Here is a 72,089-nt window from a genome sequence, read left to right on the forward strand (position 1 = left end):
ATATTGTAAAGCATGCCAGACGCATTTGCTGATCCAAAGAAAATAACTATATTCTCATTGCAAATGCTCCTATTAAGTCCTAGAAGGACAAATTCTATGGTATGTTTAAAGCGTATAGACAAATCAGTTTCAAATAAACTTCTTGATAAAGAAGATGAGCAAATGATCATAGTAAAGGAGGCACGTGATCTAGAAGATCACATGACATAACACTTCATAAAATCTCAAGAGAGATTCAGGTACCTGAATATATGAATGAGGAGATCTCTATATTATGTCTATATGAAAATAAGGATGTTGGAACCGATATAAAATGTTTGTCGACGACATCTATCATAGCGCTAAGTATAGATGAGGATTTTAAGTCTGTCGAATACAGACACAAAAATATTGGCCAAATGGAAGAGAAACAATTCAAATAGAATTGGTTTCATATGAAAGACATGTAGTATTGAACATGTAGTTCAAACACTTGAAAGTATAAAGTCAATAGTATGTACAATCAGTTTTCGATATCTTATATGTCTAGCATGACATGAAAACTTGATATGTATCTAAAGTCTATTATATGGCTTATATGACTTAACTTATATGACAATCCATGAAGGATTTAAGTTGCTTGAAGCATATGCAATTCTTGATCTTGAAGTACCACTTCCTCAGTGCAATTTGTGCACAAATGTATCTTGCTATAACTATAAGCATGATAATATGATAGCAAGAGTTTTCACCTCTATGTGAAGATATTGAACTGACGATTCCAACAAGACCATATGAAGATAATACATCTATTAAAGATGATGATTTCAAGGTGAAACAAATTCGTTCAAGTTAATAATGCTGATTTGTTTATCAAATCTCTACCAAAGATCTTTTGAAGATGGTGCACAATATTGGAATGCAAATGCTTAAAGATGTGAATTGATGCTCTCACCGGGAGGAGTTAATACGCGTTGTACTCTTTTTTCCTTACAAGGTTTTGTCCCACTGTGTTTTCCTTGCAAGGTTTTTAATGAGGCAACCAAAAGGCGTATTGTTAGATATGTGTACTCTTTTTCCTTTACTAGAATCTTTTTCCCACTGGGTTTTATTTTAGTTAAGGTTTTAGCGAGACACATTATCTATTGAATAGACATTCAAGGGGGAGTATTATAAATAGAATTTTATTTATGGTGAATGTCTATATTTAGAGAGATTCTAGGGATTATTACTCGGTGGCTAAGTCACTATTTCCCTATAAATAGAGGGTTCTATTCCATTGTAAATGATCCCAAATCAATAAGAATTATCTCTCTACTTTTCTCGGCAATGCTCTTCCTCTTCTTTTATTATTTTATAACATTTCTTTTTTTGTCAGAGTCTAGATTGAATCTAACTAGTGCGCAAAATGAAACGATCACTTAAATATTGAATATCTATTTCTAATTTTTACAGGGATGGAACTTTATCTATGTTTCAATTTCATTAGCATGATTGATAAATTATGAATATTTTCAAACAATTCAAACGATGAAGAGTTTGAAAAAAAGTGACAAAATTTTATCTTGTTTCCAAATTTAAAAATGTGATAATTTTAATAGGAACATATCAAAAAAGAAAGTGTGGCGCATAAAATAAAATAAGAATATTATTCGGTATAATTAATCTATATAGATAAGAAAATAATTTTTTTAGGATAAATTACTCTCTTTATCAGTTGGGATTATATTCCAACAAAATTGGGCCCGTATTTTTAAAACTTACCCGGTATAGCGCCGTTTTTACATAATTTGAAAGAAATTTTTCACTATTAAACTAATCTAATAATATTTCTGTTCTCTCTCTTTTCCTACACGCCTGAAAAGCTTTCTTTCCACATACCTCTTCATCCTTTACACGTCATCATCTTTCATCTTCATCTTCTATCCTCTCTAATTTTTAGATGTATCTCCCATCTTCTATCCTTTATATTTTTTAAATCTATCTTCCATCCCTATTTTTTCTCCTCTCTAATTTTCAAATCTAACTTCCCCTAATTTTTTAAAAAATTCTCTCAAACTTTCTGTCACGACCCAAAACCAATCTGTCGTGATGATGCCTATGAAAGATACTAAACAATTTAAATAAAGGAAAACCTCTTAAAAACATAATAGGAAATCATAACTCAACACATAAATTCTTCCCAAAATTAGGGTGTCACCGAGTACATGAACATCTACATAAAAACATAGGCTGGTACAGTGTCTGGAAAGTAAAACTGAAAAATAAACTGAAAGATAAGGGAGGAGAGTTAAGGTCTGTGGATGCCAAACAACTACCTCGATGATCTCCGAAGGTCCGGACTCTGCAAATCAACAACCACCGTGACCGGAAGCACCTGGATCTGCACACGAGGGGCATGGTTAGTGTGAGTACAACCAACTCAATAAGTAACAAATCTAACCTCTAGACTGAAAGTAGTGACAAATCCAATTATTACGGTCCACTTTCAACATTTAACAGTACAGAAAGTTACAGAAATTATGACAGGGTTATCTCAGAAATACATAGTCTACAAGGGAAGGTACAAGAATTTAGACATACGTTCAACAAGAATTTAGATGCTTTTATATTTTGCAACAAAACTTAACACATAACAGGGCAGATCCAGCCCGAATACAAATAAATTAGGGCAGATTCAGCCCATATGCAAATAAACCAGGGCAGATCCAACCCAAATATAAATAACTGCTAGTATTGCACCCACTGTTGATGTGCAGACTCCGGAGGGGCCGATCCAGCCCAAGCGTTATAATAAGCCAAATCTTGACATGAATCAATAAAGTTTGATGCAGCGTGCAACCCGATCCCATAAATATCTCTCACAACAAGCCCTCAACCTCAGTCAATATTCTCTCCAGTCTCTCAGGCTCACCAAAATCATGATGTTCAGCCCCAAACAATGATGATATAATGTAACAAGTAAAGACAACAGAGACTGAGATATATTATGCAAGTAATAATTGTGACTGAGTTCAAATTTACAGATCAAGCAATTAATTCAATAGCAAAGAACGATCATTGTGGGTCCCAATAGTACCAACACATAGCCTAGGCAGGGTTTCTAACATGAATGACAGCTCAATAGCTCTAACACATGGTGAAAATACGGGTAATAGTAAGATTTATCAACTATTCGATTTCATGGAATCGACCAAGTCACAATTCTTATGGTACACGCCTACATGCCCGTCACCTAGTACATACGTCACCTCAACACCAATCATATAACACGAAACTCGTGATTTCATACCCTCAGAACCAAGTTTAGAAGTGTTACTTACCTCAAGTTGTGCAAATACCTACTCTGACAAGCCCTTGCCTCACGAAACGGCCTCCGAATGCCTCGAATCTAGCCACAAACAGTTCGATATAATCACCACAAGCTAAACATACAATAGTTAATCTTGTTCCAATATAAAATCATTTTTGACAAGGATTTTGAAAAAGGCCATATTTGTCCCTCTACTATCCAAAATAAGCTACATCTACCCTCCATTTTAGTTTCTTAGTATAACTACCCCTACCGTCATACTTTTGGATCATATTTGCCCCACCCATTAAATGGCTTGGTCCCATCTTTAAAAAAAACAGGTGGCTGGCTCTGATTGGATAAAAAAACCCGCCCCATTTCTAATTAAAACCCACTCGACTTGTACTAATAACCCACCCATTCCAAGAGAAGAAAAAAGAAAATCGAACCTATAATCTCTCTCTCATGCTTTTGAATATTTCTTTTGAGCCCAATCATAAGCAATAACAACTATATAGTGACAGTAAGTAGGTGACCCAGAATTTTCATCAAGCGGGTTCAAATGCAAACAAATAAATATACAAAGACACAACAAATTATTTTTTTATATTAAAAAGGTGTAATTTTCTTTCCCTAAATTGTGTATATAAAGATTTTCTAGTCTAAAAAAGAGAAATAGAAACTTTCCTATGTCGTATGTATATAGGAAAAAGAGAGAGAGCTGCATATAGGGACAAAAGAGCGCCCATAAATGCAACTAACTGGTTTTGAACTTAAGTATTTTTAGAAAATTTGAACCCACTTTGCCAATGGGCTGGACAATGTCTTTGTGCTAAGCGGGTTCAACAAAATTATATAAGAGCATTTACTAGAAGAAAGATAAAATTTACCTTATATACACTGTTATTTTACGACGAAGCGGGTTCAGATGAACCCTCTTGACCTCACGTGGGTCCGCCCCCGGTGACAGTAATGTAGATTGTAACTCAAATGTGTTATCCTATAAGATGAGCAAAGTTGATGGTGGCTGCAACGTTTGTGGCACCTGGTTCAACTTTCCATTTTCTATTTCTTTCTTTGAAGTTTCATTTTCTTGAGATGACTGTAGTCTACAACCATGTTTTGGATATTTTCCACCATTGTAATTGAAATAATAATTATATTGGGAGATGACTGTAGTCTGCCCGGGCTTTCCGCACCTACGACAACTTAACCGCATCTTCAGTGTCGCAGAAGCGACGATCCTTTCGCTTTTACGACGAACCACTAGAACAAAGACCTCGCACCTGCGAAAAATGCTCCGCTTCTGTGCAACCGCAGGTGCGACCACCTTCCCGCACTTGTGTTGACCCTACGCTTCTACACTTAACCTCTCTGCATTTGCGACCACGCAGGTGCGGATAATCCTTCGCACTTGCGACCACAACCTTCCTCACTCCTGGCTGCATTTTCGCATCACAGCTCGCACCTGCGATCAAAGTTCCGCAGGTGCGATTGCACAAGAAACTCCCAGCTTCAGCAATCTTTCAAACTCCAAATTCGATCCGTTAACCATCTGAACTCTAGCCGAGGCCCCCGGAACCTCAACCAATTATACCAACAAGTCCTAAAATACAATACGAACTTAGTCGAGCCTTCACATCACATCAAACAACGCTAAAATCACGAATCGCGCGTCGATTCAAACCTAATGAACTTTTAAACTTCCAACTTCTACATCTGATGCCGAAACCTATCAAATCACGTCCGATTGACCCCAAATTTTGCATACAAGTCACAAATGACGCAACGGACCTACTCAAACTCCCAGAACCCCAATCCAAGATCAGTAACCACAAAGTCCACTCTCAGTCAAACTTTCAAATTTCCAACTTTCGCCATTTCAAGCCTAATTTAATTACGGATCTCCAAATCACTATTCGAACACGCTCCTAAGTTCAAAATACCCAACGGAGCTAACTGAACCATCAAAACTCCTCCGGAGTCGTTTACATACAAGTCAATATCCGATCAACCTTTTCAACTTAAGCTTCCAACCTTGAGACTAAGTGTCTCAACTCACTTCGAAACCTCTCTGGACCCAAACCAACTACCCAAACAAATCACATATATAATAACTGTAAAGCATAAAATAAGCAGTAAATGGGGTAACGAAGCTACAAATCTCAAAAATGACCGGTCGGGTCGTTACACTTCCATAATACAAAAAGATGAAATTTTAGAGTAATATAAAATTAGTTGTTCATTTGAAAGGATTTGAGCCACAAAACAGTTAACCCATTAATGATTTAAGTAATATTCCCTACAACAAATTTGGTCTAAGGCCACAATAATTTTAGACAACGCTTAAAAAGTATTGCCAAAAATATCTAAGGGGACGCTTTTCAAGGGTGGCCTTTGAGGAGAACCTTTGGCAACGAAGTTTAGGCAACGCTTTAAAAGTGTGCTTTTACAATAAAAAGGCTACGTATAGTGTTACCAAATCATAAAATAATTAGCAACACTTATCCACGTGTAATACAACACTTACAAACCGTTGCCATTTTTTAATCCTAAAGCAACACTTATGAAGCGCGCTCTAAAGTTTTCCAATAAAATTTTGCTAGAAATTTCCACCATTAAATTTTTCCCCCCATTACTACTCACCCAACTTTGAAAGGGCAAGGAGTGTACCCCCTAAATTAATTTTGAATAGCCATCCCCTATTCCTCTTCCTCCGTTGAATCTCGATCCATCGACTCCTGCTGATGTTACTGCTCCTCCCACCACCATCTTTTTGCTGAAAATGATCAACTCACTAGCTCAATTATTTGCTCTATTGGTTGCTACGAACAGGTCAAAGGTATATTTCAAACCCTAACCATAAGTCTCCCATTGATTTTTTGGTAAGAATGAGCATTAATGCAGTATTTTTTATGGCTTGAGAGTCTTATATGTTAGTCCAATAGGTATATGGCTTTTTTTAAGCGTTAAACACAAATCTAATCTGTTTTATTTCTAAACTAAACCAACACGGGCAGTGACACCAGAATTTCTACATTTATGGAATTGATATGCTTGCTATTTAAGAATCTTGATATTGCTCGAACACACCAGAACAATTCTTTTGGCTAAATTTTAAAATATCTTTGTTTTCAAAAGCCCTAAATATTGAGTCTTTAGGATTCGAACAATCTCAAAGATGTATTGAAATACTTCTACGATGCTTTTGGAGATCTGAACTTCTAAGCTTTCCCTAATAAATAGTACGAGCTATGTTAGTGATTTAATTGGTCTAATATTGATTCTTGCTCTTAGTGTATAAGTTGGATGTTAGATTTTGGCTACTGATTTGAAGGTTCTTTAATCTTAATATTGGAAAGGTGCACTTTGATTTGTTAGATTTGGAAGTATTTGACGAATTGAAGAAGCTAGAGATTTGGGAGATGAAGCATGATTGGTGCTAATTTCAGTTGTATAAGCTCGATATTTTGCCCAGACTATAAATCTCTATTGTCTGTCCATATTCTGAAACGTTACCGAACTTCCAAATTTATTTTCATAACATAGGAATAAGATTATAGGATGATGGAGCACAGGAGAGCTACAGAATTCAGTTTTGTGTAATGTTTCTTTTGCCTTTTTATTGTGAAGAATGATCCTATTACATATCCTGTTTGGTGAGGAGAAAGAAAAGAAAAGAAAAAAGAGAAGGAAAAGTTGAAATTAGTTGGAAGATATAATACTCAGGTCCATTTTGGTTGATAAATCCTTCAGTTTAAAAGTCACAAGCTTGTCTTTGAATAATAATTTTATTTACAGAGAGAGTTGATTTTAGGATGATTTAGCTTTTTTAACTTCTCTGTTAGTTGTGAGTTTGACTGTTTATCCACGTTTTGATGATCAAGTATATTGTTCATTGATGTTCTGTCCAAGCTATTTTCTCTTTGTGTCTAGTTGTGTAATGTACCGGCAACCATTGTTGATATTGCTATATAAGGATATTCCACGCAACAGCCTGAAATTGTGCAATATAAGAATGCTGTCATTATTATTTGAAAGTAATGATTTCATCCATGACTCTAACTCTTATGTTGAACTTGAAATTATTGTAGGCAGGAGTTGATGATTGAGTGTAATCCACCAGCAGATTCAAACTTTCATCGTCGTTTGTGGTAAAGTAATATTTATCAATTGTTTGGGCATGAATCTCAATTAATGTCAATTCATATGTGAAATGTGCAGATTGTTGCTGTTGATTTTGTTTTTACTATGTACTAACTATTTAAGATCTTTCCTCCCTGAGTTCAACTAAACAGATAAATTTGTCTTGGTTTCGTTGACTTACTATTTTAATTTCTAATTGCTATTATTGAAAGTACACAAATATCAGTATCTACTTGCTGCATAATTAAGTTTGGATATCTTGAAAGGATTGTTTCCCGCTATTTTCAGCCAGGACCATCATCGCCTAGCTACTACCCGCAACTATCAACTTGAACCAAAATCACCATCATCAATCAAAACCACCGCCAACTATTTTTTTTAAAAATATTTTATTAATATAATATTATGTAAAATAACGATAATTTTATATGTTCAAATATTAAAAAAAATCAATGGTCTTAATTTTTACCATTCAGATCATAATATACATTTTAATATTTAGATGTGTATTTATATTCAAACGTCTTAATCTTAATAAAAATAAATAAAACTTTAATCTCTCTACTTAATTTCCACTCAGATAAAGAAGTTGTCCTTATTTCACTGTGTAAAAGAAAATATGAACAAAATTTCAATTCATATGAGTATTCAACTTATCACAATTTAAACTGAAGAAATATATTTGTATTCGGGTTTTGCTAAACTTATCATATAGTTGTATGATAAAATGAGATGAAAAAGTATACATTAGTAAATAATGGTTAAGTCTAAGGTTAATGTGCAAACGAATTTAATTGATTTATTAATTAGACTGATACAAATGCTAAGTACAAAAAAGTTATTGTCATCCAAATTGTAATGTGTCAAATCTCAATGACTCTGGCTATCTTTCCTAACTCTCGTTTAATAATGTGGTAAAAATAGTTTCTAAATAGATTTAAGTGATATACATTGTTAGTTTAAAGAATACTTTTTTCGCTATTCGAATAGTTTAGCCTACTATAAAAGATTAATTATTATTTTTATCCTATTATTAATTAATATTTAAGTAGAGATTTATTTTTAATTATTTTATAAGTGATTTAATTATATAAATAATTTTTTTTATGCTGTATATAAGCTTAAGTCCTTTCTAAAAGCATCACTATGTATATGGGGCCATAATTTAAAGTAAAGAAGCCATAATTTACAAACTATTCAGAAAATGAAAATTATTTTCTGCCAGTGGCGCCAGACTAGTCTTTCCCAGTAAACATGCAATGTTGAACTCCTCTGTCATGCGAAAAGCTTCTCTTCAATTGCCCCTTTACAAAACAACAAATAAACCGCAATTTCACAATTACTTACAAGATAATTCCAGATCCACAAATGAAGGAATCAGCTGCAGGTCAACAGAGAAGTAACAACAGCAATGGAAGAAGAAGCGCTGTCGAAAAGGAGAAGACGAAGATGAGAGAGCGTCAGAGAAGAGCTATTACGACTAAGATCTTCAACGGCCTCCGTAAACACGGCGGTTACCGCCTCTCCCCTCGTTCCGACATCAACCAAGTCCTCCGCCACCTGGCCTCTGAAGCTGGTTGGATTGTTGACCCTGATGGCACCACCTACCGCTCTTCCTCCTCCTCCACTGTCTGTGCAGTTTGCTTGCTTTTCCATTTTATTCCCATTTCACTTTATCTAATTTTGGATTTAACTTATCCATAATTAAAGTTGATCTCATTTTTTACATCAGAATAACAATTCGTGTCCACATTGTGGTGTTGGAGGGAAATCCAATGCAGCTACGCCAACTAGCAGCACCGTAGGACACACAAGCGGCGGCGGAGGAGAATGTTCAACTACCGCGTCTCCGCTTCGCGCCACCGCAAACTGCGGAGATACGAAGACAACTTATAGTAGGACGCCGGCAACTAATCTCTTCGACTCTGGCTTTTCACTTTCCGGTGGCGTCTCTACTAGTGCTCTGCTGTCTTCTACCTCTTCTGATACTCTTTTCTCCATCTACATGTCCGGCGCATGTGGCGGTGCAGGTGTTGGAGGAATAAGCGGGGTCTACCACCCTTCCTCCGCCGCCTCAGCCACCGTGCGCCACCAAGAACAGCCGTCGTACTTGTTGCAGGAAGTCAGAGCTTCGAATCAGAATACTCCGGTGGGGTCACCTCTGTAAAGCACTTGACTGAGGCTTTGGCAATACGGCGTCGTACGCTTCACTGCTATTCATAAAGACTTGTCATAACTACTATCCATTTTACCTATTTTATCCTTAATTAGAAGTTTTATAATCAATTTAATATTATAGCCACACAAAACTTTACCTTTTAAGACTATAAATTTCAATTTTTTTTTAAATTTCGTACTGATTCAAATTACCGCATCTAAATTAAGACGGAGGAACTACTATATAACTTTGAAGTGGTTACCATTTTGTTGCTTAGCTTGTTAATTTTCTCATTTGTTTTACATAGGGGCGATGCAGTGTTAAGGTTATGGATTAAAAAATTTACTAAATATATGCACATGATAGATATTTAACACAATAAATCATATGGGTAACTACAGAATTTAGAATTCTGAATAGTAAAGTTGAAATCTTAGATCTGTCACTGGTTTTACAAATGGAAAAAGAGGAATTTACAATGCTATAGTCAGAAAATATCAATAAATAGCTAAAAATGTCTACCAACAACTTATATGTTATTCCACGTTTCAAATTGAAATTCTATTTCATTTTATCACAATCAGTTTTATTAGATTTTATTACTGCTTATTAGATTGATCCTAGATAGTATTCTTTTTGAAATATAAATAATTATCTCATTTAAAAATGCAATTATATTTGTTAATTTTGTTGTTTAGATCACTCTGCTTGATTATGGAGAAATAGAATAGGATGTAAGAGTTTTCAGGAAGTAATAGTCTCTTCTGAAACAAGAAGATCCAAGCGACTTGAATGGCCCACTTAATTAGACGTACGGGTAAATAGTGAGACTTAAAAAATGTCAATTTTGCAAAGTCAGCTTTATTTGTTGAGGTTTTCCACAAGGCTATTATCATGTTCATGTTCATGCTCTTTTTCATTTAACGGAGACTTGTGCTCATGTATCACTTGTCTTGAATTAAGAGAGTGATATGCAAAGGTCAAAGTTATCAGTTAGGTCCCAAATGTCCCATGCTCTTGGGAACTCGATTGAACCTTTTTTAGAGAAGGATGTAAATACATTACTCCCTCCCTCCCTTTTTTATTGTCAAAGTTACTAATAATACTTGACACAAAAGGCTTATCAGTTTAAAAAAATAAGATAAAATTAAATTATTTTTAAACGCGAATTTTCTAGATTTAGGTTGAACGAACCTAAGCTACATTCGCATTCCTCTTCCTGTTCTCTCTTTCTGTTTTTCGTGGGCACTAAGCAATCATCAACAACTCTGGGTAGGCTGCAGCACCATTTCCTCTCCGCACGGCCACTTTCTTCCCTCTTCATTGTGACCGTGGGAGATTTTTTATCTTAGAAATGGTAACCAGTGAGGCAAATCATAATTAAACAAGACAAAGAAGGGTATACGTGGGGCGGAACGAGGCAGGTTAAAGAGAAATTATTTGGGAATCTAAAGTGGTGATCCATTTTAAATGAACAATTACAGAATAATGATATTTTAAACTCGTCAAAATTAGCTAAAAGAAACTTAAACATCACAAGAAAGGTCTACGTACGATGAGCTCAAAATAGAAAAATATTACTACATGTTAAGTGAGAATGCATTAAAAACTTTTGCGGGGTAAAAGTTTCACCCGCTCTACCCCACTCCGTTTGCCAAAAATTGCGAACGTGGAAATTATAACTAAGAATTCTTCTTGCAGGAAAACTTAAAAAATCCCGAATTTAAAAATATATACACACAGAACTTAATACATCCTACAGAAAATTCGCATGAATTTGGCGAAATTCAATGCTAAAACCATTACCTACAAATTTACTTGGCAAAAATTATCCGCAGGTAATAGTTCAAAATATAAATATAAAAAAAAAAACTGAAAAACACTTTAGAGTTCTCATAGGAAATTCTCTAAGTAAGTCTTCACAGTTCCCCTTAAATCTATTTGTCAAATATTTGACGGAGGTTAAAACTGCTTTTAAAAGACTATTTTAAACTAAACCCAAACATAAGAGACCATTTTTGTTATTTTCACGCATTTAGTTTTATGACACGGGTACACAGGTATTAATTCCGAGACACCTTGTTTCCCCACCCTGGTTCCAAAAAAACCCAATAATGAAAAACAAAAGAAGAAAGGAAGTTCCTGCAGAATGGATGGTGAGAGCCCCTCTGCAATCTGACAAAAGAAAGAAAGTAAAAATAGCCGGGGCTAGCCAGTTTTCGGATTGGTCATTCAAAAATAGCTAGCGTTTGCAAAGTCATTGAAAAATAGCCATTATTTTGCTGCAACACGGAAAGTTCCAGCATAATATACTAGAGATCGGTGCACCTGTGCATGAACTTCCAGCATATTATGCTGGAACTCCAATGTTACATCTCGTACTTGTCTACGTTGGATTTGTCATAAGATAATTGACATAAGTTCAATGACAAGACTATTTTTGAGGTTATAAGTGCTTATGATATATAACAAGTGATAAATAAAGTCGTGAAGGTAAGAGAGGAAACGAGTTGAAGAAAATGAGGTTGGTCGAAGTTTGACATTTGGAGATAAAATACGATTCAAGCTATAACACCCCGTATTTATGGACTTGTGATATACCACATGATCATGGTAGTAAAGTATATGACGTATACTAGTATTTAAGTGAAATGAAACTTAGAAATTATTATGTGGATAATTGGGTAATGAATGATTTTTGGTGGGAGATTAGCTCATTAATTATAAGCTTTGGATAAGTTTAAATAGGTCCCAACGTCGCAGCCAAGGAAAGCCCTATAAATGACTCTTAAGTCATAGAGCAAGATGACACATTTAGGGAGTTTTGGTAAGCTAATTATTGGGATGGATAAGCATTAACGTGGCAGCAAGTAAGGAATTCAATATTGACGAAACAAGTCTTGGAGCTAGATCGCAAGATTAGAGAAATCTTTGGCCAAGTCATCATACCAAGTATGGGTCTTGATCAAGACAAATGGTGACTCTTTGGTTTATGAGATTAGGTGGCATTTTAGGAAAATTTGTGGGCTGTCACATGGCATGAAATTGGCCAAGTGTGGCACCAATATGTACATGAGTCGTAGCACTTGGTGTGCCTTGTTTACACATGACAATGCAAGCTTTAAGCTTTCATGTTATTCTTTGGCAATTTAAGAGATGCAAAGGAGACTGCAATCTTTCTTTCTATTATTAGGGAGTCTCTTACTTTAGAAACATAGCAAAAACATACATCCATGATACTCCATATGTCCAGCAACATGAAATATGCTATGATCATAAGAAGTGCTTAGTTCTTGTTCAAAGATTTAAAGGAGCAAAAATTGTTCTTGGCAAGCTCAAGTAAAAGTGTTTGATAAATTCCTCAAGTAAGGTATGTTAAGGCTAATCCTTCCTTTTTTGGCATGATCCAAGTAACGATACATAAACGTAATGTTATTCCATAAGTGGTTCTACTCTTAGAAGCTAAGGATGTCTATGTTATTCATTCATGTAAAGTGATATTCAAACATGCCTAAGTATGTTCCTAAGTCTCTATTGAGGTATTTGATAAAGATGTTAATGTTTATAATATAGTGATACATGCATCTTCATGCATTTACCACCGTGATATGGGCGGTTGGGCAGAAATGCATCTTCATTTACTACCGTGCTACGGCCGGTTGGACAGACATGCATCTTCATTAACCACCGTGCTACGACCGATCGCGCAGTCATGCATTTACCACCGGGCTACGGTCTGTTGGGCAGGTATGTATCATTACTTACCATCGATTGGGTAGTTATGCATTTACCATCAAGCTACCGCCGGTCGGGCAGTTACCACTGATTAGTTGGGCAGTCATCCATCGTACGATAAGGATAATAGTCTTAAAGAGAAGCATTATATATATATAAGTATACTAAGTATGCATAAACGATGGCACTTCAGAGATTCAGGTTGATTCTTATATGTTTTTAATTAATGTTGACTTGTTGTTATATTTCAGTTCCGCCTTACATACTCGGTACATTATTCGTACTGACGTTCTTTTGTTGGGGATGCTGGGTTCATGCCTGCAGATATAGATAATCAGTTTGACAAGCCCTCATAGTAAACGAGGTTAGCATTCAGCGAAGGATCGGTAAGACTCCACCTCATTTGAAGTGCAGCCGAGTCTATAAATCATTATGTCAGAGTTTTACTATAGACTTACGGGTATGCCGGTACCCTGTCCCATTTGATACCAAATACTCTTAGAGGCTTTGTAGACATAAAGGTTCATTTTGTACAGTATGTCAGAGGCCTTGACGGCCCATATGTATTCATGTTTTAAGAACGATGGTTCATTAATACAGCATTTGCCCACTTATAATTATACCTTACAAGTTGTGGCCATGTTGGCCTATGATAGTTATAAAAAAGAGTTACAGAGTGGTTCGCTCGGACCAGTACGGCACCGAGTGCCAGCCACGCATCCCCAGGTTTGGGCTGACATCCAACATGTGGAAAGTTCCATTAATATATTGGAGATTGGAGCACCTGTGTATGAACTTCCAACATATTATGCTGGACCGGTATATTATGCTGGAACTCCAGTATAATCTACTGGAGTTCCATCATAAGTATACTGGAGTTCCAGTATATTATGCTGGAACTCCAGTATAGTTCCAATATATTATACTGAAATTCCAGTATATTATGCTGGAATATTTTTCGGGTTTTAAATAGTATTTTCGCTCATATTTATCTTTACATAAAAAGTGACTAAATTACAATTATTTTTGAAACAATGGCTATTTTTGAATGACCACTTGTAAATTTGACTATTTTTAAATTTTTCCCAAGAAGAAAAGTCCTTTTACTATTTCCACATGTTTCATTGTTAACAATGAGGATCCACTAATAGATTGGTTCTGGACGACACAAATAATTAAGAAAAAACTACTCTTTATAGCTCCTCAAAATTTTAATAGCCTATGTATTTTTTCATTGACACGAAATGGCCCTTCGGCCCAAACATATTACATCTAGTAGCCCGAAATGTCTATTTTATATATTTTTTGTATAGTGACAGTTTATTTTATATATTTTTTGTATAGTGACAGTCTATTTTGTATAGTGACAGCCTATTTTTGTATATTTATTATATATTGACAGTCTATTTAGTATATATTTTGTATAGTAACAGTCTATTTTGTATAGTGACAGTCTATTTTGTATATATTTTGTAATATATCAATATTCAAATCTATTTTCACATAAAGAAATACATAAATATCCATGTAAATATATACTAATGGTGAACCTGAAATTATGATTCTCATCAAAATCAACTACTAACATACATGTGAAAATTTATTTGGTGAAAAGCAAAAGATTTTCCCAGCAAAGAAAGTTAGCCCAGAAAAAAATGAGGCAATAACAGAGAGCTTGAGATTTTTATTCAAAGGGTAGTTGCTACACTCTGTTTAGCCAATGATTTTCCTTTTCCACTTTTAAAACAAAATCAACAACCCTTGAATTTCTGAAAATACGTACTACTATTATTACAGTCTTCAGCATCAATCAACAACAATAGCCAGAAGGAACTTGAGAATAGAGAGAGAATGAGTGACCTCTCACTAAAACAACAATCAGGGAACTAAAATCCAATTCCTCCAAAACCCCCTAATATAATCAACCTACAAACCCCTAATACACTATCCTACAAGGATAAACTGCTTCAAGATGAATTCTTCAATAACACCACACAAGTGGTGAAAAGGACCTCAACAATTCCAATGGACAAACAATTATCAGAATTGGAAGCCATTAAATCAGAGGAGTTGTCCCACAAAATTTAACAAGTAATCCTAACCTTGAAAATATTCCGTCATCAAAAAACTCATGGGTAAGCATCTAGTGCATCACTATCTAAAAAAGAAAATTCAGGACTTGTGAAAGATAAATGAAAACTTTCAACTAATTGATCTCGAAGAAGATTACTATACGGTTAAGTTGGTTAAGGAGGAAAGCATGACCAAGATACTACAAAATGGACCTTGGTTCATCAATGGTTATTTCCTTTCAGTACAAAAATGGGTGCCAATTTTGTAGCTAAAGAAGCACAACAAAGCTACACAACAGTATGGGTACGATTGCCACAACTTCCCACGGAATTTTACGATGGAATTATTCTAACCAAAATTGGGAATTGCATTGGCAAATTACTTAAAGTGAATGCATGTACATCAACCACACTATGAGGAAGATATGCAGGGCTTTGTGTGGAATTACCATTGGAGCAACCAGTGCAAAATTTCATAACGATTGGCCAGCATAAGCAACATATCCTATATGAAGGAGATGATATCCTATGCAAAGCCTGCGGAAGGTTGGGATATACATGCTAGAGCTGATCCTATTCCCCTCAACCAATCAAGCAAAGGGAGATCAACCAACATTGGAGACACCATAACCCAGGAATGACACTGCCCAGGAGTGGCTGACGGTCTCTTTTTCTAAAAAAGGCAAACCTAAAGCGGCCAACCAGTTCAAAGATAAGGCTAGCCCATCCATAACTCCAAGTATTAATGTTCACATGTATGATGCTTCGTCTGGTAAGTATCTTAATGTGCAACCTTTAAATTATGTCAACAAACAACTATTTGCTAACTCTTATGCAGTAGTAAATCAATTTCTAGTCGGCAACAATGATGACTAAGCCAAAATTGATAAAGATCAAAATACAAAACCATCATCTGGAGGTGAAAGTAGTTTTGCTAATCCACTAGAGGGCACGAGGTTTTGGAAAATAATGAAAAAAAGTTAATAAAACTTCAAAAATTTGCATGATAAAAAGACAATACACATTATAAGTGTCCAAAACGTGGCACAATCTACTAGCCTTGATGATTGCCTAAATCCCTTGCTTAATAAAATTGATTTGGAAGAAAATTCCACACAAACCAATTGGGCATACCAAGAGAACATCAAATATCCTATTAACAATAATTACCCTACTAATAAAGACACTCCTACTAATAACCAACATGCAAAATTCATCCCTTCCACCCAATCCTCAATTCAACACATGGAGGACGATAGGAGCCAAGTGGCGGAGGCCATATCCATGCAAGATTTGGATAAAACCCTCATGCAACCTCCCTCAAATCATATGCAAATAGATATAATCATTACAAACCTTTCTAATCCTTTAGACGACATCCCACATATAATACAATAACACCACCAAAATACCAAGAACTCTACTAACACTAAGAAGAAGGTACCGACTCATTCAATTGTATCATCTTTCTCGACATCAAACCATGAACAACCCCTCCCCCCATCTCCTCATTTTCCCTCCAATCATGTGATCTATGACCAACATCTAAGTCCACCTAACTATGTACCACAACTGTGGGTGGAACTAGGCATTCAAGGCCATGTAGTATCCTTCAACATGGAGATCAATGGACAGGAGTCCATATTGATAATCCAAAATACACACTATCTTGCTCAACTAATCTCGGAGGGAATGAGTCTTGCCATGAACAATTACATCAATCAAATGTGGATGAACAACATTCTACAATCACTTGAATCCTCGATGAACCAAAATTTAGTGAATACCATGCAACACATGTGGAACATTCCAAGCAACTCCAACCAACAAGTTCCACAAAATCTACCTCTAAATCTTCCTTTCTTTGCACCGGAGGATCTAATGCTACTGAATCCAATCTTTACTCAATGGACTGCGCAACACATGCAAAACCAACAACAAGATCCAATGGAAGACCTAGCTCAAGCACCAAACATGCAAAATCAGGAAGGGCTCCAGGAGGAAGGAGAGGAGTAGGACAACTTGCCACACTTGGGGGAACTGGCAGTAGCATTTTCAAGCCTAAGCGAGGTAAAAATACTCATATTCAAGGAGATGCTAGACAAAAAGTCTATCTTCAGTTGCCCAGTGATATTTTACAAGTGCTCACTGGACATACAACCTCCACAGGATCCTACAATTGGGAAAAATGTGGTGATACCAGTTCCCTCCCTCCGGAGGAATTACAACAACAACCCAATAAATAATCACGCCATGAATCAACCAAACAACTTTATAATTTGGAATGTTAGAGGAGCTAACAATGCCAACTTTAGGAGGCACTTTAGAGAGCTTATGGACACCCACATGTCATGTCTAGTTGCTTTGTTGTAGACCAAAATGGAGAGTCATATATCTATCCTAGAAGAATTTAACTTCACTGAGTTGATTGAGGTTCCTGCAATTGGGCAAGCTGGTGGTTTAGTTATCCTATGGAATCATGACATGGTGACCATCAACAACTTCACTAGCAACGGTCAGACAATACATGCAATGATTGAGGTAAAACCTAAAAATCTCTCTTGGTTATTTAGTGCAATTTATGCTAGCAATGACATAACAGTTAGAAATATGTTATGGAATAATCTAAGAAATATATGTGATTACTATAAAGGACCTCGGTTGATTGGGGGTGACTTTAATGAAGTAGTGAACTCCGGGGATAAATTTGGTGGCAGAATCATTAACCAAAAACAAACTAAGTCACTAATAGACTGCCTAAATGATTGTAACCTAGTGGACTTAGGATTTAAGGGATGTAAATACACATGGTCCAACCATCGTAGAAGAAAAAATGGTCTAATCATGGAAAGATTAGATAGGGTCTACTCTAATGAAGAATGGTTACAAGCTTTTTCTAATGTCACCATAACTCACCTCCCCAAAATTTACTCGGACTATAACCCTATTCTCATCAACCTTAACAATAGAATTAACACTTGTTATGATAGGCTCTTTAGGAAAGAAACTTTTTGGTGTTCCCATTCGAATTTTCCTAGGATTGTGTCATATAATTGGGAAAATAAAGATTTAGTAGGAGGTACGGAGTTTTTAAAAAATAATATTTTCGAATGGAAGAAAAATACCTTTGGTAATATTTTTGCTAAGAAAAGAAAATTTTTTAAAAGAATTGATGGAATACAAAATTCTCCTAACTATACAACTAGTCACTACCTTAGAGAACTAGAATTAACCCTCATTGATGACTATAACACCATACTAAAAATCGAAGAAGACTACTGAAAACTACGCTTTAGGGTTAATTGGTTAAATGATGGTGATACTAATACTAAATTTTTTCATATTAAAGCCACCAATAGAAGACGGAGGAATACCATTGTCTTCTTCAAAGATAATTTTGAAATTTGGATTGAGGACCAAACCTCCCTAATGAACCATACAACAAATTACTTCTCAAGTATGTTTACAACCTCCCACGAAAAAACTGATTGGTTAACTATTAAAAAGGATAAGGCAAGCTTCTCTAAAATTAATCTCTCGAGCCTAGATAAACCCTTAAGAAATCATGAGATAACGAAAGTTGTTTTCTCTTTTAAACCTTACAAGGCCCCAGTCCCTGACGAGTTACACCCGTTCTTTTTCCAAAAAATTTAGCACATACTAGGAAGTAAGGTCATAAATCTGTGCCAAAACAATTCTGACACCAAAACAATGCCCCATGACATTAACAAAATCTATCTGTGCTTAATCCCAAAATTCAATAATGCTAATAACCTGAAAAAGTTTAGGCTTATTAGCTTGTGCAACACAATGTACTAGGTTATAACCAAAGTTATTGCCAATCGAATCAAGACCTACCTACAACACCTAATCAATATTCAGTAATCTTGCTTCCTAAAGGATAGGCAGGCTAGTGATAATGCTATTATTATCCAAGAGGTAATGAAAAAGTTTAACTCCACCAAAGGAAGGGAAAGTTTAATCCTTAAGATTGATCTGAAAAAGGCATTTGACAAACTTGAATGGTCATATATCTACGTAACTCTAAAAAAATTAATTTCCCTCCTAATATATCTGCCCTAATTCTTAGCTGCATTACCACAAGTACCATCTCCATCCTGGTAAATGGTAACAAAACAAAAGAATTTTGTCCTACAAGGGGTATTAGACAAGGTGACCCTATGTCTCCTTACTTATTCATATTATGCATGGATATGCTTTCCAAAAATATTGATAATCAAGTAGATACAAGGAATTGAGATCCTACTAAACTAAATCCTAGGTGCCCCCTTTTATCACATTTATTCTTCGCTGATGACCTCACTCTAGTGGGTCAAGCCAATACAAAAACTATTAAAATAATTTGAAGAAGCATGGAGAGCTTTTGTTGCCTCTCTGGATTAAATATCAATAAAGATAAATCCAAACTATTTATGTCAAAGAGCTGCAAAGACCCTACCAAAAACCTGGCTACAAGAATCTTTAATATTAAAATTAGTAATACTTTTGACACATACCTAGGTTTTCCCATTCTTAACAATAACCCTAAGCACAAGGACTATCAACCTTTAAATGACAAAATGTGTGCTAGATTAAACAATTGGAATGCTAGGTGGTTAAGTATGGCAGGCAGGTGTATCTTAGTAGCTTCTACTTTCAATACAATACCAAATCACCTGATGCAAATATCTCTTTTACTGACCAAAAAACTAAAGGAAATAGACAAAATACAAAGAGACTTCCTATGGGGAACTACGAGGGAAAAGAAAAGGCTTCACCTAATTAGGTGGAACATTGTTACTATTACAAAAACTCTAGGTGGCCTAGCTATTAAGAAAGCTAAGTCAAAAAACTTAGCCCTACTAATCAGCCTAGCCTGGAGAATTCTTAATAATCCATCCTCTCTTTGGGCTAAAGTTCTTATTAGTATTTATGGGAAAAGTAGAAGAACAAATGGTTTTTCAAATACTTGGAACAGTCTCCTTAAGGGATGGACTGTTTGTAATAAGGGCATTAGGTGGTCAATAAACTAACATTCAAATATGAATATCTGGAACACAAACTGGATCCCAAATATTACCAACCTTCGAAGTAATATTATAGGCCCTTTAACTCTTAATGAAGATTGTCTTAAAATTAAGGATATTTGTGATAAAGAGTCTTGGGACCTAAGGAAAATCTCCTTTGAGCTCCCCAAAAGTATTACCACTAACATCAATGCTTTCAACCCCAATAAGCTATTACACCTCCCAATAATCTCATATGGAGTATAAATCTTAGTGTGTGTTCTCCATTAATTCTTGCTACAAGCTAATTGATGAGCAAACATTTCCAAACCTTAATTTCAATTGGATCTGGGACCTCAAATGCCCTAACAAGATTAAATTTTTTTATATGGAAATGCTACCATAAACGTCTTCCTACTAAAGCTTACCTAGGCAAAATTGGTGTTAATATAGACCCTAACTGCCCAATATGCAAAGACACCAATGAGTCAATAATCCATATCTTCTAGGAATGTAGCATTGCTCAAACATTTTGTGGGCGTGCTACCAACCCCCAAATGCATACAACACACCGAGTTGACAATCTTAGGAATGAAAATCCCACTACGATCAATAAATACATCACATGGGATGATATATTCCCGTTCGCCCTATGGGCAATCTGGAACAATAAAAACCACAACAACCAAAACAATACCACAAACCATATCAAATACTAAAAGAGTTATTATTGACCAAGTTGTTGAATACAACCTGTTAACGTCTAGGGCTACAACTAATAGCATAAAAATAAGTATTAATGTAAAGTGGCAGGCTCCTCCAAAAGGATGGTATAAGATCAACATTGATGGTGTCACGACTCCGGTTCGCCTCTGTGAACCATCGTGACGGCACCTAGTCTCTACGACTAGGTAAGCCTAAGATGCGGAAGATAGACCAAATTTGCGGAAGAAAACAATTTAAAATAGAAATAGAGTAATAAAATAGCGTTTAAAAGTGTCACTCGGCATACACAATATTAACTCTTAAACCAATACACTTTCCCAAAACCCGGAAACCTTTAAATCACAAGCTACGAAGATAATAAAAATGCTCTAACTCCGGAATGTCTACATCAACAGAAGAAAATAGAAGGGCTATCACTACAAGATAGAATGGAAGGGGACTCCTCGGTCTGCGGACGCGGCAGATATACGTCGAAGTCTCTGGTACAGTCGCCTCGCCTCAAGGGTGATAGGACTGAGTCAAAGTACCTGGATCTGCATATGAAAAACATGCACAGAAAGGGCATGAGTACACCACAACGGTACTCAGTAAGTGCCAAGCCTAACCTCGGTCGGGTAGTGACGAGGAAGATCAGGGCCCTACTAAGGTTAAATAAAATATAAAGTTCGACAGTATATAACAGAACAGTATAAATAAGTACATCAGTAAAAGTAACACAAGATATAAAGGGCAACAACAACTATTACAGAGGCAAGGTAAACACAGAAAGAAATACGGCTCAGCACCAAAATAACAATCGGGGATCTCTTAGGATACCGTCCTGTAGTCCCAAATATACATATCCAATGGATCTCCCGGGATCCCGTCCCGTAGTCCAACTCATAGTGCGCGAGGATCTACTGGGATCCCGTCCCGTAGTCCCAAATGTAAATACCCAGTACTGGGGGAATCTACCGGGTGCAGTCCCGTAGTTCCATATAACTGCGCAGGGAGATCTACCGGAATCCCACATCCGTAGTCCCAAATAAACAAACAAGGGGAAGCTACCGGAATCCCACATCCGTAGTCCCAAATAAACAGACAATGGGGAGCTACCGGAATCCCACATCCATAGCCCCAAATGTAATTACACAACAGCATTAGGAAAACATTCAGAAATGTCAATTCCACATCAAGGCAAACAAGTAATTCTAGCCTAGCATGTTGCACGGAATTTAGGTAAAGCAGTTTGAGCAAATAAGGCAATTAAAACACTTAGACATGCGTTCTTAAACTAACAATAGGCTTTAAATGCATGTAATATAAATAGGAAAAGAAACATACTAGTAATTACTTAATGAAAACTGGATTTTCAACAAGTACGCACTCACCACCTCACGTAAAAGGCATTTCCATTAGCAGTAATACCAAATCCTAAGGGGAAGGTCCCCCACACAAGGTTAGGCAAGCCACTTACCTCGAACCGGCTCAAATCAATCTGAAACCACACTCTTGCCACGAGTACTCAACTCTAAATGGCCCAAATCTATCCAATTCAATTGCATAATGTAAATAACACTTCAAGTAACTGATTCTACAAAGAAATTCTAATCTAATACGCGAAATTAGGTAAAATGACCAAAGCACCCCTCGGGCCCATGTCTCGGAATCATGTAAAATTTACATTTCCAGAATCCTCACACTCTCACGAGTTCAACCATACCAAAATTACCAAAATTGGACCTTAAATGGTCTCTCAAATAATCACTCAAAGGACTCTAATTAGTCAAGCCCTAACCCACAAATTACCACTGATTTTCCTTAATTTTTCATGCTTAAATTGATAAAAATCATTCCAATAACAAGTTTAGGGACCAAAGTCCTTACCTTAATGAATTCCTCTGAAAATCCCCCTTGAAAAGTGCTCCCCAAGCTTCTTCCCGTTTGAAAAGAGGTGAAAATTGGCTAAATTTCGTGAATGCAAGAATTTATATCTTTTTGCCCAGTTATTCCGCTTCTGCGGCCCTGGGACCACATCTGCGGTCCCGCTTCTACAAGGACATGGTCGCATCTATGACTTTTCACTTAAAGCCCAGCTTCCACACCTGCGGTTAACTCTTCGCAGATGTGGGACCGCAGAAGCGGTCCCAACTGGCTTCTCCCTTTTCCGCTTTTGCGATCTCTCCGCCGCTTCTACGGCTCCGCACCTATGGAAACCAAACGTAGGTGCAATTATGACAGATACCAGCAGCTGAAGTTGCAACTCCAAACTCTAAATCCTTCCGTCAACCATCCGAAATCATCCCGAGGCCCCCCGGGACCTCAACAAAAGGCACCAACAGGTCTAATACCATTGTCCAAACTTATACCAATCCTTAAAACACCTAAAACAACATCAAAACGACGAATCAACCACGGATTCAAGCCTAAAAATTCCAAAACTTTAAAGATACGCTTTCGATCAAAAAGTCTATCAAGCCTCGTCCGAATGACCTGACATTTTGCACACATGTTACATTCCACACTACGGAGCTACTCCAACTTCCGGAATTCCATTCCGACCCTCGGATTAAAATCTCACTATCGGACCGGAAATTTCAAAATTCGACCTTTTGACATTTCAAGCCTAAATTAGTTACGGCCCTCCAAAACACAATCCGAACACACTCCTAACCCCGAAATCACCCCACGGAGCTAACGAAACCATCAGAATTCTATTTTGAGGCCGTCTTCAAACTGTTCCGACTATGGACAACTTTCCAACACTTAAGCTCTTATTTAGGGACTAAGTGTCCCAAAACTCTCCGAAACTCAAAACCGAACATCCCGGCAAATCAAAATAGCAGAAATAAACACGGGGAAAGAAGTTGATAGGGGATCGGGGCATAAATTCTTAAGACGACCGGACGAGTCGTCACATCCTCCTACACTTAAACATTCGTTCGTCCTCGAACGAGCATAGAGACTTACCTAAAGTAGTGAAAAGATGAGGGTAACGGCTGCACATATTTTGCTCTGTCTCCCAGGTCGCCTCCTCAACCGGATGACCTTGCCACTAAACCTTCACGGATGCAATGTTCTTTGACCTTGGCTTTCTAACCTGCCTGTCCAATATTGCCACTGGCTCCTCAACATAGGATAGATCCTTGTCCAACTGGACTGAACTGAAATCTAACACGTGCGATGGATCACCTTGATACCTCCAGAGCATTGAAACATGAAATACCGGATAAACTCCTGCCAAGCTGGGAGGTAAGGCAAGCTCATAAGCAACCTCCCCAACATGCCTCAATATCTCAAAAGTTCCAATAAACCTCGGACTCAACTTCCCTTTCTTCCCAAATCTCATAACGCCCTTCATAGGCGAAACCTGAAGCAGAACCCGCTCCCCAACCATATAAGAAACGTCACAAACCTTCCGTCCGCGTAACTCTTCTGTCGGGACTGGGCTGTACGGAGTCCATCCTGAATCACCTTAACCATCTCCAAGCATCCTGAACTAAGCCTGTGCCTAACAATCTAGCCTCACCCGGCTCAAACCAACCCACCGGGGATCTATACTGCCTACCATATAAAGCCTCATACGGTGCCATCTGAATACTGGACTAATAGCTGAATTGGGCAAAATCACTTTTTGACCGAGAGGTATTGAGTGGGTAACGTAAAGTTGAGAGCTATAATACACCCCAATCAACAAAATAAGTATTAACGTATTTAACCCATTAGGCGAACACCTAGGTTAAGGTCACATCCATAGGCCTATTTAGAAAAACACCAAAAACAGTCATTCGCTTCTAGTTTCTTTTCTTAGCTTATAATTACTAGAGTAAAATTAGAATTAGAAATCAAAACCTTTTGTGGAAGTACAATTTAGTTATTCCATTCGCTTTCGTCAAGTGTATACTCCTAACACCCCTAGTAACTCCTTGTGGAAATCGACCCCGACTCTTGTTAGGTACTATTCTTCCAAGATTGTTTTCACTCACTATTGAGTGCGGATTGAATGTGGATCGACCTGCGGAACCGCAGATGCGGTTAAGTGAGTCACACGTGTGGAATGACTAGTAAGGAATTGGGCCTAATCTAGGATAACTTGGCTAGCAAGGAATTGGGCGGAACCGAAGATGCGGTTAAGTGATTCTTTTGAGCTCGTCACTGCTTTTAGCTCAAAGTTAGTTCTGTTACTTATTGAGTACATGTGGTCGGTTGTAGTCATACTACACTCTGCACTTCGTGTGTAGATTCAGGTATATCTTGACGTGGTGATTGCTAGATTCATGCTAGTACCTGCTTGAAGACTTCAAGGTAGTTGCTATGACGTCTGCATACCTTTACTCTCTTTTCCTTTATTTTCTTCAGTATTGTTCTATCACTCAAACAGTTGCACTAAGGATTTACTTTACGTTTTGATACTGAGTAGTGCTCATGTACTTATTGTCACCACATTTTGGGGACGATTGTTGTAGTCTTACTATTGTTTTATTCAGATAATTATGATATTCTACTGTTAAGTTTAATAAACCATGTTTATCCGAGCTTAGTTATATTGTGAACTGTTGGCTAGCCTAGCATGTAGCGATAGGCGCTGTCGCGGTTGCTGTGTGAGTTGGGTCGTGACAGGAGTTATACTAGTATTTTTTTCAAAAGTACTTTTAAGAAAATTGCTCTTGAAAAGAAAGTGTATTTTTCTGCTTCGTAAAACTGCTTTTGCTTGTACTTAAAAAGCATTTTTTCTTATTTTAAAAGCTTGAGAAACAACCCAACTTTAAAAAAAACAATTTTGACACACAAAAAAAAAGGTTGGCCAAAAAAGACTATAAATTGAGATTGGGCAACTTATAGGTTATGAATTATTTTGGCTTAAAAGTCCGTGCTTTTTAGCACTTTAATGTTTATCAACCACCAAAACAAGCCAACAAGTAAAGTAACTTTTAAACCAATTAGAACAATCAATAATCCGTAAATAACCCTTGTACTACTACGTGGTGCATAAATTTCTTGTTTTGACCCCAAATTCATACAGCCATACCCAACCTTTTGTTCTATGGCTTGAAAGTTCCAAATCAACATCCTTTTCCCTACTGGGAACAGAAATACAGTTATGGAATCCAAATCTGTTTTCTGGAGGGAAAAGGTCTGAAGCAAACACCTTCAATTTCATGATAGTGCCAAATTAGTTACTATTAGAATTGAAAAAAGACGGAGACAATATGGACGTTAACAAACCAATTTGGAGACTGACAGGTGAAAATCTTAGTCGGCGACTTAACCGGCAGGTAGGGTTTAGCACGCCGGAAATCGATGACGATTCTGCTATGGAGGAGAAACAGCGTCCAATACACATTCTAAAGAAGAAGCTCTCTCCTTATTTAGAAGATTTATTCAAAAAGAAGTAAGATTCCCCCCCCCCCCCCCATTTCTTCATTGTTTCAAATTCTGAGCGAGAATTGTTTTTTTTTTTAAAATAAAATAATTGTGTTGTATTCCCAAAATTATGTGCTCGTCTGTCCAGTTTGTGTTGGGTGTTTATTCCTTTGAACAACTATTTGCTAAAACCTTTGAGCTCTTTGTGGGTCTTCTTATTGCTTACTAATAATTGATTGCTTTTTGTTGTCCATCTTTTGGTGCTAATATCAGTTGTAAAATTGTAATTTAAAATCCTGATTCATCAGTCATTTTGAGTTCATATATGTTTCGTGACTGGATGACTAATCAAACCACTTAAATTTACTTGTCTCGAAGCATGATTCCTTTTCCCCTGTCAAATCTCAAGTTTATACATTGCTTAGGAGCTTGGCGAGAGAAAAAGCACTAAGGACATTGGTTGCGGAATTTGAGAGTAATGTTCGTTATGAATTTGCTGAGAATAATTTTGTCACTTTGGTACATCGATGCCAAAATTGTTTGAAACGGGGTTCTGCATCGGAGATTGATTTAGCATTACAACTTATAGGATTAGTAGTACTCACTCTTGGTGCGGGTGATGATGCACATGAGATTTATGAAGAATCATTGGTGTTTCTTCCTCAACTCCTCAACTGCAAATTATCTCACTCTGTCAAGGTTATGGAGTGTTTGTCTATTGTCACTCTTGTTGCTGCAAGAGATTTTGTAGACACAGAAAGATCAATGGAAATTATATGGCAATTCATGAATCAGGAATCAAAATTCAAAGTAAGTTTCTTGGGCTAAAATTCAACATCCATCCCCTCCATTAGCTAGTCCAAAGGAAGTTACTTATTTCTTTTCAAAAGTTATCTTCATATGGTACTAGTTGGAGGAACATTCGGCAAACATTATATAACCGTATGTGTTTTGCTTGTCCATTTCTATGCCAATGCATCATTAACTATGAAATAACATGTATGGAATCTTCCTTCCTTGATTGAAGATATGTATCCTTGACTAATCAAGTTTAAGCACATATTCTTGCATTAACTATATGAGTATTCACCCAAGCCAGCTGCTTTTTCGGGGGTGTGCTGGGGCTGAGGCGGTTGTTTCTTCTCATCTTTCTGAGTTGTTTTATTAGAGATATATATTGAAGCAGAGATTGTAAAATCTCTTAAAAATATAGTATAGTAATTTAAGATGTTTAATTAAGAAAACATCTTAGGGGTCGTTTGGTATGAGGTATAAGAAGGTATAAGGGTGGTATAAAAATTTAATACCACCTTAATACTCTGTTTGGTTAGCAAACCAGGTATAAGTTATCCCGGTGTTAATTTTAACACTGGGATAACTTATACCTTATAGAAGGTGGGGTAATTAGTACCGGTATAACTTATACCTTCTTCTTAGAAATTATGCAATTGTCATTCTTAATACAACATACCAAACAATGAATAAACAACAATCCCAGCATAACTAATCCCAGCATAACTTATCCTAATATAACTTATACCGGCATAACTTATACCGGTATAAATCGTATTCCAACCAAACGATCCCTTATAGTGTTGCATAACCTTTCTTTAGCATTTGACCTAAAAGAAAAATATGTTGGAAACTAAATACTTAAAGAAAATGAAAGGCAGAATTGTTCGGGACCCCCCTAAACTTGGCAACTTTTATTTAGTTTCCCCTTAAACTTCATGTGATCTTTAATATCCCCTGAACTTGAAAATTTGATAGTCTTGACCCTTCTAGATGCTGATGTGGCAAAGAGTGTGAATAGACTCTCTTTTAGGCGCGTTGGAGGGAAGAAAAATAAAAAAAACAGCTTCCAAGTGGGGCATTTTACAAATATTAGTTGCCACATAATCAAATATAATGATTTATTTGTTCCAATTGTATTTCTCGTTGTTTCTTCTTAATATACATTACATATTTTATCCCAATTGTATTTATTTTTAGATACAATGAATATATGTTTCAACGATGTATTTCTTATCTTTGTTTCCGGTCCAAATCTACAAAAGTTAGTTGAAACTCCATTTATTTTAGCCAAATAAAAAAAGATTTAGCCAAAGTAATGAAGCTCAAATGGTGTTTTTTCTACAAAAAGAAAAAATATTGTATATTTTTATTTTTATTTTCATGCAATGACTATTTATTTAAACTTTGCATTTTTCTTTTTTGAGTCGAATTCGCAAATTTTTGATCGGAATTTTACTACTTTTCAGCTAAAATATTTATTTAGCCAATATATGGAGTTCCAACAACATATTTTTTTAGATGCAATAACAATTTATTTTAATTGTGTATTCCTTCTTTTTCTAACCAAATATTTAAAAGTAACTTGATTAAAATATTATTATTTTTAGCCAAATAAAAAATTATAATCAAAATAACGTTGTTTCAAGTTTTGTTTTCTTTTTACGGAAAAAATGATTTAAATAGATGGTGGACTCAACAAGATAAAAATATATATTTTATTACAAAAAAATGCCACATGGACAAAAATATCCATGTGGCAGTGCGTGTGTCACACTCCCATGAATTGTCGGCGTCCAGGGGGTCGAGGCTATGAAATTGCCAAGTTCAGAGGTATTAAAGACCACGTGAAGTTTAAGGAGGAACTAAACAAAAGTTGCCAAGTTCAGGGGAGTCCCGAACTACTCTGCCAAAATGAAAATATAAGTAATTCGATATGAAGTAGCTTATGGAACCTCTGAATGAGAACTAGCTTTGGACTATGTTAAAGTACGCATCAGAGCATCACCATTTGCATTCTTTTTATTACTTATAGTTGTTCAAAGGAGGAAGAAATTTTAATTCGATTCATCACTGCGAATCCTTAAGCTAGTGAGAGTGCTAAGGGAAAAATAAATACGTGGATTAGCAGTAAGCAATGTTGTTTCAGTACTAATTCCTTTCCCAGAGTATGGTTCTTTATGTAGTAGACTTTGTAAACCTATATATTTTAAGTCGTTTTGATGATGAATGTTCTACTTTAATGAATTTTGCTATAGTTTGCCAAATTTATGTGAGGGTTTTTTAAAAGCTGTACATTTTGAAATTTCAGGGGACCAAACACCCGTCATCCAGGACTGCTGCAGCAATATCAGCTTGGGCTTTCCTTCTTTCAAACATTAATAGATGGAGTATTGATCACAAAAAGTGGAAAGGGTATACCACGAAAATTATTTAGTGTAGTTAGTAGAATTTCCGATTGCTAGTATTCCTCTTAGTGTTTTAGGTATTTTTCTGATATGATATATTTCACTTTGCTAAAAGTGGTGAAGCTGATGCCTTCATTCATTGGCACAGATTGATCCCTTTTCTTCTAAAAAAGCTCGAGGAAAATGATGAACATGTTAATGCTGCTAGCATTGAAGCACTTGCTATAATTTTTGAAAATGGCAGTCTTGAGAAATTTTCAAATCAAGCAGAAGAATATGAAAATACAAAGAACATGAAAGATGACATAATGAAGCATGTGAAGAGAGCATGCAATGGCACCAAACAAGATGCTTCAAAAATTCTCGAGGTATACATATATCTTTTGTGGTAATAAATATCCATATTGTATTCTGTCTTCCAAAAGGCCCAACACTTCGATTGCAGGATGATTACAATAAGACGACCTCCCTCACCTTATGCGGAACAAGACTTACCTTTAGTACCTGGTCACAATTGAAACAGGTTTCTTAGCCCTAACATCTTTGTTTCCTAACATATGTTACCGATTGCTATTCTTTTGGCTTACCTTTTCCTCTTAAAATTGGACTTCAATTACAGATAAGTTACATAAGAAGATTTTTAGGTTATGGTTTTACAAAACACATGATGGTGAGTTTCGACATTTTTGTCTTCATCTCCTTGAACACTAATTACATTTGTAATGCAGCTGATTATTTGCTTGATAACAGGAAAACGAAAACCTCCGCAACATATTTAACTTTGTACCGGCGACGAAAACTAGTGGCGTAGAACTGTATAAACCTGAATTTGAAAAGGTGAGCTTTTGTGAGTTCTCCTTGTGTTTTGTGTTAAAATCACCCGTGATGTTCCTTTCCGTTCCGATAGAATCTAGAGTGCAACTGATTTTCCATTTATCTACTTGATATTGGCTGGCACTCCTAAGATTATTTTTATTCCATTCACTTCCTCCTGCTTTTAGTCATTTTGTTGCCTTTTCTTTTCGTGCTCCTACTTAAACTCTTTAAGCAGTAATAACATCTTGCTTTATATTGCCCTTTTAAGGTGGTTGTTCGGGTATTCTTACCCGATGTAAGAAGAGAAACTTGCTCAAAGGTATGCAGTTACATGATTAAGTAATCTTTATTTGAACATTTATTTTGCTGTTGTTTCATGACATAGGTTTTGATTTTAACAATGTAATTTCTGAAGCTATTCGTGTAATATTGAGTCGTCACTAAGATCTACATGTGTTTTCCTTTTCCTTGCAGAGGATGAATATGTCCCCTAGTTCTCTAGTGAGCAAGGGAAGGACTAAGTTGATGAACAAGTATAGGAGTCTTGCAGAGGTGTGTTTGTTGGTATTCAGTTTGTATGCTTTATTATACTCATATGCCACTTCGATTGGCTCATTTTGCGCTTTATCATGTTTATATTGAGCAGGACACTAAGGCCGGGCATTACATTGCTGATGAAGATCTTGATTGAAATATTGTTTCAATTGGTGTAAATTCTTTGCCATGTTATTGAATTATAAAATTTTCAGGCATCATTTATTTATATCTTCACTGAAAGTGATTCCTTTTCTTCTTACTGTTTTATGATTTCTATACATGATCTTTCTTATTCAAGAGATGTTTAAATATATTCATTATCCAAAGCGGAACACAAAAGATAGAGAGGTAGAAGAAAAAGAAAAAAGAGGATGGAAAATAATTAAAGATATTGATTCCTAATTCCTAAAGTAATCATTTATACTTTGTAGTAAATATATAGAACATGAACAGAACTATTTATGGAATTTCAAGACATTCCGTTTCATCTCACATACATCTTACTCCAAATCCTACTTACCATTACTCTATCAACATAGTTTAACAAGTGTCCTCACCGCATAATCAAGTCACATTTTTTTGTTCTATTATAGTATTTTATAATTGCAATTAGTATGTTTGCGTACAAGATTTGAATATATCTCAAGCTAACAATTTACAAAAATAAAAATAAAAATAAAATGTATTAGAAGTTCCCTATATTTTCTATTGGCATAAAAATCTAATAGGGCCGAAAAGAGTCTTAGAAAGCATATGACCTAAGGTATAACATTCTAACATGTCGAAAACATATTCCCAATTAATTGATATCGCCTATATAGATCTTTTTGTTCTATTGTGTCCTATCTTACGCTAAGTCTGCATGAATTTAATGAAATTGTTGGTCTTTTGAGACAACTTCCTTCCATGTGATTTTGGGTCTACCCCATTCCCTTATAACACCTTCACTCACTATGATTTTAGGTGCAAGAACTTTATGAAGCAATAATATAGTTATCACACGTGACCTGAGTTTCAATGAGACTACTCCTTTGCCTTGTGTCAAATTAACTGATATATGATCTGCTTGTATTGGTGATTGAAATCAATGCTTATTGGTAATGCATTTCTTTCATATCTTTCATTGTTTGTGACTTGTGGTAGTTCAATTGAAGGCCTCTATCCTGCTTCAAACCTTTCCCAATTATAAGTTTGCAGCTTGATGTTGACACCTCTTGAAAACCTTAACCTTCAGTATCGAATTTGAGAAGGCTCCAGAATCTACATTTCGGTAGGATTTGTTAGGTTGACAGATTTCAGATTCCATGATTCTATTTATCGTGGTTTTGGGAAAACCAGTATGGCATCACAAGTCCGAGTTTCACCTCTGGTTACGTGAACTGAATTTCATGCAGCAAGGAAATGACCAATTCCTGATGTTGTCCAAGTTCTTAGCTCTTTAATTGAAGTTCAATAACAACTGTCTCTCTAAAAAACTTTTGCGGACCAATCCCAGAAATGATATTGCTGTTGGAAGCTGCAGCCTGCAGTACATACTACATAGAGTTCTCAGACAATGAGCTGTTTGGCCATGTTACTGTGACTATATATGTTATTATCTCTGAAATAAAACTTCATTGACATAAGAAAGAAGAGAAATATTCGAACTTGAACATTTTGTTTTCGAATGTAATCAATGAAAAAAGGAATGTAAGTAGGTAAGGGGGTGGATGTAGCCAAGTGGATCAAGGCAGTGCAAGGATTCAATTCCTTGCATAATTCATAAATATCATAATAAATGATTGGCTATGAGTGATAGGGTTGATGCTTGGGAACAATGTCAAAGGTCTTCTTTTAATAACTCATGGGTATGATGCACGAAGAGTTGGTAAGAAAATGGCTTTATCATTTGTCTGACCATATTACTGTGACTATATATGGTTTAGAAACGCTGGCCAGCTGACTGAGAGATGAAAGAAATTCTTCTTGCCTACTGCATCTCACCTATATTTGCAGGTGTTCAGCTGGACCAAGTGGCATTGGTTCATGTGATTTACATAGTGATGTGCATCTTACAACAATGGAATAGACCTCTCTTGTGAGGTGAAACTGGCTTCTTACAAGGGTTCTACATGCATCGTTCACATAATGGTCTTTCTGGTAAGCTTCCAGGTACCACTGGCAAAACAATTAGCGTTTGTACGAGGAACTTTCTCTAATACTTGCTTCATTGGATACTCTGTTATCTCAACCGTTGTTATACCAATTAGAGCGGGAGGGCGCCAATGGGGAAACATTTGACACATTGTATGAAGCTGAGTTAGTGCATGTGGATAAGAAGTTTCTATATGAATTTTGACCACGATTAAAGAGGTTATTTGAGTTAAAATAGATTGGCAATGAGATTGAAGATCTCAAAGAGAGACATTACTTTCCATGGTATTAAGATGATTGGCTCTGAAGTTGGTTTATGGGAAGTGTTAGTGTCTTGTACTTCATGAAGTTGTCATGGAGAGAAGGTATTGGAAGGTTAGTGATGGATTTTCTTTATGTTTTTAATTTCAAGCGGAAAATGTAGGATGCTAATATTCCTTAACATAAATCCCTCCTCTTTACTTCTTGTTGGATGTTTTAATTTTTTAACATCACCCACACTGTCCAACCACACAAGGCAGTTTTGATGAGACTAAAGATATGATGGAACTAATATTTGCATACTGAACAAAGTACAATAAGAAACAGATAAATGAAATTAATACCTGTGGATTTGGAGAAAATATTAGGCCTTTCTTTTTCATTGTAGTTTCAGGAAATATGGTGGATTGGGGGTTGACAATTTGTGAAACGTTTGAACTATCTTTTTTTGTAATTAAGTTACTTTGTCGTGCACTTGAAAGACTATTGTGATAACTTTTCATTTCTCTTCAGGCTGAACCATGTGCTGAAGCGTAAACCAACAAATGCTTCCCTACTGCATTGAAGATAAGACCTGTGGTTTCTGTCCAACTTCAAATCAGTTTAATGTGAGAATACTCTTTCAAAGTCCCTACTTTTTCAGAAATGCAATTCTTTCAGGCATCTCATTCTCATAAACCGGCTGCACCTACACCTACTTCTCTTTTCTAATGAAGTCACTTCAATTGTCCAGCTATAAGATTGTTTGATATTTTCTAGTAGACTACCTCCTCAATCACTTCATTATGTTCTCTAAAACGGACATTTACCTCTTTCTCCTTGACAGTACCTTGTCAGCTAAGCAATCTTATTCCCCTACCTCCTCAATCACTTCTTTTTATCATTGTTTGAGAGAACCCATATAGCCTTCAGAAATGAAGAACCAGGTGGTCTGGCACCTTAGCATGAACTTCGGCCCCTGAGTGATTTGGCCAAAGTTCATGCAGTGCATCAAATGACCTGTTCCTGATATTCTCCAATATCACTGAGTGATAATGTCAGTTATGTAACAGCAACCTCTCAAAATTCCTTTCATCTTTGTTGTTCATCCTATTGATCTCCATACAAACAATTCACTTTGAAGTCTCCCTCCATATTAGAGCTGCATTTATCTTTGTGGCAACCAATGCTAAATCTAACAATAACAATCTCTGGTGAACTACCTTATTCAGATCTAGAATGTTGAAGCTATAGATCTTTTCAGGTGGCATTCCATGTTAGATAAGAGAACTTTCCATAACCAGATACGTATTGGTCCTTTTCCTAGATTCATCACATTTCAAAATCTAGAGCTTCTGAAATTGGTGCGTAATAGATATGCAGGGAATCTACCGCAGTTTGAGGACAAAATGCAGAGCCTATTTTTTTTATTGGTCTTGCGTCAAAAATCTTTTTTGGACCAATCCCAGAAACGATACTGCAGTTAGAAGATGTAGCCTGAAGTGCATAGATTTTTTAATGAACTTTTTGGCCATATCGCTGTGATTCGTTTGAAAACACTGGCTAGCAGACTGTATGATGGGATTCTTCTTGCCTATGAATCTCATTTTCACTTATATTTGCAGGTATTCAGCTGGACCTAAGTGAAATAGGTTCATGTATATGTGTGAGAATTTTTCAGCGTGGCAGAGTTGATGACACCCTTGTAGAAGGGTGTCTACGCCAGTGCCAATGGGGAGACATTTTGATAAAATGTACTATGAAGAGTTGGTGCATGTTAACAACTTTCTATATGCGTTTTGACCATGATGAAATAGCTTATATATGCTGTTGATGGATTTGTTTTTGTATATTTGAAGCTGAAAATGTAAGATGTTAATAATCTTTAACATAAACGAACACTATTTTATCTGGTATTTGGGCTGGTAGGATGTAACATGTACTCATAGAACAGTTGAGTAGCACAAAATTTAATTTCTAACATCCCCCACACCGTTGCACGTTACTCAGCAGTTTGTTAGCGTACGGCGTATTCGTTCAATGTAGGAAGACGTACTACTGAGATACTATAAGAGAAGTATTTCTAAGTTCAATTCCATTACTTTTAGATTGATGGGTTGCAAATTAAGTTGGGACGAAGGCTTTGAGAAGAACAACTCAAAATTACTTTGCTTCAGTCCCATATGACTTCATTAGTGGAATCCAAAAGGAAAGAGATTGTTTACCTCCCGCAAATCATTTCTGTGGTAAAAGAAAAAAAAATATTTTGAAGGAAATGTAAGAACTGAAATCATTTTGGTAACTTGACTATAAAGTATCCTGGTAGGAATGCTTTTAGCTAGTTTACTCTCTGAAAAATGCATTCCGAAGGAAACACACGTGAATTTTTAACATCATACCATTACCACGTGGATAATTCAAAACATATTTTCTAGGATATATGTTGAATCATAAAGTGTTGTTAATTTCCTGAAAATCCTACTTCTCCAGGACTACCAATATGAGAGTGTGGATGGTTCATTCCATTTGGTGCAAAATCCAAACGCACCATAGAAATGCCAAGAGTGTTAAGAATCCCGGAACTTGAGCAATATTTACTGCAGTCAAACGGAATCCAAGTGCATTTGACGTGTTGCCTGCTACTGAGATAGATAGAAGTCATCTGCTTGCAAGCCATGCCATTGAGGACAAGCAGCTAGCAGTACAAAGTTATTCATGGGCACTAAAAGGCAATCACCTTTTTAATTAAGTTGAGTTTATATTGTATTAAAGTGTAATAATGTTAAACTATAATGATGGTGTAAAGTATTGTTTACTCTAAATACAGGTTAAATTCACTATTTTAACAGAAAAAGCAAGTACAAGGAAGAATATAGGAAACCATACCTGAGGAGTCGGCTACACAAAAATCTTGGAGTGGACTATGATCAGATGCTAAAGCAACTTAATTAACAGATGAACAGAAGCCCTAATACCAGAACGTAAATTTGTTTTACTTAGAGAGAATTAATGAATTGCTTATAGCTAGGAACAAAATTTTAGAGTTGCAGATGATAAAGGCTTTCACTTAAGACTGCATTTATAGTGGTCGAAAAACAGAAAGTTTATTTATGGCCACTCGGGCCAAACTTATAACCTCCTAGTCCAAAATTACAATATACGTTTTATAGCCCGAAAGTAATTCTAGTGGCTAACCTAAAAGTAATTATAAGAGGCTCAGATCTGCAAAGACAGATTATGGAAAAGAGGCGACCACGCCATGGCTGCAAAATCACTGATTGCATGCAAAAGAAAAATCCTTTGAATCGCCGGCCGTCCGGTGATTTGCCATGCCAAGATACGGGTCAAATAGTCTCTATGCCCGATCCAGTTAGCTCAGAATCCGGATAAAATATAATCACTGTCTCAATTGTTATATACCAAAAAAGAGGAACTAAAATCACAGAGACAGAGAAAGAGAGATCTGGCTATTTTATTTTTTTAAGATAAAAGGTACTTATATTAATAATAACTAGGGTACGTGACCCGTTGGACTGTCGTTATTACACATGCCTCGATGGGCTATAGTTATGCCTTCCAAGGCATTGTCATTACCTAATACAACCATATTACAACACATAGCAGTTGAACATTTTCTTACATAGACAAAACCATCCTGATCTTTGTGATAGGCATCTATTATAAATTCAGGTGGCAAAACAAAGGTACATAACTTATTATAGCTAGTTTGCATAAGAGCTGCTTTTGCCAAAAGATGTGCTACCATGTTCCCCTCGCGAAAGCTATGTTTTATTGTGATCTCCCCTTATAGCAGTGCCTTCTCCATTAACCACTTGCATTCATAGATTAAATCATTGTAAGTTGGATAATCATCGTGAAGAAAATGTATGATCTCTGTGGCATCCGTCTCTACTTCAACGGGGAAGATTTTTTCCTTGATAATTAGTTGAAGTGCATGTCGTAATGCTTGTAATTCCGCTTGGATTAGCGTTATTGCATGGATTTTTTTGAAATAGCCCATTCTCCATTGGCCATTGTTATTATGTATGGATCCACTAATTCCCCCTTGTAGACAGTTGCTCCTAAAGGCACCATCTGTGACGATCCGGCCGGTCGTCTTAAGAATTTACGTCCCGATCCCCTATCAACTGCTTTTCCCGTGTTTATTTCTGCTATTTTGATTTGCCGAGATGTTCGGTTTTGAGTTTCGGAGAGTTTTGGACACTTAGTCCCTAAATGAGAGCTAAGTGTTGGAAAATTGATCGTAGTCGGAACAGTTTGAAGATGGCCTCAGAATGGAATTTCGATGGTTTCATTAGCTCCGTGGGGTGATTTCGGAGTTAAGAGCGTATTCGGATTGTGTTTTGGAGGTCCGTAGCTAATTTAGGGTTGAAATGCCGAAAGGTCGAATTTTGAAATTTCCGGTCCGATAGTGAGATTTTGATCTGAGGGTCGGAATGGAATTACGGAAGTTGGAGTAGCTTCGTAGTATGGAATGTGATGTGTGTGCAAAATTTCAGGTCATTAGGACGAGGCTTGATTGACTTTTTGATCGAGAGCGTATCTTCAGAGTTTTGGAATTTTTAGGCTTGAATCCGTGGTTGATTTGTCGTTTTGATGTTGTTTTAGGTATTTTAAGGATTGGTATAAGTTTGGACAGTAGTATTAGACTTATTGGTGCCTTTGGTTGAGGTCCCGGGGGCCTCAGGATGATTTTGGATGGTTGACGGAAGGATTTGGAGTTGCAACTTCAGCTGCTGGTATCTGTCATAACCGCACCTGCGGTTGGGTTCCATAGGTACGGAGCCGCAGAAGCGGCGGAGAGATCGCAAAAGCGGAAAAGGGAGAAGCCAGCAGGGATCGCAGAAGCGGGAGCTTCACCGTAGAAGCTGCCCCGTATCTGCGAAGAGTTAAACCACAGGTGCGGAAGCTGGGCAGTCCCAAGGCCGCATAAGCGGAATAACTGGGCAGAAAGATATAAATTCTTGCCTTCAAGAAATTTAGCCATTTTTCACCTCTTTTCAAACGGGAAAAAGCTTGGAGAGCACTTTTCAAGGGAGATTTTCAGAGAAATTCATTGGGGTAAGGCCTTTGGTCCCTAAACTCGTTATTGGAATGATTTTTATCAATTTAAGTATGATAAATTAAGGAAAATCAGTGGTAATTTGTGGGTTAGGGCTTAACTAATTAGAGGCCTTTGAATGATGATTTGAAAGACCATTTGAGGTCTGATTTTGGTACTTTTAGTACAATTGAACTCGTGAGAGTGTGAGGATTTTGGAAATATAAATTTTACTTGATTCCGAGATGTGGGCTCGAGGGGTATTTTGGTCATTTTACCTAATTTCGCGTATTCTCTTAGAATTTCTTTGTAAAATCAGTTACTTGAAGTGTTATTTATATTATGCAATTGAATTGGATAGATTTGGGTCATTTGGAGTCGAGTACTCGTGGCAAGAGCGTGGTTTCAGATTGATTTGAGCCGGTTCGAGGTAAGTGGCTTGCCCAACTTTGTGTGGGGGACCTTCCTCCTTAGGATTTGGTATTACTTTTAATTGAAATGCCTTGTACGTGAGGAGATAAGTGCGTACTTGTTAAAAATTCAGTTTTCATTAAGTAATTACTAGTATATTTCTTTTCATGTTTATATTACCTGCATTTAAAGCCTATTGTTATCTTAGGAAAGCATGTCTAAGTGTTTTAATTGCCTTATTTGCTCAAACTGCTTTACCTGAATTTCGTGCATCATGCTAGGCTAGAACTACTTGTTTGCCTTGATATGGAATTGACATTTCTGAATGTTTTCCTGATGCTGCTGTGTAATTACATTTGTGACTACAAATGTGGGATTCCGGTAGCTCCCCCTTGTCTGTTTATTTGGGACTACGGATGTGGGATTCCGGTAGCTCCCCTTTGTCAGTTTATTTGGGACTACGGATGTGAGATTCCGGTAGATCCCCCTGCACGGTTATATGGAACTACGGGACTGCACCCGGTAGATTCCCCCAGTACTAGGTATTTACATTTGGGACTACGGGACGAGATCCCGATAGATCCTCGCGCACTATGAGTTGGACTACGGGACGGGATCCCGGTAGATCCATTGGATATGTATATTTGGGATTACAGGACGGTATCATGGGAGATCCCCAATTGTTATTTTAGTACTGAGCCATATTTCTTTCCGTGTTTACCTTGCCTCTGTAATAGTTGTTTTTCCCTTTATATCTTGTGTTACTTTTACTATTGTACTTGTTTATACTGTTCTGTTCTACGCTGTCGAACTTTATATTTTATTTAACCTTAATAGGGTCATGACCTTCCTCATCACTACCCGGTCGAGGTTAGGCTTGGCACTTACTGAGTACCGTTGTGGTGTACTCATGCCCTTTCTGCGCATGTTTTTCATGTGCAGATCCAGGTACTTTGACTTAGTCCTATTACCCTTGAGGCGGGGCGACTGTTCCAAAGACTTCGAGGTATATCTGCCGTGTCCGCAGACCGAGGAGTCCCCTTCCATTCTATCTTGTAGTGATAGCCCTTCTATTTTCTTCTGTTGATGTAGACATTCCGGAGTTAGAGCATTTTTATTATATTCGTAGCTTGTGATTTATGGGTTTTCAGGTTTTGGGAAAGTGTATTGGTTTTAAGAGTTAATATTGTGTATGCCGAGTGACATTTTTAAATGCTGTTTTATTACTCTATTTCTGTTTTAAATTGTTTTCTTCCGCAAATTTGGTCTATCTTCTACATCTTAGGCTTACCTAGTCGTAGAGACTAGGTGCCATCACGATGGTTCACGGAGGGTGAACCAGGGTCGTGACAAGTTGGTATCAGAGCTCTAGGTTCATAGGAGTTATGAATCACAAGCCGATTTATTAGAGTCTCGCTGATCGGTATGGAGACGTCTGTACTTATCTACGAGAGGCTATGTAACCGTTAGGAAAATTTCCACTTCATTTGATTTCCTTGTCGTGCGAGATTTGATGTCGCAATTCTAAACTTCTGTCTTCTATTCTCTCATAGATAGTGAGGACATGCGTTACCCGAGATGATCAGGCACCCGTGCCCCTACTATAGCCGTCAGCCGGGGTAGAAGCCGAGGACGCGCACGTGGTGCAGCTAGAGCACCTGCGCGAGTTGCCATCGAGGTACCACCAGCAAATCCAGCCGGAGCCCAGACACCTAATACGCCTACTGCTACTACTACTCCAGCACTTCAGGAGACTCTGGCATAGTTTATGAACATGTACACCACTTTGGCTCAGGCAGGTTTGCTTCCCCTTGCTGCAGCTACGTCTCAGGCCGGGGGAGGAGCACAGCTCCCGCCGCCTGCACTCCTGAGCAGCGAGTGCATGTTGAGCAGGTCCCTAAGATTATTACTGTACAACCTGCAGTCCGAGATCAGCCTAAGGACGGGGCAGCGGCTTCCGAGGATGAGCAGCTGAGGCTTGAGAGGTTCAAGAAGTACAAGCCTCTTGTATTCATCGTTCTAGCATTGGATGATGCTCTGGGATTTCTAGATGAGTGTTACCGTATTCTCCGTACCATGGGTATATCTGGATCGAGCGGGGTTTCCTTCACTACTTTCCAGCTTCAAGGAGCCGCATATGAGTGGTGGCGCACCTATGAGTTAGACAGTCCGGATGAGGATGCTTCACTGACTTGGACTTTAGTTTTCAGATCTGATCTTGAGAGAGTATGTTCCTCAGAGCCTCAGGGACGCATGACACACAGAGTTTGAGCATTTGCGTCATGGTGCTATGACTGTCTCAGAGTATGCTGTCTGTTACACTAGTTTGGCTAGGCATGCACCAGCCTTGGTTTCTACTATTCGCGAGAGGGTTCGCCAGTTTATTGAGGGCCTTATTCCCAGCATCAGGTCTAGCATGGCTCGTGAGTTGGAGATGGATATTTCTTATCAGCAGGTGGTGAGCATTGCTAGGAGGAATGAGGGTATGCATGCTAGGGAGAGAGAGAGAGAGAGAGAGAGAGAGAGTAGAGAGGGAGGCCAAGAGGTATCAAGAGTCGGGCCATTATTCTGGTGCCCATGCCCCAGCTGCAGTTCATCATGGTAGGGGTTATATGAGTCGCCCTGTTCATTCCAGCTCCTCTGAGGCCTCAGGAGCCTTATTATGCACCTCCGGTATCTAGCGTTCCTCCAGCGCGGGTGCTTTCAGAGGTTAGTCTAGCAGACCTGGCTCGAGCCAGCCACAACCACCACGTCCTCCCAGAGCTTGTTTTGAGTGTGGTGACACACGCCATATGGTGAGGGATTGCCCCAGACTTGGGATGGGTGCACCTCTATGGACTTCTCAGCCACAGCGTGCCCCGCAGAGTTCTCAGGCTATGATTACAACTCCAGTTGCTACCCCACCTGCTCAGCCAGCTAGAGGTGGAGGTCGGGGAGGTAAAGATCGCCCTAGAGGGGGAGGCCAGGCCCGATACTATGCTCTTCCTGCCCGTACCGAGGCTATTGCCTCCAATTCCATCATCACAAGTATTATACTGGTTTGTCACAGAGATTCATCGATTCTATTCGATCCAGGCTCCACTTACTCTTATGTATCTTCTTATTTTGCTCCGCATTTGGGTGTACCTCGGGATTCTTTGAGTTCTCCTATTTATGTTTCTACTCCTATGGGATATTCTCTTATTGTGGACCGTATTTATCGGTCGTGTTTGGTTGCTTTTAGTGGTTTTGAGACTAGAGCCGATTTATTGTTGCTAAGCATGGCATATTTTGATATTATCTTGGGCATGGACTGGTTGTCGCCCCATTATGCTATTCTTGATTGTCACGCCAAAACCGTGACGCTGGCTATGCCAGGTGTGCCGCCTATTGAGTGGAGGGGTACTGGGTTTCTCAAGTCCAAATAGGTATCCAACAAAATAGTTGATATGAGCTCAAGTCGGGTTCTCACTATCTCTAGTTTGAACCCTTTAATTAGGCTAATTAAATCCTCAATTCGCCCAATTCCTTGCTAGCCAAGTTATCCTAGATTAGGTCCATCTTTCTTAAGTAGAGACCAAGTCAAAAAGGCATAAATCAATGTTTGCAACCATTAATTCTAAAATTGAAGCATAAACTAAGTTAAATAATTATTACTCAAACATAAACAAACATTAAATTAAGTACCCATAAGGTTTACACACTAGGGCTGGGTCACAACACTAGTAAGAATCTAGCTACTCATAATGGGAATTGAAGAAAATAAAGAATAAATGCTAATTAAACTTATAACCTAAGATTAAAATAATAAAATATAATGTTTAAACACTAAAATAATCACAAACTTCGTAAAATGGCAAAATGTAACGGCTACAATAGCTCAAACTTTGAAAACTTGACCTAAAATATGAAACTCATCTATTTATAGTGGCCTAAAATTCGCTAACAAAAATGCCCCTCGGGAGGTTCTGCGGTCGTACAATTCCACGTGCAGTCCGCAGATTTCTTCAGTTGGAAGGATCTTGGATTCTGTAGCCGCACAATTTTGGATTGCCGCTGCGAAGCATATTCTGTGGCTAGCACAATTCTTGTACGGTCCGCACTTCAACAAGGCTTCAGGTCTTGGTCTTTTGCACACTCCTTGAACTTTGAATCATTTGTCAGTGCAGACCTTGTTCTGCGGCCACACATTGGCCAAATTCCTGTTGGACTGATTCACTTGATTTGCGACTGTTGATATCCAAATTTTCCCTCATATATTTTTAAATACGCATAAATACTTTCAAAATATTGTACATACATTTACAAATATGCACAAGTATTTTTATATTTTTTTCTATAATTTTTAAAGGCCCTAAATCAATTTATTTATGTATTTTTAATTATATAAATATTCAATAATTACCCATATTACTTTACAATGATTTAGTCATCTAAATTCATCATTTATGCTCATATGAGTGTTCAAATATTCTTAATTGTATTTTTACAATTACATTTACATTTTTGAGACTATAATTGCATGTTTTGCAAAATAGCCCCTACATATGCATAACTACATTATCTATACAGAAAATAACTTTTTATATTTGTATAATATTAAGCAATTATTTTAAATTGTCTTCATGCATAAAAATCATTTTTATCATTTAATTAGTTATTTTTATAAACTATTTTATTAATTAATTAGGAAGAGCCCCTAATTTATACCCAAAATGGGACCCCCCCCCCCATCCAATTTAATTAAACTCAAGCCCAATTCAAATCAACCTTAGCCCAATTAAATCCAACCTGCCCCAACCCAAAACCAATTGTGACCGTTGATCTCTAAGATCAACGGTCCATATCATCCCTTACCATTTTTAATCCAAACGACCCCCTAACCCTATTTATTTTTTACCACCCGCCGCCTTTGTATCCCCCTTCTTCTCCGGTTCTCTCTGAAACTAACCCTAACCCTAGCGTCGTCGTCTAAATTTTTCCGAAACCCTTCGATTATTACCCGTTCCATGGGATTCCCTGGTGATTTGAGGCCCCTACCAGCCTCTTACCTCTTTTGGTTGTTCAATTTTGTGGTTTCATGAAGGGATCTCGAAGAGATCCAACCTAGATTTTGTTCGAAACCGTTTAAGAATCCACATATGGCCATCTCCGTTTATGAGTACTATTATCTTGTGTTTATGGCTCGAATCTCTGGTTCCAAACTAGATTTTCTTTTATCTCTGTCACTTTTTCAAAACCCTCATCTCTTACACTTTGAACCTGTTCAGATCCTTGTAGATCTGAAATGTTTTTAAGTTTATACAGAAGTTTTCTTTAAAATGTTCATGTTCTTCTTATGATCGACTAATTTTAATGTTCCTCCAAGTTAGGGTTTTGATTCTTTATTATTTGATGTAGATTTGAAGTGGTTTCGAGTTTTTATAGCATTTTTCTTTAAAGGTTTTTTACTTTCCTTACTGTTAATTGATCTTAATGTTTCTCTAAAACTAGGGCTCCACTTCTTCTTGTTTCTGCAAAACTTTTCTAATAAGTGTTTGAATCTGATTATCTTTACTAGTTCTACCGACTCTTTCATGCCTATGTTCTAGCCCTTTGTTTGTTCATTTGTCTCACTGTCTGCTTCAATTTTTCCGATTATTGTTTATCTCTGTCAATCAAAATAGATTGACTGATTTCACTTAGGGTTCGAATTATATTTTCCCTGTTAAAATTAGTACCTCCCCGTGATTTTACCTATTTTCCTCATTTATAACTTTTAATTGGTATTACTTGCCTTATTTAGATTAATTAGTCTAATCTATCGGTCTTTAGACTTATTGCTTGCCTTATTTAACTTCAATCATGCCTGCTGACTAATTTCGTATGAGATTCTCCCTAATTTAAGTAATATTTTTTGGATTCTGTCTTATTAATTGATTAGGTTTAGCCCTAACTGGCTGGTTAATTGATTTGCATGCTTTATTTATGTGCCGTTAATTTTCCTTGCCTTATTTGTTTATTCTGCTCAATGCTATATAAGCTTCACCCCTTTTCTTTAACACACACACGAACATAGTTCAAAATACACACACAGACATAGAAAAGTACACAAAGTCCTTGCTCTCTTCCTCTATCACAATCTTCTACTCTTTGTTGTTACATTGCCTAGCCGGCTGGAAGCCAAGGCTAGACTTTTGGACCCTGTTTGTCTCACTCTTCTATTCCAAATTCTTAACTGGTATGCCTCCACTTTACTATCATTCAAACCTCTGTATGATTTAACTTGTGTACTTCCTGTTCTCAGCATGTCTACTTTCATATTATTAAATCAGTATGTTCTTTGCTATCAGCCTGCATATTTTAACTAAACCTATGTGCTTCATGCTAATACGCTTAATCAGCATGCCTACTTACATATGATCAGACCAAGAAGGTTTCTATTTCTAGCATGTCAGCATGTTTGCTTCTATTAACTAGACCTATGTGTTTTCCTGCTTTCAACATGTCTACATATCTGCCTCTATGCCATTAGACCTATGTCTACTTGCCATGTTCTAAATGTTCATCCTTAACAAACTTCTAATTAAGTCATGATCTCTATGCCCTCAACTCTGCTTGCTTTTCTGTGTGATTGTCTAATCCTAGCATGTTGTCCTATGATTAATACATGCATGTATGTTAACCTAGTAATAGCTAAGAGATCAAGACCATGAGAAATCTTGTTAAACTAATTGATCCTATTTATTGTTGATTGATGGGGTTCAGGGTTAAACTCCTTCTATTAAATCTGGACAATATGGGCTTTTGCTTTGTGATATGTTTCTGCTGAGACCCTTTGTTTCAGAATGCTTCTAACTATTTTTTTTACTCCTGAACTATTCCACTCTCAAACTGTTGTACTTCTAGATTGTTTTACTTCTAGATTGTCTACTTCTGAACTGTTTTCTTAAAACTATTTCTAAACTTTCAAGCACTTCCTTCCACTCCTACTCTTAGAATATCTAGGACCTTGCCCCTCCAGTGTGAGCACTGCTTAGGAGCCCATGAGGCTCCTCTGAACTCTGACACACTGGGGCTGGCCCTTCCACACTACCCAAAGACTGTTTCTCTTTAAAGAGAGTTTGGGTGTGAGCATTGCCCGGGGTCCCTTAGGCCCTTGGGAACTTTGACGCACCAGGATACTCTCTTGGTTACTATGAGTTGTTGGGGTACTACATATTTGGTTGAAGGCCTGGTTTTCCAGGTTTACTGTTTGGGCATGTTCAGGCTCCCTATAGTTTTAGCAGTTTCGCTTCTGTAATTCATTATTATGTTTGGTTTGTAATAATAATCTCTTGTAAAATAGATATTGGGGATATTAGTAAAACTGGGAGGGGTTCTTCTATATATTTTGTTGGTAAAAGGTAGATACCATGCATATAGGGTTTAAAATCAGTCATGTATTCTAGATATCATGCCTATAGGTTGTTGCGATGTTTGTTTGCTTATGTGCATTCAGATATTGTGCCCATGAATTTGAAATCAGTCCTACATGGTACCATGCCTATATGGTTTACTATCAATCCTGCATTCTAAATTCCATGCCTATAGGTTATTGCGATTTTCATTTATTTAGACACCATGCCTGTAAGCTCAAAACCAATCTCTGCATAAAAATAAGGTTTTGAAATTAATTTCTGCATTTAGATACCATGTCTATAAGGTTTTAAAACCAATTTCTGCATTTAGATACCATGTCTATAAGGTTTTAAAACCAATTTCTGCATTTAGATACCATGTCTATAAGTTTAAATCAGTTTCTACACTTAGACAACATGCCTATAGGACCTAATGAACCAAACTGCCTGCTTAAAATTGTTTACTACGGTTCTAATTAACAGTTATATATCATGTTCATAGGACACCTCAGAGCCACGCCTAGGCAAGTCTGTAAGATAATTAAAACCTTGCAAATCGTAAAGCTGTGCTTTGTTTAATCATTTTGAATTGCCCAGATTCAGCAAGACCCCTAAAATCAGTAGGCAAACTGATTAGGTCTCTATTGCCTCGCTTTAACACAATGCTGCATATATTCTGTTTGTCATGCCCACCTAGATATCCTGCTCTAGGATCTTTTGAAATATCTGAAATCTTGTTGTTTGAGACGTGCTATTGTTTGCTTGTGTGAGGAGGTAAAAGTGAGTTTTTAACTGTCCCTTTATGTGAATGTCCTATTTGTTTTACTTGTTGCTTAAATTTTCTCCTTTTAAGCACTTTAGGAGAGTCTATAACTACATTAATTAGAGATCCTAAACACCTCCAGGGCCATAAGGAAAGGACGGGTAATGCACGCATAGATTACATTTAATTAAAATCGCTTATATAACCACTAAATGGAGGGTAATTGGGTAGTAAAAGATATGCTGACATGTAATGCTATGTGTAGCACCCCAACTTGGGGACGATTACCAAGCATTGTACAGAAGTGATCCTATAGGCTAAAAAACTTAGGACCCCTTTACTCCTTGTTTTAAAATGTGATATCCATTGTCTAAATTGCTTTACTTGTTTATAATACTAATTCACCCAATTCGAGTTTGGCCGGGACCTACCATTGTGAACCTCGAGGGGTGCCTAACACCTTCCCCTCAAGGTTATTTCGAGCCCTTACCCAATCTCTGGTAATGCAAATCGGTTTTATGAGTTATTTGTTTTAGGTGCCCTAACGCACCTTAAATCCATTAGGTGGCGACTCTTCAAGTTCCACCAAATTCCCAAAAGAAAATGAGTTATTCCCAATGAATGCAGAAACTCGGACTCTACAAGGAAAAAAGGGGGCGCGACAGCGGCTGCATATGGAATTTTGCGGTCCGTACTTTCTTCTGCAGACCGCGCTTCTTTAGTTTTATGCCCTTTCTTGCCTTGTGATTCTGAACACTCCTTTTTGAGTCGGATTTCATCATGGGAGACCAAACTTCCAACATTCCTACAATTTGCACACTTTCATTAGTTTCGAGAACATAAGTCAATACATTCGAACTAAAACAAAATCAAAAAGGTGCTAAACTATTAATAAGTAGTCAAAATCCTCACTTATCAGCTCCCCCAAACTTAAGTCTTTGCTTGTCCTCAAGAAAATAAATTAGTTCCCACCTCATAGAGTTAAGGGTCATTTCCGCGAGTCAAAGGTGCACCAGTCACACATCAGTTGGGACCAATAATTACCCATAATACTCATGCATTATCAACAAGGTGACAAGTCAAATATTCATGCACATATAGTTCTAATGTGACATTTGATCTTCAAGAATTGACTTTACTCATCAAAGAATCTTGTTCTATCATGTAGGTCATGGTGGACTCCAAACTCTTCCTCTTCTGCTTTCCATTTGCCAAGATCACTTAAAAAGATTAGTCTCAATCTTAAGATTCAAGAAAGGTTTACTCGTCTCTCACAAGAGAATGTCACAAGTACGGCTTCAAGTACCATAGGCTTGCCCCTTATGTTGATCGCCACTAATGTAAGCTCAATTGGTTTGAAATCAAGTAGGACTTATTTCGGGTTCTAATGAAGGCTTTTGGATTAGGGTAGGGTACTATATGGATATGTGGTTACACTTTTCCTTAAGCACTCCACACTTTAATTTCTCGGCTCACAGTTGCCAATTTTTATAGGCATTTTCTTTTCATCGGGGACTAGAGAGACTTAACATCACTCTTCCTTGTTCATTTCATTCTTTTTTTATCCCTTTTTGATTGCTCATTATAGGGATCATTATCTCTTTTTGAATCCATCAACACTTCCACTTATTCACGTTTTGCATTTTTCTTTTTGTTCTTTTCTTTTTTTGCCTTATCTTTTCAAAGAGATCATTTTTTTTTCTCTTTTTGTACCTTGATACCTTTTTTAAATTTATCGTCTCTCCCCCATACTTATGTTTTAAGCCACTTATTTCAAAAGAGTGTCAAGGAAAATTTGGGTGTCAAGATAGGGTCACTAAAAACGGGTAAAGGCTTATAACATGGTTATCAAATGAGAAAGGCTAGAGGCTAAAAAGGGTTGACTAGGAATAACAATATTGGTTGGCAATAGAAAGCTCAAACGGGCCAAGGAAATCCTACAATCACTTCTCAACCCAAGCAAAACTTAGTATTTCGCCTTAAAACATATTCGGAGCAAGTTCTAGACCCTTACCACGGATACTTGGACTAATAACCATTCATCTCACCACTCACGCAACTAGATTGTAAAAGAGGATAGAGTCGAGAGCCTACAATAACCACATTCAAGTTTAAAGATCACTAAGGTCTAATTAAACCACTCGATGATTACCAAAGTCAACTCAAGAGTCACAAAGTCACTAACTAGAGCTCTTTATTTCAAAAACCTTGTCTTTAACCATAAGCACGTAGTTAAATATGTTGGTACCAAATGAAGCATGATTAAATCTTAGAGAATTACTTGATTATGTCTTTTTATTCATTATTGCTGCTATTATTACCTAAACACAAAAAGTAGACTCATTCCCTTAAGAAGATTGTCATGTCATCCATCATTGGGATAAGTCATCCGGTTCACACAATAACTACATAAGGAAAGAACTGTGGCGTTAAGAAAACCAAAGGCTTATTATCTACTAAAACATAAAAAGAAGCTACTTAACAACACAAAAACTAATATGGAAAAGATAAAGACACTAATAAGCAAAAACAAAAATAAAGAAGCTAATGAGCAAAAACTACTAAAGATAGAATAAATATACATAATAATATATATATATATATATATATATATATATATATATATATATATATATATATATATATATATTGAGAGATAGAGAAGATAGATAAATACAAATAAGAAAAGAAAGAGTATCATCAAATTATTACAGACCAAATGTATCAAAGTGTACCAATGTGTCAAATAAACTCCCCCCCCCCAAATAAAAGTAAGCATCATCCCCAATGCTTAGCAAAATAAAAGTAAAAAAGGAGAGGGTGAAGAAAAATCCCTAAGGATCCTTGGACATCTCAGTGTACCCATCAATGTCATCTCCCTCAGTATCAGCCAACTGAATCTCATCATCTTCAAATCTAGGCGTGACTGGGTTGGCGAACATCTCACGCACTACCTTAGCAGTGTCGGCGATAAGGTTTGGCTTATTAGACTAGCCATCGGGTACAAGTGTAGATGGTGCTGAAGGATCTGGGGCAGACTGGTTCGGGTCAAGCAGCATGTGAGGCCCCTCGTATTTCCTAATAGTCTGAAGCTGTAAAGCACACCCACAAGTCGCTTAAGTATCGTCTTGCCTTCTACGAGATGTTAAGGACTAGAACAACTTAGATGATAATGATATTAATTGTAGGAGGTGTATTGGATATCGTCTAGGGTCTAAGGATATCCCTATAACTAAGCCAAGTTGGGATCTATGCAATGGGCTAAAGTTTCAAATAAATTTGCACAAGACCCGGCTTCAAACGAATGTAACTCCCTAAATATAAGGATTTAGATTGTGATGTACCTATAAAATTAAAGCCCTTTGAGTCTAGTTTCGAATTCATCAAACTGCTTATCATTTGGATATTCTTATAGAAAGTTATGGCCATTTAATCAGACCTATCCCATATACGCGGCAACGCACAACAGAGGGGTTTCTGCCTTGTATGCGTGCCCAGCTATGCAGTCACTCGCCCAGATGTGTGGCCACGTATATAGGAGTCCTATAAATATCCCAAAGGTTGGGGACAGAGAGTGGCTAAGTTATTTCTTCAAGACTATGGCTTTCTCTCCACCACCTATCCGGCCAAGGCTTCCAATACACACCTAAGGTGAGTTTTTAAGTGTGTTGTATGATGATTTCACTTCTCAATCACTACTTACAACAAGGTTTTGATTGGATTCCATAGGATTTCTTCAAAATATTAAGAACACCCCAAAAGTTGTCTTTCAAGATATGGTCTACAACGGGTAAACTTTCACCCTTAAACCTACATGCACGGATTGCTAGTGACTATATGAGCAAGAAATAAGTACTATCACTTATGAGATGGTGATTGGAAGTCATAAGTGCTTAACCTAGATAATTGGGTATTGTAAAGATTTTGTAATGGGTTAATTAGTAAAATTTGATGGATGTGAGTTCATTGATGATTATAATGGTGCTAAGAAGGTAGTTAGTGGACGAAGGATGTTGTAGTATCTCTTGTTGGTGAAAATGAGGGATTGTTGGATGAAAAAATACCATTACTAGAGGTTGTAGAAAAATATGCACATTAGATGCTTGATAAAAATTCTAAATGACTTAAAGTATAGAAATTGTGCTAATATTGGTGCAATTGTGTTGCATTGTTGTAGATTGAAGTTGTTTAGTGTGGTGGACCATCGTAGTATTATTAAGGGGAAAATTCAGGTATGTTGGCTAAACTTCTCTCTTAGAATCGAATTCCATGATGTTCCCGTAAGTTTCAAGTATGTTTGGCCAGGTTCCTAATTCCCATGTTCTGAGATGTTCCTAATAAATTCGATTATCCCAAGTAAGCGTTGTGTTGAAAGATGCATATACTCAAAATGTGTACCAATTGCCCCTACCTTATTATGATATCTTCGAGAATGTGTTCAAGTTTGGTTTATGTATTAAAATATAATGACTTCAATACGTGTTTCAAATGAAAGTCTATGATTATTAACTTGGAAAGAAAACCCAAGGTGCATAAAATCATATAGCTCATATACAGATCAAATTTCTATTTCAAAATGCCTTTTTGTTGATAAACTATGACAATGTTTGGAAGTGAAAGACGTGAGGGCGAGATATAAAATGTGGTCATCGTGCCAATAATGAAAGTTATACTTATGCCTAATAGTGCCAATGAAATGAAATGTTGTATGAAAGATTATGAAATGGGCCTTGATTTTAAATGCTCTTAATGTTCTATGGTCACCCATGGCAAGTAAAAGGAAATGATAGTATGAACATGAAATGTGGCTGCTTGCCAAAATGAGAATTATGAGGCATTGTATGTTCTAATGGTTTCAATCATAGTATGTATGCTTCTAAATTATAAATGCAAATGACTTCGATGATAAGTCCTCAAGAATCATGAACTTAGCTAATGACCTTAAGATGGCAAGAGAGTATATAACGAGATGAAAGAGAGATGTCCTATGCTAATGATGATAAATCTTATGGAAAAAGAATTTGGCCCATGTGCCATTGAAATCTACTCATTTATCTACCATACATGTGCTAATATAATGAGTTGTGTTTCTCCATGATGAGAATGAACATGAAGTATTCCAATGATCCGAGAACTTACGACCTTAAATGTAATGTTAATCATGTCGCTTGAGCTTATATATGGTCATGTGCATAATGATGTATTATGAGCCCTATGGACGGTATTTGAACGCATATGTGCATTGTGTATGGTATGGATGAACACTATGGATGGTCTATGAAATGCATAGGTGTATAATATGGATGAATACTATGGACAGTCTATGAAACGCATAGGTGTATGATATGGATAAACCCTATAGATGGTCTATGAAATGCATGGGTGTATGCTATGGATGAACCCTATGGACGGTCTATGAAACGCATAGGTGTATGATATAGATGAACCCTATGGACGGTCTATGAAACGCATAGGTGCATAGTATGGATAGATCCTATGGACGGTTTGTGAAACGCATAGGTCCATGTTAAGAGAGGGATATGGATGGATTGGTGAGATGCATAGGCAGTACAAACAATAAGTGCCACTTTCATTGCCTTTGTTTGTACATGTTGTTACATTAACATTATATTGTGTATCCCCCGCATAGTTCATATGTCTCACTTGATCTCAAAAGAAGTGCAGAATGATTTAAGTATAATAAGTCTTTGCATGTGATTCTATGGGTCATTTTATAGTTTCTTGATGTACTTTATTTGCCTCTTATTTGAGTCACTGTATTTTCATATGTTGTTTTGTCTGCCTTACATACGATTACTACTCCACATGTACTCACGCCCCTTTTATTAGGGGCGTTTCATCTTTTAATGGATATAGGTAGTTCTACAGCAGGCGGTATCGATCAATGATAGCAGTACATCCTCCTCTTAGCAGACTTGGTAAGCCCCACTTCATATTGGGGTTTTATGCATTTTAGCTTCATATGTACAGTGTTTTGAGGTATAGCCGGGGCCATATTGCCGACACTTCCATACTACTCTTATGTTGTACTTAGAGGCTCCGTAGACATAGTGTGGGTTGTATCTTGGTTTTGGCAAAAAAATCAAACTAGAAATGTTGGATTTACGTCACATGCATTTCACTGCTAAACTATGAATGTGTAAAAATAATTTGGAAAATCGTGAACGAATTTATCAATGGGAATATGATTGGTGTTGATTATGAAATCCTCTCAATGTTTAAATAATGGGATACATCTCTACTCTATTCATAAGCAAGGTCGAGTAGAAAGTATCTAGCAGGCTTGTTTGACCAGGTTATCTTGGTTGAACGCCAGTTGCGCTTCCCGAGGTCGGGGCATGACACATTATATCAAATGGAAGGTCCCCGGCTGTAGCAAATTTGGTCACCTCCTTTCGAATCTTGTCCACTGATTTCTTGCTGACCTGGGACTTCCTCATCTTCTTCACTTCCTTTCCCAACTCCTCAATAACTTACTCGTGATGTACCAAGGTGTCCATGATAATCTTTTGGTTCTCCAAAATCTTCTTCGGTGTCTCCTCAATGTCAGAAGGAGCCTGTGATGCCTGTGAAGTGGATTAAGCTTCAACAATACCAGACAAGTCATATAACTTTGCAGTAGCTGTCTGCATCCAGTTGTTGAGACTTGCCAAAGCTTGGGAGATTCGCAACGCAGATAGTGGGGTAGTGGGCATGGGCACTGGCCTCGGAGCTATGGTAGGAGCCGTGGTAGGGGATGTGGATGATGGCGGAGGTATAACAACGACACTAGAAGAAGGCTCAGTAGAGGTGGATGGGAAATCAGCTGCCTCAGACTACCACTGTTAGCTCATCAGACTGGCCTGTGGTGGTAGAAGGCGGGACTTTCTTCTTTGGGTTGCTCGCATCCATCAATGAATACAAATCGAAGGGATTCTTCGCATTCACCTTAGTGTCAAAATCCCCCGACTCTACCTTTGCATCAATAAGGTACTCTTGATAGTGTTGAGGTAAGGGTAAGATGAATTGTCTTGCCACGCTATCAATGAGATGTTTGCCAATATCATGGCACCCACATTGATTGGGTACCCGACCATAATGGAAGCCATAAAAACTGCTAGAAGAATAGAAAGTGAGTCTCGTTCTAGCATGGATCCAATCGGCTACATACAAAGGTTTGTCACCCCTTTGCCTCAAATCTCAAAGTATTCCACTGAATGGGAACCCCAACGGTAATCCATGGTTGTGGTGGTCCTGGTGGTGCCAAAATCTCAGCCAACCAAGGAAGAACTTCCTCATTCATTGCACACTTCTCCAAATACTCCTTTGGATCAACATCCTCGAAGAGTAAGTACATGTTTAACGTATGCTTATCAAACCTCACCTTGAGGTTTCGCACTTTGGTCACCTTTGTCCCTTTCTTTATATGAGCCACATTGGCATAGAATTCACGGACGAGGTATTCTATTCTATACTCTCTCGGTAAACCACATCCAACCATTTCATTCTATGAATTGCCTCAATATAGCTGGGTTGTACTTCTCCAAATCCTTCTGTTAGATAGTTATGTGTTAATAGTTCTAGTCCTATATGTAGTAGGAGTAGAAGATGTCCTAGTCCCATGTGTAGTCATAGTCATATACGTAGTAGGAGTAAAATATGTATTATATATAGGGCTCATTGTATCATTGTAAACAAATAGATTTTTCTCCCGTGCATTCTCACATGGTATCAAAGCTTCAATGAGAAAATTATCATTGTGCGTCATTCCAGCGACATCCGGAAAGAAAGATCTCATTGTCGTGTAATTTTCTGGCAACTTCGTCTTATTCCTAGGGTTCATCATTGCTACAGTGGCACTTTGCATATACTAGTACCACCATTAGATCCAAAACCTTTGTGCGACCAAACCTCAGAAATCTCAGTTCCATTGGAACAGAAAGTCAGTCACTGTGCGTCTTTCCGGTTGATGACTCAAGATTGAGTTGTGTTATCTCCTTATCGGTAAGTGTTATACGAAAACCAACATTACCATCTTGTTTGGAAAGGTCAGGCGGTAAAACCCCAGTCAATCACTCCGGTAGAAAGTCCCTCACGTGCCTCCACACATAGCCAGAACTAGGGTTCCAGCGAGCTACAATAACTTTTCCGGCATGTGTGAGCCATTCTGACCACTTTTTGACAAAACCTCTTCATGACAACTTACTTGTCCAGTGATTCCGAGCCTACCCATATAAATTACATCAAATTCTGACAACTTTATATTTTTTTGGTGTGAACAATGCACTTTCTAGCATGAACAGTGATTTCCCAATGTGAATAGTAACTTCCTGAAAAGTTTCTATTTACTAGTGGTGTTTTAGAACTTATTTTGCAGTGTAGAATTCGGCTTAGTCTAACTATTTTCAAATTTTCCGGTGACCTTTCGGTCAACTTCTGCTTATCAACAACCACTTGATTTTGTTGCTCAAGGAAAGTCTATTGGCCTTGTATGTCGAATGATCAGCTTGCAGATATTTTTACCAAGTCTCTCACTGGTCCTCGTATTAGTTACATATGTAACAAGCTCGGTATATATGATTTGTATGCGCTGCCTTGAGGGGGAGTGTTAGATAGTTATGTGTAAATAGTCCTAGTACTATATGTAGTAGGAATAGAAGATGTCCTAGTCCCATGTGTAGTAGGAGCAGAATATGTCCTAGTCACATATGTAGTAGGAGTAGAATATGTATTATATATAAGGCCCATTGTATCATTGCTAAAAAATAGATTTTTCTCCCGTGCATTCTCACACCTTCAACAGAAACTGTCGCTCAAGAGTTAGCGACCTCACTGGCCACCACATACAGAATCTGGTAAAGGCGGCCAGGCTAACAAAGCGATCCTCCCAAACCTCTTTCTTCTTCGATCTTTCAAGCCCTATAGATATAGCATCTTCCCATCTACCACCATTGGGGATATCATGTGTAGCCTGTGCCTTAGGGACTGGTGTAGCCGGTGGCTCAGAAGCCTGACTAGCACTCTCCGATCACTCGGAGGTGTTGTGACATAAAGATGTCTCATCCCTGAGTTGGTATCTCCCATACGGCCTCGACTGTGTGGCTGGCTGCTCCTCCTGAATAGAGGTTGAGTTGCCCTCTAACACTTCCCTAGACGGGATATAGGAGCTAGAGTCGAAAAGGTCTGCACCTCTCCTTCTACCGCCTGTTGTTTTCTTTCTTATTGTCTTAGGCTGGCCCAGAGGCAAGGCACTTTTACCTCGACCCCGAGAAGATTCACCTCTCCCTTTTGAAGTGTTGCATCGTACTCTTGATCGAACCATTATTTGTATAAACAGAGGAGATTATTAGTTACAATTCATTGTTCAAACACATAAATGAGACATGTAGGTAAGGGGAAAACCATATGACACACTGGAGTTGTACAATTGAGTCATGTCTACAGGATAAGGGTTCTGCAGTCCGCACAATTTGACCTACGACCGCAAATAGGAACTCGTGGTCCGCACATTTCTGTTGTGCAGCCACAGAAGGGAAGTGCGGTCCGCACATTTGTGATTGCGGCCGCACTTTTGAGGTTCAAATTTGTGAACTCTCTAATGGCAGAGAAAAGCCTAATCTGCAGTCGCAACAGGATTTCTGATATCTGCACAATTTGACTTGGGGCCGCACCTTTGAGTCTCAAAAGTAAAGACTCTCTGATAACAGAGAAAAGCCTAATCTGTGGCAGCATGAGGAAATCTGCGGCTGCAAGAGGAAATCTGCGGTCTGCACAATTTGACCTGCGGCTGCAGATTCCTGCCTCACAATTCAAGTGGGGTCGCAAAATTCAAACCATTACTAATAGAAAACTTTTTTAGTCTAAGATTTTTCAATTCCTTGCACAAATAGGCATGTTATTTTAAGAGGATGCAATTTCACTAACTAGTCCCCGTAGAGCATGTATCAAGTTAACCCAGTTTGGATCTACCCCACATGGACACACAATAGAACTCTAATAACAGATGGCCTAAAAAGAACTAAAAACCTACAAATTAAACTAACTTAAAAATCAAAATGAAATCAAAGCATACCAGATAGAGTGAATGCACTAAGTGAGTAATCTAGGTAAATGTGCGTATGGACAGTTGAAATCTCCAAGAAAACTTAGCAGGGCAACAATGTTTTTCCAAAGTGGGAAGGAAGTAAATGGAGACCTATTGTTCTATGTATACCATTCAAAATGAGAAGGGATCATAGACGAGTGCGGCCACACATTTTCATGTACGGTCCGCACTCTTTAACCTGGGTGATCATTCTTAGAAATCAATCTACGATCCGTATATTTTTAAGTGCGACCGCAAATTTCATGTGCGGTCGTAGATAGACCTCCACACTAACAAGTTTAAACTCTAGAGAGTTGGTATTTTTGATGTTTCAAATGTGCGGTCCGCAAGAGAAATCTGTGACCGCAATGCTCATCTACCATGACACACATAAAAATGTGTAGTCTGCACTCTCTTGAGCACTTAGCCATATTTTCGTCCGTAACTCTTGTAAGTCACACTCACTCGTGTAGCACACTTCAAATCAAGTTAGAACAAAAATAACACCTTACTACAAAAGAAAAAGGAAAATAAACATGGGTTGCCTCCCAAGAAGTGCCTGATTTAACATCGCGGCATGACGCAGAATACCCTCAAGTGAAATGAATAACCGCCACAACATGGATATCTCCAACCTTTCCCAAATAGTGCTTCACCCGGTGACCATTGACTCGAAATACTTCATTGTTTTTGTTCTTCAAGTCTAATGCACCAAAAGGTGTCACACCTACAATTTCAAAAGAACCACTCCATTTGGATTTTAGCTTCCTGGGAAACACCATCAACCTTGAGTTAAACAACAATACAAGATTGTCTACCTTGAACTCTTTGTTCCAAATGTATTTGTCACGAAGATATTTCACCTTTTCTTTGTACAAGGACGAACTCGCATAAGCATGGTACCATAACTCATCCAATTCATTCAAATGTGCAACCCTCAAGTTAGCGGATACATCCCAATCAAGATTAAACTTCTTTAAACCCCACATGGCCTTGTGCTCTAGTTCTACTGGAAGATGACAAGCTTTCTCGAACAGAAACCGGTATGGTGACATTCTGATAGGTGTTTTGTAAGCCGTCTGATAAGCCCATAATGCATCATCAAGCTTCTTGGACCAGTCCGTCCGATTAGCATTCACTGTTTTGGACAAAATACTCTTTATCTCCCGGTTGGAGACTTCCACTTTCCCACTTGTGATGATAGGGCGTCGTAACTTCGTGAGTAACACCATACTTGCTAAGTAAAGTGTCGAAAGCCTTGTTGCAAAAATATGACCCCCCCCCATCGCTTATAATTGCACGTAGAGAACCAAACCTTGTGAAAATATTCTTCTTCAAGAAAACCACCACACTTCTCGTCGTATTGTTGGGTAAAGTAACAGCCTCAACCCATTTGGACACATAATCCACCATGACCAATATGTAGGTATTTCCACAAGAACTCACAAAAGGGCCCATGAAGTCAATACCCCACACATCGAAAATATCAATCTCCAAAATGATTGCGAGAGGCATTTCATTTTTCTTTGAGATTACACCGGCCAGTTGACATTCATCACATCTTTTCACTAACTCACTAGTATCTTTGTAAATAGTAGGCCAATATAAACCGCAACTAAGCAATTTGGCCATTGTTCTTACTCAACCATGATGGCTACCATATGGAGAATAATGACAAGCCTCAAGAATTTTACCTTACTCTTTTTTTGGTACACATGTTCAAATCACCCCAATCATACAAATTTGGAAAAGGTATGGTTCATACGGAAAAGGTAGGGTTCATCAAAAAGGGGATATTGATAGGTTACATGTACTTTGGTTATAAGTACTTCACTTTATATTTTGATGATCTAACAAACTTACTATCTAGAACCAGATAATGAACCCGTTACACATTTACAAGACCTCAAGTTCACAAGATTTTAGGTTGGGACTCAGCGTGGAATATGATTCAACTCATCAGAGTGGAAGGAACAGCTGAGGGACCAGTTCCCAAGGAGACTATACGAAATCAACTCTACAGCTAGAAAGTTGTTGCCTATACACGCTATTGTGCAGAACAGTGTTGCAGTCAACTTTCCAGAGAAGACTTCTTACCCACCTTGCCTGCATCATTGGAAGTGATGTAACACATGTATATATGCATTCAAGGGAGGTAAAACAAAGCACTTGAACACTTAGAGATTACACACAAGATCACTCATGTGACTATTCATCCAACAAGTTTCAAGTGCCTCAAGAACAAAGAACAAAACAACTACGAACCAGTTCCCACATCGAGTTATTGTGTGTCCTTAGTTGAGTTGTAACTTTGTCATAGTTCTTCAAATTGTAATTCCTATCTAGCTTATTCAGAAGCACTCTATAGGAACATATTTGTAAACCTTAAACCTACGTGTTTAATTCTTGGCTAGAGTTAGTCAAGTTTTAAAGTCTTTATTATAGAGTTATTGCAAAATGGCTTGTAATAGGTGTATTACAAGTTAGTAAGGGATTAAGAGTTTAGTTCCTAGGTTGCATAGGTTGTAATCTGAAAGTTGCTCAGTAGTGAAGTTGAAATCCTATAAGGATAGGTCGTGGTTTTTAATCCCGTTGAGCTGGGAATTTTCCACATAAAATTTCTCTTGTCATTTGACTTCTGTTCTGTGTATATGTATTGTCGAACCTGATAGAGAACATGGTTCTCTATAGAAGTTGTTGGACCCATACATTATATCAATTGGTATCAGAGCTGATTTTTTCTATCAGATTAACACCTAGAAAGGATCCTTATGGCTACTCCTCCAAACTTCGAAGAAGGCCAGTCCACATACAGACCTCCTAGGTTCAATGGTCAAGACTCTAGGTGGTGGAAAACTAGGATGCATGACTTCATCATGGCTAAAGGCTATGAGTTATGGGATGTAATATGTGATGGACCTTTTGTCCCTAGAAAGAACCTTGGTGATCCAGCTGTAGCCATTCCCAAGACGAGGAAAGAATTCAGTGACGCTGATAGAAAGGTCATAGAAAAGAATTTTTGAGCAAAGAAAATTCTTGTGTATGGTATTGGCCCTGATGAATATAATATGATATCAGCTTGTCAATCAGCAAAAGAGATCTGGGAGGCTCTTCAAACAGCTCGCGAGGGTACAACTCAGGTGAAGCAATCCAAAATTAATATGCCCACAACAGAATATAAGCTCTTCAGAATGAAAGATGATGAATCCATCCAAGATATGCGTACTCGATTCACCTTCATCATCAATGAGCTTCACTCTCTTGGTGAAAGTATTCAAACAAACAAGCTTGTCAGAAATATTCTTAGTGTTCTACCCAGTTCTTGGGAAATCAAATTAACGTCATTACAGAGTCTAAGGACTTGCACACAATGACCATGGATGAACTCATTGGAAACTTGAAAACCTATGAAATGAAGAAAAAAGACAATAAAAGAAGAGAGCTCAAGAGAGAGAAGAACCTGGTCCTCAAGACGGACAACAACGACTCAAGTGGTGAAGACGAGGACATGGCTTACTTGACAAAAAGGTTCTAGAAGATGGTTCACAGGAATGGAGGCATTCCAAAAAGAGGTAGCTCTAGCAAGCCCAGAAATTATGACCTTTTGTCATAAATGTGGCAAGCCCGGACACTTCATCAAGGATTGCCTCCTCCTAAAGCAAGATCAGTATAATAACAACTTTGATAAAGCAGCAAAGAGGAACCAGGTTCCTGGCAAACGCTTCAAGAGAAAGAATGATACTGACAACGTCGTAAAGCAAGCTCTTGTTGCATGAGGAGACTCCTCCAGCGATTCTGAAAAAGAAGATGACTGTAGTGGTAGTTCAATGATGGTAGTGGAAAATGAAACAACTGAGTATGATTCAATCTTTGCTCTAATGGCTCAATCTAATGACGATGAAGACGACGACGGCGATGAGGTAAACTTTCCGGATGCTCAGAGAAATCTGAAATCTTACTCTCCTAAAAAACTTATGTCATTAGCAAATGTGCTAATTGATGCTTACCATAGTCTTATCAATGATAAATATGCTTTAACTATGGAACTAGGAGAAGCTGAACAAACCAGAGATGACTTAGTAGTCGTTGTAGTTGATTTGAAAGAAATAATAGAGAACCTGAAAAGAAAAAAGAATGCCTTAGAAGAGAAAATTACTAGTATAGAACATGAACGAGATGATTTAATGGTGGTTGTGGTGGACTTAAAAGAAACCATTGAGTGTGCAAGTAAAAAAAAGGAAACCTTGACTGAGAGAGTTGCTATCATTGAGCAAGAAAGAGATGACCTAGTAGTGGTGGCAGTAGACTTGAAAGAAACAATTGAGGATTTAAAAACTGCAAATAGGCCTGGAAACTCTGAAAAGGCAAAGGAAGTTGCAAGTGAAGCACACATTAGGGGTGTTTAAAACCGAACCGAAATCGAAAACCGAACCTCAAAAGTGGTGTAATGGCTTATTGATATCGGGTTATTGGTTTAACGGATGGGGAACAAATTAAATTTTTTTATTAATGACTTATCGGTTTGGGGGCAGATTATTCAATTTTCTTAATGGATAATCCGTTAACCCGTTAAGAATATATATAATCTTATCCATATGTATATTAAATAATAAAAATCCCTTCCACGCTTCTACTTCCAATAATGACTAATGATGTCTGGACCAGTATAATATTACTCTATTAAACTTTAGAAACCCTAACAAATAGATGTCAGATCTCAATTCTTATGAGCAATAACAAGTCACAACTCACAACCTAGCCACCAGCCCTTTCGACCTCGAGGCTCACCTAAGCCTCTCCCTCTCGCCATAACTAGAGCAGGTAGCAACGGATGGTAAGTTTAGTATTCATATTCAAGCTTAAAAGCAATGAAAATCTACAGATCTTTAGATTTTCGCAGATTGGAATAGTTAGAAAGATTAACTAGACCTTATGAATAACCTAAACAAAAAGAAGGTTAACATGAAGGTTTTTATTTTTAAAAAGGTAAAATAAATGAAAAATAGTGCAATTTGAAATGAATTCAAGTCTTAGGAATTACTGAAAGCTCACTCCTCCAACTCCCAGTTTACATTTTAAAGTACAATAAGTAGTACTTACTATATTCTTAACCTGCAATCCCTTGACAGATGTAATTGCCATGTTTGGAAGAGCTAAAGCACTGTTTGTTTTTTGTTGGTATGTACAACACTATAATAATGTAACATGAAGGACCAAAATAGTCCTTTGTAATATAGATTGAACTAGGCTTATAAACCGCCCGATAATAGCTAAACCGATATCGATCCGCCCGATATCTTATCGGGTGGCTAGTCGATTAATATATTTAAAAGCCGATAACGGATAAGCTGAACCGTTAAGAGTAAATAACTGCTATATCCGCCCGATAAGCAATGCTAGCACACATTAAGGTTGAAAATGAGTTAAACTTGGTAAAGACTAGTTTATGTGCTGAACTTGAGAAAAACAAACAGCTTCAGGAAGAACTAGGGATAGTAAAGAATGATCTTGAGAAATCTCTTAAGTAGACCTGGTCCTCGGATGTTATCACTGTTATGTATACCAACTCTGGGGAAAACAGGCAGGGATTGGATTTCAAAGGGAAAAGATTTCCTACAACCCTCATAGCAAGTATGTTACTGTACCTAACAATTGGCTATGTATCCAATGTAGCAACAATGGGCACCTTAAAGAAAATTGCATGGTCAGGGTTCAGTCTCATCAGAGAAATAAAGTCTTTGCTGAGAGAGCAACTACTGCAAGAGGACTTGGTCCGTCAAATAGGAAACGCATCTTGCTTGCTTGGACTAATAGAGCACTTATTCATCTTTTTTCTCTTAACAAGAGACCCAAACTTGTTTGGGTTCCTAAATCTAACCCTTGATTTCTGTTTGTAGAGAGCAGTGAAGGAAAGCAACCAATAATGACACATGAACAGTGGCTGCTTAAAGGACAGGACTAGAAATACAATCAATCTTCCTTCACTAAAAAGCCCTGCAAGGAGAGAGTAAACCCTTTTTGAAAATGGTTAAAAAGGAGGTACACTCTAGGAGTTGGAAAATGTGTGCCAAAGGAAATAAGGTGGAGTGCTTGTCCAGGATACTCACAATCTCAAATCATGTGACTGGTGAGGTGTTGTTGTAGCCAAAAGAAATAAGAGTACATATGTTGTTGTGATTGAGCTTCTGCAAAGTGGAGACATAAGTTGGTTGGAAGCTATTGAAAACAATACTGAATCATGGGACAAAGTCTGGAGCATTGCACGTTGTCTATCTCTAAACAAACTGGATCTGACGAACCTGGTTTGTGGTCTGATCAAGTTGAGTAACAAGTATCATGAAGTGTGCACTGCCTGTATAAAAGAAAAGCATGTCAGATCTTTATTCAAGCCTAAAAAGGAGCAGACAACACTTCAGAATCAAGGATGAGACCTTTCAAGGAACTGTGGTTTTTGTCAAGAAGATCCAAGTACCAATAGAAACAAATGTGGCCTGCATCAGACTAAATCATGGAACAGGTTTGGATGATGCCATAAGTGGATAAATGCTATGTTGAAATAAGAACGACTCAACCACTTAGCTCAAAGAACAACACCTCAGATAGAGTTGTTGAAAAAGAGAAAATTTAAGCGCGGTCAATATTAATTAATAAAGGGTTTGCAAACATCTTGACCAAAGCTGCTGACTCAAGTAAGGATATCTGGGTATAACTATCATGTTCTCAACAACGGGAAAGGTCAACCTTGAAAAATTTGATGGTATAAGAGATGGAGGAATTCCCCTAACATACTCGTCTCAACAGAGAGAAGAAATACTGATCAAGGTAGAGAACGCCCATTAAGTCCAGCAAAGAACTAGGTCCTGCGTCTACAACAATAGAAGCTAAAAAACAAGTTCTTGGAAAGAGGGTTTCTGCATAGATGACATTACTGAATCACTCGTGTATCTCACTATAAGTAGACTAAACATCGTGGACAGAGTTGAGTTTTGCGCAAGGTTTTAGTCAAATCCACGGTATTCTCATTTGAAGGAAGGTGTAAGTATCTTGATGTATCCTAGAAGAACACAGAACCTGGTTCTCTTCTGTCCTCCAAGTAAATGATAGGAAAAGCTTGCCTGAATTAGGACAGTCTCTGAGTTCCTATCTTGTCTCATAAAGCTTAAGGAAGCAGAATTCAATGCCACTCTCAACAGCTGAAGCAGAATATGTATAATCAACATCATGTTGTGGTCAAGTGCTATGGACCAAGCAAATTGGAAGAACTTGAGTCTAACTCAAGAGGGCCAAATACAGTGATTGTTGAAGATCAAGTTGCAGACATTTTCACCAAAAGCCCTGGAAAGAAAGCATTCTAAGAAAGAACGCCTTGCACTAGGGGGTGATTAAACACAACTGAGAAACCGGTTCCTCATTATTGGTTATGAAAGTCATAGTTAGGTAAAAGCTAGCTAAAAGTATTTTCTGGCTAAGTCTAACTCACCTCTATACCGTTACAAGTAGACACGCATGATAACCATAGAAGCAGATATTGCAGTGCATGATGAATAAGGGGATAAATCTCACTTGCCAGACCCATCAAGGAACCTAGTTCTCTAACGTAGGTTAGTGGTTTCTTTATTTTTTCATACACAATTTAAAATGAGCAAAAAATAATGCCACATTATCATCAGCGTGACAATCTCTTTAAAGTCATGTCTCTTTATCCAATACGTCACAACCCAAATGTCACTCTTTTCTCTAAACAATACATCTCCCAAGCAAAAGAGTGCTGGCGTTTTAGAACGGGTCCCTCATCAAAATTAAATCAACATCACAACCGTTTCTCTTCTAAACTCAAAATTCCCTATTTGTCTTCTCTTTTCTCAAACCCACAGTCCCTCGAGAATAATCTCATCATGTTTGAAAATCAAGCAACCATTAGCATGACTAATAACACAGTGATTGAGTCCTCACCAGTGATAAGTTCATCGGTGAATCTCTCTCCAAACCCTAAATAAAGTCCCTTTCACACTCTATTCCCTTTCCTACCCTCTTTGAGTCCACTCCTCCTCTAAGTAAGTTTGAAGATGTCTGTCCTCCTCCAGTCTCACTAGTCAAACAGAGTTAATAGGGTGAACAAGGGAACCTCGTTCATGAACCTTCTACTTTATCCATGACTGAGCAATTGAGTGAAGAACATGTGACTAGTCATGAAGAGACTGAAATCTCCTGGACAAGTGATGACTCTGAAGGCATCACTCCTTCGTCTATTGAAATTGCCATGGAGCCATAAGAAAAGGAGGAAATAGAGAATACGTTGTCCATTGCATCAAGAGGGGTCATTATAGAGGAATGTGCAGGACGATCTAAGCCATAGGGGGAAGAAATAGAAGAAGAAGGAGCAATTGTACCATTTGAGCAACCATCACAGGATGATGCTACTGGGCCCCCAAATGATGAACCTGATCCCTCCATGGAGAATCCATGTTAGGAGTCATCTCCCAGGTCAGTGTTGATCCTGCTCCCTCTCCCCACTTCGATGCTGAGCCTTTGAATATGGTGGTGCCTAAGACAAACCCTGATAGTGAAGAAGACGCAAACAATTTGGTGTATGCTAGTTTCATTAGGGCTAGGACTAAGCCAGTGGTAACTTCAAAACCACCTCCTAAGTGACCTACTACTTGGTTGCAGCAAAAGGAGGCTCTAGAGTTTGCCCTCAATAAAAGTAAAAGTAGTAGTAGAAGGAGAAGGTTGGTCAAGGATGGAAAAGTTGTACAAGCAGAGGATGTTCCTGTAGCAGATGTGGATGATGAAACCAAAGAGGAACCTAGTTCCCTATCCCGCAAGTCTTCAAGGAAGAAGCACACTCTCTCTCAATCTGAAAAGCACACCTCTAAGGGTACTCAGAGTTCTTCCAAGAGTGATGTTGTTGGTTCTAGTAAAAAGTTGGCAAAAAGTTCTAGTGACAAGACAGTGAAGAAGCATGGTGACAAGTCTAATGAGGAAGAAGTGGAAAAATCTGGTGAACATAGGCAGAGCAAGTCAGTGGAGAAAGAAAATTCTATTGGCAAGTCAGTGAAAAGAAAGAGGGATGATGATGATGATAAGGAACTTGGATCCATCAAGAAAGGAAAAGTGAGTGAAACTCTGAGGTCTAAGAAAAAGAAGCTGGGGAATTAAAAAGTGTTGTGGGGCCGCACATTTGCCTCTGACATTATAGAGAGTGCTTGGATGAGACTATTGGTGGATATTTGTAATGGTCAATAGTGGATCAATCTGTTTACAAGTGAGGCTCCTATAGTGTATGAGGACAAGGTGCGAAGTTTCTACACCAGCCTCTTCACAGTAGATAGTGATCAAATATGTGTGTTGGTAAATGGAGTGGACATAGTGATGGACTCTACCTTATTGAGGTTAATTATGGGTGTTCCTACCGAAGAAGTGTCATCTGCTCAGGGTGCTTGCACACCTAACTTCATAAATGCCATTGTCAAGGACAAGGCAGTACAGTATGGGGAATAGGTGCATAAGAAGGCACTCCTTCCAGTTTATCAACTGCTCTTTGAGATGGTTAACAAAGTATTACTTCCCCGCACTGAAAGAAGGTCTGTTGCATCCAAAGTTGACCTATTGCTTATGGAGACTTTGGATAATTTCTCCTCCATCAATTTGCCTGCCATAATGATTGAGCATATGTAGAAGGTAGAAAACCTCAAAGACAGGAATCCTGGACTGCCTTATGGATTCCTTCTCACAAAGGTCTTTGAGTTTCTCAAAGTACCTCTGGGTCAGGCCAAAGTGGGCACAAAAAGCAATCTTTTTCAAAAAGTACTCTAGAGGAGTGTAAGTGTATTGACAAAGTCAGAGGAGTTGGAAGCCCTTCCACAATCTCTTAACTAAAATGCTCAAAATAGTGCCATAGAGGAGATCCGGAAGTTGAAGGCTAGGAATGCGATTGTTGAGAATCAGCTCAATCAGTTGCAAGAGGTACCTGGTTCCAGTGGTTCTCACAGCGCAGAGGTTGCACGCCTATCAAAAGAGAATGCTGATCTAAGGAAACAAGTGGAGGACCTGAAAGAAAGACTGCTCAATGAGCAACTGTCTGCGAATGCTCGCATGGATCTTGTCCTCAAAACTCTTGTTTCATCTTCCAAGCCCCCTTCCTCCATTGTCCCTTAAAGAATGTCCCCTCGATGTCCAGTTTCCAGTGTCTATCTTTTTAAGTTGTTGTTGGTGATCTTTTGTTATTTTGGTATATGTTTTTGTTTGTTCTAAATTGTAGTTGAAAAATAATGACTCTGCTCCCGCCTGTAATAGTCCAATTCTGGTTAATGAAAGTGGTTTCCCTTTTGCTATCTTTGCTGCTGCTCTTTTACTTCTGTTTTCTATCATGTTGTGAGCACATAAGTGGCATGAGTAAACTATGCTAAACTTCTTTATGTTGCTAAATTGTTTTGTCCTTTCTATGATGCCAAAAGGGGGAAGACATATAAGATGATTTAATTGAATAAACAAAATACAGATTGGGGGGAACCTTAGGGGGAACTCACAAAAGTTCAGGCAGGGGGAACTCACAAAAGTTCAGGTACTGACAAAGGGGGAATGCATAGTTTCAGGGGTAATTTAAGGTCATTCTGGTTCACAATCCGGTTCTTTTGTGGCTCCTTCTAGGATTTTCAATTATAAGTTTGTCATCATCAAAATAGGGGAAATTATAGGTTACATGTACTTTGGTTATAAGTACTTCACTTTATATTTTGATGATCTAACAAACTTACTATCCAGAACTAGATAAGGAACCCGTTACACTTTTACAAGACCTCAAGTTCACAAGATTCCAGGTTGGGACTCAGCGTGGAATATGATTCAACTCCTCATAGTGGAAGGAATAACTGAGGGACCAGTTCCCTACTAGTTCCCAAGGAGACTGTACGAAGTTAACTCTGTAGCTGGAAAGTTACTGCTTGTACACGTTATTGTGCAGAACAGTGTTGCAGTCAACTTTCCAAAGAGACTTCTTACCCACCTTGCTTGCATCATTGGAAGTGATGTCACATATGTATATATGCATTCAAGGGAGGTAAAACAAAGCACTTGAACACTTAGAGATTACACACAAGCTCACTCACGTGACTATTTAGCCAGCAAGTTTCAAGTGCCTCAAGAACAAAGAACAAAGCAACTACGAATCAGTTCCCACATCGAGTTATTGTGTGTCCTTATTTGAGTTATAACTTTGTAATAGTTCTTCAAATTGTAATTCCTATCCAGCTTAATCAGAAGCACTCTATAGGAAATTCTTTGTAAACCTTAAACCTGCGTGTTTAAATCTTGGCTAGAGTTAGTCAAGTTTTAAAGTCTTTATAATAGAGTTATTGCAAAGTGGCTTATAATAGGTGTATTACAAGTAAGTGAGGTATTAAGAGTTTAATTCCTAGTGTTTACCGTAAAAATGATAATAACAATTAAATTTATAAATGGGATTATAAAAATACGTGATCTATTTTTATGCTAGTTGTTAGAGCAGTTGATGTTAAGAGTATGAAGTTTGACGGAGAGATACAAGCTAAAATGGGGCAGTAATCAAACTAGGAGACTTGCTGCCCGAGCTTCAGACTGGTCGATGAAGGAGCCTCGGAGTCGATATCCAGCTCGATCTCGAGGTATCGGGGGTAATTGGGAACGAGATAACAGTTAAGATATGATTAAACAAGGCTCTTTATGGCCAATATCAAGCAATAATGAAGAACAAATATAAAGGTAATAAATGTTAAGAGTGGCCTCGAGCTAGTAAGGACGAGCAAGTTAGAGAGAAGAATGAGCGAGAGAGAGAGAGAGAGCTATTATTGATCTTGGGGAGAATAGTTGGAGCAACATCAGCCCTTTACAAAGTAGGGTGGGTTCCCCTTATATAGGAGGGGAATCTGGTTATAGTACAACATACATTAATTGTAAAGTAAGGAGATAGGACGGCTAGACGTGACGCTTCGACGTAGGCTCTAGGTAAGCTGGCTCTGTCAGACTTAGCCATGTGCCTTGGGAACTTCCCCTTCTGCTCTAGCCTCAACCTTTTTCTTCCTTAAGTCGGACCTCGATGAGCCCTGAGGGAGGGGACTCAGTCACAACTCCACATCCTCGGGGTCTCGAGGTATTCTTTCAAAGTGGCTTGATAGTGAGAAATTAAGTCATCTGATTTCGCTGCATACAGATAGTCTCCGCGTTTCCCAGAACGAAGCGATGGGAAATGATTCTAACACCTAACTCTACGAGCTTCTCAAGGTGATGTCATACCAATGATGCAACATGTGGGCGTGAGCTTTTGCGGCAACCGGGGTGTCCCATGGGCTTGTGTATTTAACATCATTCACTGCACTATAGATTCCCGTTCTCCAAGATGAGTGTACCACCGTCGATTAGGTTCTTCAAGAACGTAGTAATTGCGTCCACAGGTCAATCTTCCAAAGCCTCAATGACCGTGTTGTTACCCCTATAAATGGGGGTGCTTTGGCATTATTTTTCTATCCAAGTACCTTTATCTGCTCATTTGCCCATTTCTTCTTATCATCTTCCTCTACCCTTGAGCATTATGTTTGGGGATTGTGGCCTCAAGGCCGTTCCGCAGAGCTCATGTATACTGTGTTGCGACTTCTTGCCGGAGCTTCCCTTTGTCGAGCACAACCATGCCGTCCTATCGCTACTGTGATTGTTGTTACGTCTACTATTGTTGTTGTCGTTGGCCCAAGACGGTGATAGACGGGGAATCAGTTCTCCCCTTTTGTAGACTGTCATTCGGACTATGTACCACTGCTCACTCTTCTTCCTAGTCATGGTGTGGCACTTCATCCCTTGGGTTTTTCCCTTCCCAAGGAATAAAATGGCACTATCGGCCGTCAAGGCTAGGGCCCGCCGAATCTTCAACCTTTGGCTTCGGCGGGCTATGTCTCCTTTCTTTGCCTCCTCTGCATCCCCTCTTTTTCCTCTTCTTCATCTTTTCCCTCGGCGAGGCCCTTCCGCGGGGTTGAGCTAGGAACCTAAAGGAGATGACCGCTGAAGGAATTGCCTTCGAGGATGCTTATACCGGAGATGGACCTTCGAGGATGGATCGGGTTCTTGGGTTTCATCACATGTACATCCTTCTATTCCTCCATTTTTGTGTAGAGATATTCTGTAGGCTTTTGTAATTATATGTAAAGACCTTTCGAGGGCTACTGTACATGAATACATATGAATATAAAGATACTTCCTTGATTCATGTTCTTGATACTTGCCTTATTATTGCATGTTCTTGTGTGCTTCGAGGTTTTCGAATGTTTCCTTTATTGTCGACCGTTGATATTTAACCCGGATGCGAGCATTATTTCCTATCTTCTACTGATTAGCGTGGCTTTATTCCGAGCCCATTATTGTACCTCGGATCAAGCCTGAATTGGTCCGATAGACTCGGGCCATCGGGCCCTTCGAGTTGCATGGAGATAGTACGCTGAGTTTTGGAGTTTTTGAGAATGGTATCCTGAGCGAAGGTCAGCTTCGGGTACCTAGGGTTCTACTTTAAACTTGATGTAGATAGCCTTTTAAAGCGTAGTGGATAGACTTCTGTTGAGGAGTTGCCTATATTTAGGCGAAGCCTTGAGCCCTTCTCGAGTCTTCATGGGTGGTGCTTTAAGTGCTTCCTTCTCTTTTTTAGAGAGGAAAACCACGAGATCGGGTGCCGCCTCGAGCTCTATGATGGCATTGAAGGCTTTCTGAAGCCTGAATTCTTTTAGATGGAGGTCCTCGAGGTCGGGCATCACCTCAGGGCCGGAGATAATGCAGTTGGCTCCTTGAAGCCTAACTTTTTGCTGTCAGAGATTTCGGGGGTCGGGTACCGAGGCCGATAGCCTCCAGGGCTTACTCTGGATAGGCGAATCATTGTTGTTTCCCACATATACGTGGGGTGGCTTTTGCTTCTTTGGAAGATCTCATCATTTTGGACAGTTATCCCTCCGCCTTTGCATCGAGCCCTTCGTTTCTTCAAGCGCAAAAAGTGTTGGTGCACGTCCCTATTTTAGTCTGTCAATTCTACCATAGCCATGGCGGCTACTTCGGGGCCGGCCCGACAGGGAGGGGAGAGTTCTACTCCCAGCGTTCAGGATCCGCGGGAGTTCATTCTAAAGAATGTGTCTTTGATAAGAGAGGAACATCTGGAAATGGTGAGGAGATATTGCGGATGGGGCGATGGGGTAATGCTGCAGGTGCTTGCCCCGGATGAGAGTGTTATGGACTCTGTTAATGGATTCTTGAACGTGTACCTATATCCTTTTGCATTAAGCCCCCTTGAGAGGGTCGTGCTTGATTTCTGCTAGAAGTATCGGGTTACTTTGGCGCAAATACATCCGTCGTTTTGGTAAGTGGTGCTGATGATGAGGTTCTTTACAGAGAAGGTTGGGCTTGAATTCATGCTTAGCCACCTCGTCAGGCTGTACCGGCCCTTTCATCAGCGAGGCCTGTTAACTTTGCAGTGTCATTCGTCCACGCACTTTGTTGTCGATGATGAGAAAGATGAGGATTAAGAGTGGGTCAGCCAATTCGTTCGGGTTCAGATGGCTGGCATTATCCCCGTGGAGCTCATGCCTTTTCCCAAGGGATGGAATTACGTGTGTGAGTGGAGTGTCTCGTGCTTCCTTAGATTTGCCTATAGCGAAAATCAGTTGAGTAACTGTGTCTCCTTCCTTTTTGCAGCAACTTCATGGACGCCGGGCAAAGTTCTTGATCTTCCCGGCTGGGTTCGAAGGTTGGCGACCTATTCGACTTGCGATGAACGCAGGTGGCGAGTTATGTCCTGCGGCAGATGGGAAGTGAAACACCAAGGTATGCGCGTACACTGCTTTCACCTTGGTCTTCATATATTTGAGATGACACTTTCCCCTTTCTACTGGATTTGCCGTCACAGGTATCGGGTGTTCCTCCGAAGAGGGGGAGGAGTCATCAACCTCCGAGCCAAGGGATGATGGTAGTGAAGGTGAATTGCTCTCGTAGTGGGATGGAGCTTTTAGTGGAGCTAAACAAGCAT

The 72,089-nt window shown here is 38.2% G+C and overlaps 3 protein-coding genes across 9 annotated transcripts; 2 read left to right on the plus strand and 1 right to left on the minus strand.

Moving 5' to 3' along the window:
• Nucleotides 1-5,857: 5,857 nt before the first annotated feature.
• Nucleotides 5,858-9,739, plus strand: LOC104232175 (beta-amylase 7-like). 5 transcript variants are annotated; one of them, XM_009785308.2, is made up of 4 exons: nt 5,858-6,113; nt 7,366-7,430; nt 8,778-9,046; nt 9,150-9,739. In XM_009785308.2, the coding sequence occupies exons 3-4, from the start codon at nt 8,786-8,788 to the stop codon at nt 9,582-9,584; spliced, it is 696 nt and encodes a 231-aa protein (XP_009783610.1). In that variant the 5' UTR covers nt 5,858-6,113; nt 7,366-7,430; nt 8,778-8,785; the 3' UTR covers nt 9,585-9,739. The 5 variants fall into 5 exon arrangements, with proteins under 5 accessions (XP_009783610.1, XP_070023643.1, XP_009783609.1 ...); XM_070167542.1 differs by having other exon boundaries at nt 7,366-7,425; nt 8,768-9,046; XM_009785307.2 differs by having other exon boundaries at nt 7,366-7,425.
• Nucleotides 9,740-26,008: 16,269 nt separating this feature from the next.
• LOC104232174 (uncharacterized) lies at nt 26,009-35,388 on the plus strand. 3 transcript variants are annotated; one of them, XR_011405542.1, is made up of 13 exons: nt 26,009-26,485; nt 26,883-27,267; nt 29,561-29,664; nt 29,806-30,025; nt 30,103-30,180; nt 30,277-30,327; nt 30,408-30,494; nt 30,742-30,792; nt 30,948-31,025; nt 31,120-31,182; nt 33,006-33,518; nt 33,918-34,012; nt 35,009-35,388. XR_011405542.1 is itself a non-coding variant. In XM_070168341.1 (10 exons), the coding sequence occupies exons 1-10, from the start codon at nt 26,304-26,306 to the stop codon at nt 31,162-31,164; spliced, it is 1,281 nt and encodes a 426-aa protein (XP_070024442.1). In that variant the 5' UTR covers nt 26,009-26,303; the 3' UTR covers nt 31,165-31,307. The 3 variants fall into 3 exon arrangements, 2 of the variants coding, with proteins under 2 accessions (XP_070024442.1, XP_009783608.1); XM_070168341.1 differs by lacking the exons at nt 33,006-33,518; nt 33,918-34,012; nt 35,009-35,388 and having other exon boundaries at nt 31,120-31,307; XM_009785306.2 differs by lacking the exons at nt 33,006-33,518; nt 33,918-34,012; nt 35,009-35,388 and having other exon boundaries at nt 26,396-26,485; nt 27,047-27,267; nt 31,120-31,307.
• A 22,266-nt stretch (nt 35,389-57,654) lies between these two features.
• On the minus strand, nt 57,655-58,347 carry LOC138885980 (uncharacterized). Its single transcript, XM_070166998.1, has one exon. It carries the CDS (start codon nt 58,345-58,347, stop codon nt 57,655-57,657), a length of 693 nt encoding a protein of 230 aa, XP_070023099.1.
• Between the last annotated feature and the right edge of the window lie 13,742 nt (nt 58,348-72,089).

Source organism: Nicotiana sylvestris, chromosome 2 (genome assembly GCF_000393655.2).
Source record: "Nicotiana sylvestris chromosome 2, ASM39365v2, whole genome shotgun sequence".
In the NCBI taxonomy this organism is placed as follows: domain Eukaryota; kingdom Viridiplantae; phylum Streptophyta; class Magnoliopsida; order Solanales; family Solanaceae; genus Nicotiana; species Nicotiana sylvestris.

Excerpts from the sequence above, each read along its gene's own strand:
- LOC138885980 (XM_070166998.1), bottom strand. The coding sequence starts at position 58,347 with ATGGGGGGGGGTCATATTTTTGCAACAAGGCTTTCGACACTTTACTTA.
- LOC104232174 (XM_070168341.1), top strand. The coding sequence starts at position 26,304 with ATGGACGTTAACAAACCAATTTGGAGACTGACAGGTGAAAATCTTAGT. Across the intron at positions 27,268-29,560 it reads ATCAGGAATCAAAATTCAAA|GGGACCAAACACCCGTCATC; the intron begins GTAAGTTTCTTG and ends TTGAAATTTCAG. Across the intron at positions 30,495-30,741 it reads ATAAACCTGAATTTGAAAAG|GTGGTTGTTCGGGTATTCTT; the intron begins GTGAGCTTTTGT and ends TGCCCTTTTAAG.
- LOC104232175 (XM_009785308.2), top strand. The coding sequence starts at position 8,786 with ATGAAGGAATCAGCTGCAGGTCAACAGAGAAGTAACAACAGCAATGGA. Across the intron at positions 9,047-9,149 it reads GCTCTTCCTCCTCCTCCACT|AATAACAATTCGTGTCCACA; the intron begins GTCTGTGCAGTT and ends TTTTTACATCAG.